General features: G+C 40.4%; 1 protein-coding gene and 1 non-coding gene across 2 annotated transcripts; both read right to left on the reverse strand.

Annotated features, from left to right (window-relative positions):
- Window positions 1–24,462: 24,462 nt before the first annotated feature.
- Window positions 24,463–24,566, reverse strand: LOC132650506 (U6 spliceosomal RNA). Its single transcript, XR_009588856.1, has one exon. It is a non-coding gene; the product is annotated as a U6 spliceosomal RNA (small nuclear RNA).
- A 126-nt stretch (window positions 24,567–24,692) lies between these two features.
- On the reverse strand, window positions 24,693–60,656 carry LOC110541270 (vomeronasal type-2 receptor 116-like). Its single transcript, XM_060375828.1, is given in 8 exon segments — window positions 24,693–25,624; window positions 47,732–47,855; window positions 49,495–49,722; window positions 50,428–51,230; window positions 51,578–51,668; window positions 51,670–51,874; window positions 60,449–60,530; window positions 60,533–60,656. Coding segments are annotated over 8 exon segments (2,589 nt in total).
- Window positions 60,657–66,628: the final 5,972 nt, after the last annotated feature.

A 66,628-nucleotide genomic window follows, 5' to 3' on the forward strand; every position in this document is an offset into this window, starting at 1 on the left:
AGAAATAAACAAATGTTAAGTGTCAAGGGAAGAACTTGTGGAAGACACTGGAGAAACCAGGCCTCTCTGAGTCTGGCACCCTACCAAGCATGTTTCTACATTCAGGCTCCTGCTGCAAATGTTTTGTGAAAAATGTTTTGTGAAAACATAGAGAACTTATTCTGATGCCACCGCCAGGTTCCTGGCAAGGCTAGGAGAAGGGACCAGATGCACTGGTGGGCGCATCTGGCTGCTGGTTCCCACCCAGCGGCGGGAAAGACAAACCACACCAGGTCCCACTGCTCCACCAGGTTGGGGGCAGCAGCCACACACTCACCATGTCGAGACTGAGATTTTGGAACTCGCCTGACGTCCCCTCACAGCACGGAGAAGGGGGCTCAGACCACATCTCAGCAACCATTCAATCCTGCTCTGCCAAATAACTGAATCTACAGTGGCAGCAGGGCAAACGGAAGAACCCGCCTCCTCTAATGACGGGAGGATTCCGCAGCCCGTCCTGATTGGCTGATGAGCCTTAAGTGACATGAGCACCTCCCTTAGAGTTAAAGTGTACTCAAGGGACCAGGCATAGTGGTTCCTGGCCCAGGCTTCATTCCAGGAATGTAACTTTTGCAGGTCTGCAGAGATTTGCGTTTCAGTAGTACTTGAGCGTGTCCTCCAATCGCCTACCCTTCCAGCACTCAGTAAGCACCTCCCCTCCCTCATCCTGGAATCTAGCTGGAGAGCTTCCATAGCCTATTGCTCAGCTTGCAGTGGAGTGAACAATCTGTCTCACAGGTGGAAGGATGTAAAGTATGCATGAGAGAGAATGTCTCCTGTGTGGATTCAAGTCATAATCCAAGAGAAAAGTATTTCAGATGCCCTGGAGGTATCTCCATTCCTGATCTCAAGCTGTACTACAGAGAAATAGTAATAAAACCTGCATGGTACTGGCATTGAGACAGAATGGTAAATCAATGGAACCAAATAGAAGACCCAGAAATAAACCCACATACCAACGGATACTAGAGTTTTTACAAAAAAGCCAAAACCATACAATGGAAAAGAAGATAGGATCTTCAACAAATAGTGTTGGTCTAACTGGGTGTCTACATGTAGAAAAATTCAAGTAGATCCATATTTATTACCATGCACAAAAGTAAAGTCCAACTGGATCAACCTCAATATAAAACCAGATACACTAAATCTGTTAGAAGAAAAAGTGGGGAAGAGCCTTGAAATCTTTTGTATAAGAGACCACTTCCTGAAGAGAACACCAACAGGACAGGCTGTAAGATCAAGAATCAATAAGTGAGACCACATGAAACTGAAAAATTTCTGTAAAACAAAGAACACTGTCATCAGAACAACATGACAGCCTACAGACTGGCAAAGGATCTTCAGCAAATCTACATCTGACATAGGTCTAATATTCAGAATATACAAAGTACTCAAGAACTTAAAAAGCAACAAATCAAGTAATCCAAGTAAAATGGGGTACAGAGCTACACAGAGAACTCTCAATAGAAGAATACTGAATGCCAGAGAAACACTTAAAGAAATACTCTACGTTCTTAATCATCGGGGAAATGCAAATCAAAACGACCCTGTGATTTCACCTTACACCCATCAGAAATGGCTGAGATCAAAAACTCAAGTGACAATGCATGCTGGAGAGGATGTGGAGAAAGGGGAACCCTCCTACACTGCCGGCAGGAATGTAAACTTTTGGACATCAATCTGGTTATTTCTCAGACAATTAGGAACAGTGCTTCCTCAAGACCCGGCTATACCAGCAGCTTTATTTGTAATAGCCAGAATCTGGAAACAACCAACAAGTCCCCCAACATGAATGGATACAGATACTTTGGTACATTTAGACAATGGAATACTACTCAGCAATTCAAAACAAGGAAATCATGAAATTTGTAGGCAAATGGTGGGATCTAGAAAAGATCATCCTGAGTGAAGTATCTCAGAAGCAGAAAGACACACAGGGTATACACTCACTTATAAGTGGATATTAGACACACAATATAGGAAAAACATACTAAAATCTGAAAATCTAAAGAAGTTAAGCAAAAAGGAGGACCCTGAGTTAAGATGATCAATCCTCACTAAGAAAGACGAATGGGAGGGACATCAGAAGATGGAGAAAACAGGAACCAGGACAGGAGCCTACCACAGAGGGCCTCTGCAAGACTCTCCCTAGCAAGGTCTCAAAGCAGATGCTGAGCCTCATTACCAAACCTTAGGCAGAGTGCAGGGACTCTTATGAAATAAGGGGGAGATAGAAAAAACAGGAAGGGTCAGGAGCTAAACAGGGAGAGCTAGAAAACAAAAAAAAAAATTGGGCCCATGGGTCTTTTCTGAGACTGGTAGACCAAGCATGGAGATAACCTAGAACTCCTGCACAGATGTAGCCCATGGCAACTCAGTATCCAAGCAGTTTCCCTAATAAGGGGAACAGGGACTGTCTCTGACATGAACTCAGTGGTTGGCTCTTTGATGACCTCCCCATGAGGGGGGCAGCAGCATTCCTAGGCCTCAGAGGAAGATAGTGTAGCCAGTTCTGATGAGACCTGATAGGCTAGGGTCAGACGCAAGGGGAGGAGGACCTCCCCTTTAAATGGACTTGGAGAAGGGCATGGGAGTGATGAGGAAGGGTAGGATTGGGAAGGAATGGAGGGAGGGAGCTACAGCTGGGATACAAATAATAAACTGAATAAAGTGTAATAAAAAAAGTAAAAAAAAAAATTAAAGACTTTCTACTAGTAAATAAAAATCAATAAACAACATATCCAAACTTAAGTGACACAATGAAACTGGTGATAGGAAGAGAGATCATAGCACTATATGCATGCATAGAAAAAAGAGATAGACTTTTTTCTGGGAACTTAACAGCACACCTGAAAGCTCTAGAACAGAAGGAAGTTAAAAAATACAAAGCAAAAAAAAAAACAAAAACAAAAACAAAACAAAACAAAACAAAACAAAAAAACAGCAAGAAAATATTAAATTGATGGCTTTAAAAAGTAAAATCGAAACAAGTAAAAAAGAAACTTTACAAAGAATTAATGAAACACAGACTTGGTTCTTTGAGAAAAGCAACAAAATAGAGGATCAATTATCCAGGCTAATTAAAAAACAGACAAAATGTACACATTAATAAAATAAAATAAAAACAAAACAGGTAACAACACAACAATTAGAAAATTCTCAGATTCGTAGGCATTTTTAAGAATTATATTTCACAAAATTGGAAAATCTCAAATAAAGAAAAAATTTCTCAATATGTGCAACTTATAAAAGTGAAATCAAGATAATACAGAAAATGTAAATAGACCTACAACCCCTAGTGAAATAGAAGTTGTTCCAAGACTTTGCGCCTAAAGAGCCAGAGCTCAATGGTTTTAGTGCAGAATTCAAGCAGACTTTCAAAGAAGACATAACACTATTAATATTCCAAATAGTCTACAAAATGCAAATAAAAGGAATATTACCCAAATGATCATATGACCACAATTACCCTGATACCAAAAGCAACAAAGATTTAACAAAGAAAATGTATAACAGTAAAATAGAATACTCAAGAAAATACTTGCCAACAAAAATCCAAGAACACATCAGAAAGATCACCCACAGTGATCAAGTAGACTTCTTCTCAGAGATAAAAGGAGAGTTCAAAATACAAAAATATCAATAAATGTATTCCACCATAAAAATAAACTGACAGGAAAAAAAAGAACACACATGATCATCTCATTAGACATAGAAAAAGCCTTTGATAAACTCCTACACCACTACATCATAAAAGTCTTGGAGAGACGAGGGATAAAAACAACAGACCTAAACATAATAATAATAATAATAAATTACAGCGAGCCCATAGCCAACATCAAATTAAATAGAGAGAAACTCAAAGCAATTCCACTACAACGAAGGACAAGGCAAGGCTGTCCACTCTCTCCATATCATCTTCAATATACTACCAGAACAAGGAAAGATGCACACGGTATGGACATGAAAACAGACCCCTTGATCATGGAATCAAGCTGCAGATCCAGATATAACGCAGGTATAATTCCAACCACACACAAACATCTGACGTTTGATAAGAAATCCAGAAATAAACAAACGTTAAGTGTCAGGGTTAGAACTTGGGGAAGATACTGGAGAAACCAGGTTTCTCTGAGTTTGGCTTCCTACCAAGCCTGGGCTGCAAATGTTTTGTGAAAATGAAGACCCCACAGAGAATTCTTCAGATGCCACCGCCAGGTTCCTGGAGTGGCTAGGAGAAGGGCCCAGATGCACTGGTGGGCATCTGGCTGGTGGTTCCCACCCAACCGCGGGAAGGACAGACCACACCAGCTCCCACTGTTGGGCCACTGCTCCACCAGGTGGGAGGGACGGGGGGCGGCCACACACTCACCATGTCGAGATTTAGGAACTCGCCTGATGTCCCCTCACAGGACGGGGAAGGCGGCTCAGACCACATCTCAGCAACCATTCAGTCCTGCTCCGCCACCAAACTGAACCAGCCGCCGCGGCCCGGAGACCGGAAGGCCACCCTTCTCCTCTGATTGGAGGTTTCGGATGCGCGTCCTGATTGGCTGATGGGTCTTGAGTGACATGAGCATCTCCCTCAGGGTTAGAGTGTACTCAAGGGACCAAGCATAGTGGTTCCTGCCACCGGCTTCATTCCAGGGCCAGACCTTTGGCAGGTCTGCAGAGATGTGCCTTTCAGTAGCACTTGGGCTTGTCCTCCCATAGCCTACCCTTCTGCTTCCAGCAGTCAGTAAGCCCCTCCCCTCCCTCATCCTGGAATCTAGTGGACAGCTTGCAAAGCTTGCACTCAACTTGAGGTGGAGTCAACAATCTGTCCTACAAGAAGAAGGATGCCAAGTATGCATGAGAGAGAATGTCTCCTGTGTGTCTACAAATGATCCCTCAGAGAAAAGTGTGTCGGATCCGCTGGATCTGTAGTTGTAGATAGTTATGAGTCTCCTAACTTGGTTGCTGGGATCTAATCCTCGGTCATCCTCAAGAAAGCATTGCTGAGACACCTGTGCAGTCTCAAAATAATTTTTATTGAATAAACTAAGTCTTTCACATATTAACCAACAATAAAAGAACTAAATAAATGGTGTGATATTCAGTGATCCTTGTGAATATGAAAACTCAGTATTAGGATGTTCGCAGGCTTAATTTGCAGTGTAAATTCATGTAAACCCAAGGAATATGCCCAACAACCTTCTAAAAGAAAAACTGATTCTAAAGCTGTAGGGAAAGCAGAAAAATTCAATAGGACACTGAGTACATAATACACAAACGAAAAAAAAACTGACTTCTCTACTTAGCACAAAGTTACAACAATCCACCAAGGGTGATGTATTTGTGAAATGATAATCTGTCTTCCAGATAAAGAGCCCCCCCTCTTTAGAGCTCTCTCTGGATATGGAGGTGATCAGAATAGCCCGATATGCTCCTGAAGAAGCCACTTCCTATGTGGTTTCAACAATTGCGGCCACACTGATGTTTGCGAGAAATATCAGCGATCAACCTTTTCTATCAATGACTATCAAACCTGTATTTAAGACATGGAATTCAAACCTCAACACGTCCTCCACCCAGCATACTCGTGTTTATTCCCAGGATCATGTCTGCATTCTAGGAATCTGCTGGTCTGAGCTGTGACGCTTCCTTCCCTGAGCAACGTCTTCCTTCCTCTTCCTCCCTCTTTTCATATGCACCAGTTCTTACATAACGAAGGAGCCTCTGAGGTTTGAAAAGACAGTTACCACATTCCTTAGGAAGAGGCGATCAGATAAGGACTCCGGAGCTTTTGTGCTTCCTTTTCTAGCAAATTTCAGCCCTCCAGGCGACCCTTTCTTATCTTAGTATACTAACCAGACTTCTATTACTAAACTTTTGTCTCTGTTCCATTTTATTTTTTTGCCACAGGGCCAATAGCTAGTGAGCAGGTCTGCATGATATGCTTACTGTTCACGAAACATTTGCAAAATCTCTTTGGACTGCTACCAAAAAGGAGATTGTATCCCATAAGGCCTCAGGGATCTTTACAATTGTGTATTTGCTATGACTGAAGTGAACCTATACTATAATATAATATTAAAATTTAGCCTACGATAGAAAATACAACAACTTTGAGCCACTCTAAATGGTACCTGCAAGAAGTTTTTCCAAGACAAACCTGAAATTGCAATCAGAGAGAGTGGATCGTGCCTGTAAATGCAGCCACTTGGGCAGCTGAGTTGAACAGAGCAAGCACCTGGGGAGCAGGTATGAGTTCTAGACTGTTTGCCGCAACCATAATAGTTTGCATGTTTGTAAGGTGATCCTCAGCCCATGTGCCATATTCAGTGAATGAACCAGCACCTCAGGGGAAGCCGTGGAATAAATCATGAAACAGGTGGATTTCAGGATTGGTGGAAGCACATGCTGTCAATTTATCAAAGCTTCTTGCATAATTACACACCTTGGATACTATTTTATGAATATGTGGGGCTTTTGTGGTTTGGGATCTTTCTTTTCAAGACAGGATTTGTCTTTATAGTGTTGGCTGTCCGGGGCTGGCTTTATATACAAGGCTGGCATTAGTGGCTGGCTATTCTTGCAGTTTTTTTGTCTATATTGAAAATGTTCTGAGTATAACCTGGGGTCTGAACCAAAAACAGACCTAAGGATGACAGCATATTTGGAATGTGAAATGAGTTCTAGGATGCTCTTCTTGAGCAGTAGCCAAACCTTAGGGCATGCTTGCATTTAAGAGATTTTTCTTTATTCATCATTAAGTGTATGGAGTGTTTTTCTCCTTGGAAAGGGTATTGATTCTAGACCAGCTGCACCTTGAGAAGTTTAGAAAAATATTTGAGACAAATTCTCCTGAGACAAAGTCAGGTGACCTTGATCTCAGTTTGTTGCCTTGCCCTCTTGATTAAGCTAACAATTTTTTTTTCAATTAAAGGTATGTGCCAACACTCAGTGTTAAAATTGCCCATTTGAGTCATACAGTCAACAGTTCTTTGCAGCTTTTACCTTCAGACCGGAATAGGATAGCTAACTTGTATACATCACGCGGAAAAACAAACAAACAAACAAACAGGGTAGGTAAAAGGTAAACAGCTGCTGATGCCAACATTGTGAAAAAGGACATGATAGATGGAAGAGTGAGTGATTTTGTAATGTCCCACCATGTATTAATTCATCTCAGATGAATAAAGGCAGAACAGATTGGTAGGTGTACATTTGAGGAGGTTAGCTTGATGCAATGAATTTTGAATTTCCCACTGCTTGCACAGTTAAGTCAGCTCTGAGGGTTGAGACACAGGCCAGTGGCTGTAGATGTATCTATCAGGTTGCAAATCTCAACAACTAACAATGTACTTAGGGACCAGATTACACAGCATCTTATTAATGTTATTACTGCTCTTTTTCAAAGTCACTGTTGCTATGAGTTTTTTTTTCAATATTTTTATCCTTTTTAAAACTCAATTATTGATTTTTTCCTTTAAATTTGATTTTCTCTAAATGCACTATTGCTTGAATCTCTTATTTGTGTTTATCCCCCAGTGTTTCCAGGCAATTAAGAATTTCTTTCAGTTTTTCTCAGTGATATTGGTTATGTATTTCTGTATAAAGCAACAAGGCCAGGCTTGCCTCATGCTGTACAATTGACAATTGCTTTGGACCCCCAATGCTTCCTCTGCTTCCCAGTGTGGAAAGAACACCCCTACTACTCCTTTCCGGCTAGACCTTGGCTGAACAGTGAAAAGAAGAAATAGGTCAGTGAATGAGTGTCCTTTAATTAAGGAGTACAAATAAAGAGGGCCTGTGCAATAATTGAGTTCTATGACTTATCTGAAGATGGAATAATTACAGTACAAAAAGAGATGGACAGCAAGGAAGGTGAAAGCTTTCCAGCTTTGACAGTAGCTGACATTAGCAAGGAGTTGTGAAGGAATCAATTGCTGATGACCAATTAATGTACTGACATCCGGACATAGTGGCACATTCAGGGTGGCAGGAAGATGATTGTGAGTTGGAGGTCAGACTGGTCTACAAAGTGAGTCCAGGACAGCCAAGGCTTCACACAGAAACATTGTGGTGTGTGTGTGTGTGTGTGTGTGTGACGCGATCTCCTTGTGTGATGTATGTCTTTCTTTCTCTTCTTCCCTCCCTCACTCTCTGTATAGGGGTGTTCAAATCACAGTTGTCCAAAACTAGTAACTAGTTGGCCTAGGGCTTGGCCCTTGACCCTTTCAAAATGAAACCACCCTGAGGATGGCAGGCATCATGGCTCCTGATCTCACCAATGTGGGGAAGCAGCCATGTGGCATATTTTTCAAGGCCTTTTAAAATTATTTATGTATTTTTTTATTAATTACAGTTTTTTCACTTTGTATCCCAGCTGTAGCCCCCTCCCTCATCCCTTCCCAATCCCACCCTCCCTCCCTCTCTCTTCTCCTGTGCCCCTCTCCCAGTCCAGTGATAGGGGAGTTCCTCCTCCCCTTTCATCTGACTGTAGTCTGTCTGCGATAGAGGCAGTGTATAATGAGCCTGTAAGACAGCAGAGCTGTCAGGAGCAAAGTTAAGAGACATTTTTGGTGACAGTGACTGGGCGACGCCCCTAAGACCTCGAGAGCTTGTCAGACCTCAGAGCTGTCAAGGATAGATAAGAAGCTATTCGTAGTAACAGTAACTAAGAACACCCTTAAGGCAGCTGACGTGTGTGCAAGAATGATAAGCTAAGCGATGCCCTGGAATAAAGTATAACAATTAAAGTAACGTCCGTAAGATATTAAGTAAGGAAATTAGGTAACTCAGCTGATTAGCAGCTGGCGCCTGTGAAAGAACGGTAAGCCAAGCCACGCCCCCCCAAAGTGTATAAAACTGTAACCTGAGCCTACCCAGGCGAGGCAGGCCAGACTCTTGATGAAGAAGCTGATAAGCCACCCAAAACCAGCCTATTCCCTATTTGAAAAGCCCAGACCACCTTAACACACCGGCCCTGAAAGGACCCCCTTATCAGACCTGCCCTGGAAGGTGGCCTCCGAGCAACCGCAGGCTTCCTTTGCCTCTGAGGCCCGGCTGGAGCAGAGAAGCTCCGAGTCATCAGAAGATGCGTCTGAGGTCCGGCTGGAACCGCGAAGTTCCAGGACCCAGACGACAGACACCCGAAGCCGGAGGCAAAGTGTCCGAGCCCGCACCTGCGGCCAGGTCGATTCCCCATAGGATGTATAATGTGCTAGGCAACTCTCAGATCTCTCTCTCTCTCTCTCTCTCTCTCTCTCTCTCTCTCTCTCTCTCTCTCTCTCTCTCTCTCTCTCTCTCTCTCTCTCTCAGATTTAATGGTCTCAAAGGGAAGTTCGATCGTGTTCAGAGATACGCGCCCCCGGCCAGGCTCTCTCTTTGGACTTCCATAGAAACTATGTATTCTCCCGGTACCATGGCCACGCACACGGGAGATTCCCCTGCAGAAAAACGAACGAGGCGGCTTGGAACTGTCCCGCGCAGAACCGGAGATGACAGGCTCCCAGGAGGCAGCCTGTCCTTGCATAGGTCAAACAAATACTAGGCTACTGGTTGGCCCCTGTCAGGGTCCGGCTAGGGCAGGACAGGCATTCAGAGGCTCAGTCAGGGCTCCACCTCTTTACGCATCGGTGGATGTTTGTTTTGCATATCAGGGTTTCTCCGTTTGGCCTTTGCTGTCCTGGACAGGTCAGAAGAAGGCATCAGATCTTATCATAGATGATCGTGAGGCACCACGTGGTTGTCTCCAAGCCTCTAGCACCACCTCTTCCACAAAGAGCTACGGCTCCAGTGCGCAGCCACAGTTACATCTGGAGGAAGTCTGGGGTCCCAGGAACGCTCCCGCGCTCGGGCTTGTTGGTCCTGTTGGTTGTTTTGGGTGTGTGGCTTTTCGAGACTGGGTTCCTCGCTGTCCTGGTAGACCAGTTAGCCTAGAAATCACAGAGCTCTGCCTGTCTCTGCTTCTGGAATGCTTCAGTTTCAGATTAAAGGGATTAAAGGCGTGCACCGCCACTGCCTGGCTTGTTTGTTTGTTTGTTTGTTTGTTTGTTTGTTTGTTTTCCCTGGAAGCCATTTTGTTAGGGCAGGTGAGAGCGAGAAAGGGTGGAGGGAGGGGTTTGGCCAAAACGGAGCACAGATCCGCGTTTCAACCACGCTCAAAAAAAAACTTAGGCACAGAAAAGGCTAGGATCCTTTTTACTCCCCTGGAGCCATAAAAAAATAAAATAAAATAAAAATTGCCAGAATCAGGTAGTCAATCAGAATTACCTGCAACCAGATCAATGTTTTCATTTACATAGAAAGAATTGCGTGATGGGAAGAGGTAAGCAAAGATGCTCACCACAACCAAACAAAGATTCTTTCCGAATGGCTAACCCAGGGACCGTCAACTTGCACCAATCTGCTGTTTAAAGGTTGTTTCTGGCTGTTCTAGATTGCCAGAGTCCTCCTTTAACTACTGCATGTCAATGTCAACTTGGTTTCTCTGCTCTTGGGTCGCTCATCTAGGGTCACAGTCATGGTGATAAGGCAGAAACAGTTCTGGTTAAGACTTGAAAAGCTGTGGGCAGGCCGTTTTCAGTGGGATGGATACAAGGGAAGAGGGAGAGAGAGAGAGTGGGACTGGGGGAGATTGAGGGAAAGGGATTCAGTTGGGATATATAATGAATGAATTGTGAAAAGAAAAATAAAACTGAAAAAGAAAATTCAGGTGTTTTCTGTGGCTTCAAATATAGCTTGGTCTGGGGAAAAAAAAAGATCCAGCTCTCCCAGGGCTAAACACAAAGAAGTCTTTTTTTTTTTTTTTTAATTTTTATTTATTTATTTATTTATTTAGTTTCTCTCGGCTCCACTTCCGAGTTGGCAGGTCGAATCCCAGTCAGGAATTTCCTTTCTAATGCTCCTCCCCCCTGAAACATTCTCAAACACTTTTACTTTTTCTTTCAAATATGTAATTTTGTATAAACACACACACACATACGCACCCCCAAAGCTATTCTTTCTGGACTGAAGCGGCAGTAGTACATAGACGCCTTAGCTTAAAGTTGGTCCCATAATGACTTTGCTCTCAAAGATAGGGAGGCATTAGGGCGTTTCGTTATAAATGAAAATGCTGTAGGATTCAAAACACTCAGGTAAAATAGCAGTAGATACAGTTGTACTTTGAAATAAAGTACAGGTAGACTTCCTAACCTATTTATTTTTATTTTTCTAAGTATTTATGATTATTATTTATTATATATACAATGTTTTTTTTAAAAGATTTTATTTATTTATTTATTTTGTTCACTGTTTTCTGCTTGCATGTACACCTACATGACAGAAGACATAAGAAAATAACTTGCAGGAGTTGGCTCTTTCCTTCCACCAGCGGGAGTCACAGAGGTTGAATTCAGGCCCTCAGGCTAAGCAAAAAAAAAAAAAATACCCTTATGCTCTGAGCCATCTCACCTGACCTTATTTTTAGTTTACTTTTTAAGTAGTACAAGGTCAGCCGCTTTAGCTTTCAAAACATCATCCGTCAAACTTAGCTTTACATTCTTATATTATTGTTTTAATCACTTCTGTTCTTACCTGCCCGGTTGATCTGGTCTGACTTCTCACGAATGTTCTCTTGGCATAAGAAAGTTTGATCTGACACTGCGCACAGAGGGGCACGCGTCTGCCAAGGCACTTTCATGTTGGTTGTCAAATACAGAAAATCATGTTTTGGAACAGAAGGTTTCTTTCCGTTTGTATTTAGCCTGAAGCTATTCATGTAAACCAGGATGTACTATACATCCTGATACCTATCTACTCCTGCCACTAGGACAGGCAGTTTCCTCTTGATGCCCTACAACCACAAAAATATTAACTTCCTCCAACCAATGACCATGTACGGATATAACCTAGAACCTCTGCTCGGATGCAGCCCATGGTAGCTCAGTATCCAAGTGGGGACCCTAATAAGGGGAACGGGGACTGTTTTTGACATGAACTCAATGGCTGGCTCTTTGACCTGCCCCCCACCCCCAGGGAAGAGCAGCCCTGTTAGGCTACAGAGGAGAACTTTGCAGCCAGTCCTGAAGATAGCTGATAATTCAGGGTCAGGTGAAAGGGGAGGAGGACCTCCCCTATCAGTGGACTTGGAAAGGGGTAGGGAGGAGATGAGGGAGGGAGGGTGGGGTTGGGAGGGAATGAAGGAAGCAGGGATACAGAGTTAACAAACTGTAACTAATATTAAAAAAATAATAAAAAATAACAACACACACACATACAAAATTAGCTTCCTATTAGGTCATCATAAATATATTTGTTTAAAGGAGCATAAATCTCACTTAAGGTCCAAGTGTGTCTTTCGTTTATGACAAAGGTTGGGAAATGCTTTTGCTGAGAGTGATTCAGGCCACCAAGTAGGTAATTGCATTATGGGAGAAGACACAGATCAAGTGCTCTAGATTCTTCCACAAGATGGCTCCCCGCACCTGGATCGCATAGCCTCATTTCTTCAGGACAAGGACATGACCATCTTTGACCAGAAGAGGTCCCAGCAGTACCCCCCTTCTGTTTCCACCACCATGCCCTACTAAGTGAGGATCACCCTGAGAGACAGAATAGAACTGTGGTCAGAATGGAAGAAGAGTAATATTTTAAGACCTGCCACTAGTATGAATTGCAACTTGACCAGGGTCCCTATTCTATCATGCAGTATTAAGTTGAAGGCTTTTGTCGATACTTACTAATACAAAGGTATAAGAATTAAAAAGGAAGAGGTCAGTTATTCTTGTCTTCAGGTAGTATGATAACATTTATGAAAATCCCAAGGATGTCAACGAAAAGCCATTATCAACCGTAAGGAAAAACTTCACGCTGATTGACCATTAGTTATTATACATGAATTTTGCAGAAATAAATCAAAGAAAAAGATTATGCTAAATGAATGCTGAACGAAAGGAATGCATGCATTTTTAGTTTCAAAATTTATTTCTGTTTTACTCAGTTTGTGTGTGTTCCTACATTTTGCACAGATGTGTAAAACTGTCCTGAGGGATAAAAGAAATGGTAGAAGAGGCAAGAAATTCAAGGATAATAGCATTGTGTGTGTGGGGGGGGGAATGCCCTGCATATAGTACATACTTATATGAAAATTACACATACACACACACACACTGTGCAGTAGCAGCAAGGTCCTTCTGCAGGTAAACAAACTTGCTGCACAAGTATGAAGATCTGAGTTTCGTCCCTGAGAACCATGGTGGACACAAAGAACTAAAAATTGTGGCATATATGAGCAGGGAAACACACACATACAGTGACAAATAAAAACTTTGAGACTAGGCAAGGTTTCTCTGTATAGCTCTGGCTGTCCTGGAACTCTCTCTGGCCTCAGAAACCTGCCTGCCTTTGCCTTCCAAGTGCTGGGATTCATAGCCTACTCAGTCAGTTTCAGGAAAGCCAGGACTACACACCAGAGCCATCTGTCTTAAGAAGCCATTTCTTTTTAATTCCAGGCAGGTGTGGGATATGGGGCTGCTTCAGATCGTCCACAGCAGCTATGATTTGTCTTGGTCATGATTTCTGTCAGATACAGGGAGTTTCTGCAATTATGTGACCCTGCGAGAAAGAGTTCTTTGTTTTTTGGTCCTTCATGGGTTTATAATTTGGGTTTGTTGGTAGTCATGCTCATAAACGAAAGGAAGTTAGATTCAGGGATCTCTTTCCTTTTCTCTCTCCCCTCTATCATTTTTTTCTCTCCTATTTTCTCTCTTATTGGGTGACTGAAAGGGTGGAAGAAAGATGAACCCACAAGGTCATGAAGTAAGGCGTTTAAAGGGTAGAGAAAGGTGAAAGAGAAAAAAACCCACAAAGTAGCAAAGACAGGCTACATTTCTCCATTTAGGTTTTAGCAAGATTGGGATGCTGATGTCTTCTACTTTAAGTGTGTGAGTGTCAATACGTGATTTAAGCTGTAGCATTGAGTGGGCATGGATGTTAAAGAATTTCAATGTTCTCTTGGTCGATTTTTTTTTTCATTGAGTATGTACTGTCCTTCCTGATCTCTTCTAATTAGTTTTGGTTTGAAGTCTATTTTGACAGACATAAAAATGGCTGTACCATGTTTCTTCTTTTTTTATTATTATTATTTTATCAGTTACATTTTATTAACTCTGTATCCCAGCCGTGTCCCGATCCCTCATTCCCTCCCAGTCCCCCCCTCCCTCCCTCATCTCCACCGTGCCCCTTTCCAAGTCCACTGATAGGGGGGACCTCCTCCCCATTCATCTGATCCTGTTTTATCAGGTATCTTCAGGACTGGCTGCAAAGCCCTCCTCTGTGGCCTAACAGGACTGCTCCTTCCTTCGGGGGTGGGGAGACCAAAGAGCCAGTCATTGAGTTCCTGTTAGAAATAGTCCTTGTTCCCCTCACTTTGGGAAACCAATTGGTTACTGAGCTACCACAGACTACAAAAGATAATCAATAGAGCGGACATAAGGTAAGATGATCAATCCTCATTTAGAAAGACAGATGGGATGTGCATTGAACGTATGACAGGAGTCTACTGAGCACATCTGAAAGACTCTAACTAGCAGTGTTTTCAAAGCAAAGACTCATGACCAAACCTTTGGCAGAGTACAGGGAATCATAAGAAAGAAGGGGAGTTAGTCTGATGGGGAAAGGATAGGAGCTCCACAAGGACCATGTTTCTTCTTAGATTGATTTACTTGGAATAACTTTTTCTAACCGTTTATTCTGAGGTGGTGTCTATCCTTGATGTTAAGGTGTATTTCTTAGCTAGCTGAAGGATACATCCTACTTTACATTTCTTGTGTTACTTCCTGTCTTTTTATTGGAGAACTGAGACCACTGATGTTGAAAGCTATGAATGAACAGTGATTGTTGATTTGTTATTTTGTTTTTATTGTGCATGTATATGCTTCCCTATTTTTATTTTGCTGGTGTGGGGTTATTTATTTCCTGACTTTTTGTGGTTGTAGTTAACCTCATTAGTTTGGAAATCTCCTTCTACCACCTTAAATAGGGCTGGATTTGTAGCTAGATATTGCTTAAAGTTTGTTTTATCATGGAACATTTTATATCTCCATCTATAGTGACTGAAAGTTTCATTGGGTTTAGTACTCTAGGCTTGAGAGTCTTTGTTGAGCATTAACCTATAATTCTAATAAGTCTACCTTTATCTGTTAATCTGTCTTTTCCCCTTGCATCTTTAATATGCTTTCTTTGTTCTGTAGGTTTAGTGTTTGGGCTATTATAATACCAAGAGAATTTTCTTTTCTGGTCTAGTCTATTTGATATTCTGTGTGCTTCTTTTACTTTGATAAGCCTCTCTTTTAGGTTAAAGACATTTTCTTCTATACCTTTTTTTGAAAATATTCTTTGTATTTTTTAATATCCTAGATTTATTGGCTATTTTGTAACTGGATTTTATTTCTTTATTCTTTCTTTCTCTTTCTTTTTTATTTAACGTTTTCTTTGAGCAATGTATGTATTCTTTCTATTATATCTTCAATGCCTGAGATTCTCTAATTCCATCTGTTATATTCTGCTGGTGAGATTTGCCTCTGCAGTTTCTATTTGAGTTCCTTTTTTTTTTTTAAATTTTTATTTCCAGACCTCCCTCAGTTTAGGTTTTCTTTATTTATCCTGTCTTTATTTTCAGGTCTTCAGCTGTGTTGTTTTAATTATTATTATTACTTACATTTTATTAACTCTGTATCTTAGCTGTATCCGCTCCCTCATTCCCTCCCAAACCCTCCCTCCATCCCTCCCTCATCTCTTCCCTGCCCCTTTCCAAGTCAGCTGTGTTTTATTTATTTCCTTCTACAGTATGTGGTTTCACAGATTTCTTTAAAGTTTTTTTTTTTTTAATTTTTTTCTTTAAGAACCTCTATCATATTTGTAAAGGCTATTTTAAGGTCTTTTTTTTCTTGTGTTTCAGTCATGTTTGAACATTTAGGGCTTTCTGTGGTGCTATTATTGGGCTCTAGCAGAGAAATAATGCCCTGCCTGGTATATGGTTGTGTTTTTATGCTTGTTTGTAGGCATTTGAGATTGGGAAGATTGTAATTCTAGGTGCGGACATCTGATATCTGGTTTTATCTTTGTTGTTTTGGTGTTTTTGTTCTTGGCTCCTGTTTCTTCTTTGGTTTTTAGGAGAGTGTAGAGTTGTGTGTCATCCCCAGGTAAAATGACAGAGAGAGAGAGATTGAGGGAGAGAGAGAGATTGAGAGAGATTGAGAGAGAGAGAGAGAGAGAGAGAGAGAGAGAGAGAGAGAGAGAGCTTGGAAAGGCCACAGCAGAAAGTCTGATAAAGAGCTAGGGATGAGACTGGGGGATTGGAATTTGTGGAATGAGGGAAAGGTGAAGATTTGCAATTAGCCTGGTTTGAGTGGTCTGTGGGTCCAGGTTAGTCAGAGTGATTCATGGATAATTGGATACAAAGGGACCATAGAAAATTCCTAGTGGAGGTCTTCAGCTTTAGAAGAAATAAAAGCTTTAATAGTGATAGAATAATGGGAGAATGAATCACATTAATTTCTTAGTGGAGAACCCTCTTGTCTCAGTTTCCTATTTAGTTTTTTTTTTTTTTAATATGAACACGAAGAAATTATATATTATTTTAGTCTCCTGTAGTATTAACAAGGCATGGCCAGAGCAAAACATGACTTGTTACATGTTTTTTTTTTTTTTTCTTCTTATGAAAGATAAAGCAGAAACATGGAACCTTAAATGGAGACTGTAAGAATGACTTGTTTTTAGGAATTTTCTTTTCTGATATGCCCTCCAGCTCATTCCATTTATCTAAAAGCTTACTAGATAACAGACTGGTCGCAGTCACTTCTTTTATTGTTACGCCAGAGTATCAAGGACTCCAAAGACCACCAAGGAGCCGATTCCGACACAGGCGCAGTAGACTCTTTCTATTGCAAGCTGGAGCTTGGGCCCCGACCCTCCCAGATGAAGCTGTTGAGAGTAGAGCCCCGACCTCAGCGGGAGGAGGGTTTATATTTAGTGTTACAGCAAGGTTTGGGAAATTCCAGCTAGGCAGTTTTATGATTGATTGGTAGTTAGCCAATATCGGGTGTCCTGAGGAAATTGTTTGCCCAGAGGGCCAAGCAAAACAATGATTGTTTTACTCATCCTATTGTAAAGAACACCCGGGTAATTTCCCGTTATTCAATGATTAGCCGTTGCTAGGGGTGACGGTTAAATATTACTGGATTTTCTCCAGAGGAATCCTTGGGTAGGGGACTCGGTCATCTTATTTTTGGAATTGGTGACCTATGGCCTAGTTCCTGGGACTGGTGGCTTTTGGGATAAGAGTGGAGTCAGGCTTGGTTCTTTCAGTACAGTCTGAAATAAATGTTGCCATACAGTTCTATGGCAAAAATGGTTCCACTATCGAAAAAAAAAATATTCTTTTAAAAAGAATTACAGAAATGAGATTTTTTTCAGATGATACAATTTAATCCAAAGAATTTCTCTTGGTGTCAGTTAGGAAGGCCCAAATCTGTGCCTGTCTAGATTTCAGTGGAATACAGGGTCAGGTAACACAGTGACGTTTGGAACTGCCAGATTCCTCACTTCCCAATCAGTAGTCCAAGTACAGTTTTTTTTTTGTTTGTTTGTTTGTTTGTTTGTTTTTGTTTTTTGAGACAGTGTTTCCCTGTGTAACAGCTCTGGCTGTTCTGGAACTGGAGTTGTTAGACCAGGATGGCTTAAAACTCACAGAGATCTGCCTGTCTCTGTCTTGTGAGTGCTGGGATTAAAGACATGCACCACCACAACCAGCCAGTCAACAGCTCTGGAGAAGCCTCACTCATACATGCCATGGTTTTGAATCTGTTTATACTCACCCTTTGGGTCACTCTTGTCTTGTCTTCCCACTCAAGCAATTCCAACATCAATGAGCCAAAGTATTCTTCTGCCCCTAACATGATCTGTTTACTATGTTTCTGTTGTCATTTGGAAATTGGTGTTGAAATTAGAAACTTTATGAATCACTGTGTAAACTGAGAAAGCTAAAGCATGCACATGAATGATAATTATTTACATTTCACAATTATTTTCTAAAATAAAAAAATAGGAGGAATATCTAGCATACTGAAGAAAGGTAACAGTTCTGAACTCTGATCCCTTCAGTTATCTGCTCTAATAGGATCTAATGCTGAAATCTGTGTACTTACTTTTTTAAAAAAAAAAAAATCTCAACGCTTTTCTGAAATACACTAGGTCAAAGGAAATCATGAGTTAGAGAAAAGGGAATCATTTTTTTTTGGGGGGGGGGCATTTTCTCCTTAGGTGCAGGTGCCTGAACAAATTCTTCCCTTATTTCTGAGATGCCTGCAGCATCTTACAGCAAAGGTAAGAGGCTATGTAAAAGACTGTATGTAAAGAAAGAAGTTTCAGAATTGTTCAGGTTGAAGAACAGTCCCTCAAATCCTCTATGACCACCTAAAAAGCCACAGAAGCCAGACTGTTTTTGGAGAAGGCAAACACACACCCGCTGCAGAACACACCTCCATCCAGGCACTGCCTGTGCAAGTGATGACAGCTTGGTGTCTGCCAGCACAGGAATATAAACTGATGACTGCATCTATTGTAACCAAAGGCCTTTTGATTTGTATAAGGAGAGGCTTTTTGCTTCTCACGTCTCCAGCCAAGGCAAAACCATACAGCTGGATGGGGAGGCTAAGCCTCTGTAAAATCCTTGACGTGGGATGAGGCCCTGGTTACAGGGATAAACAAACGCCAGGGAGTGAGAAAAGGCTTCTCTACACGGGTGAAGGACCATACACTGTGTACATATCAAATTGCTAGGTATCCAGCAGGGGTTGGAAGAAATGTGTCTTTGACTTTCTCTGGTGTAAGCTCTCAGTCGAATTTAGCCCTCAATGCCTATATTTAGGTTATCTAAGCTGGAAGATCTCTTAACCCCGGGGGGTGGGAGGAAGAAGAGAAGGGCCTCTCTCTGACCTATTTAGTGAGATGTGATCAGAATAGAAGCCCTTCCCATGATCCCAGTGTCCTTAGGGACTGACCATGCTGGTCTGTCTGTTATCAGTTAGAAAGGTCAAAACACCAAGCAGAACACATGTAAGGTTCCATCATTCCCAAAGAACCAGATCCTTAGTACTCCAGAGCCACTGAGTTGGCCAAGTCCTTGGTGGTACACCCCCCCCCCCTGCCTTAGCTGGTGAGTGTGTGAACAGGATGTAAGCCTGGAATGGGGGACGGGGAGGAGCTCAGTTGGTTACTTATAAAGAGTCTGATCTCCCTCCTACTGCTTCAGAGGTGGCAGCAGGGGGAAGCAAGGAGCCAGCAGAAGGAAGGGGAGTGTGTGTGGGGAAGCAATCCTAGAACTAGGGAAGGTCAGAAAGGAGCAATGGGGTGGGGTGAACACATTTCCCTCAAATAACATTCACAAGTCAGTCTCCTTGTAATAGATCTGACTTCTCACTAGGGGTGAGAACCGAGCTCCTCAAGCCCTGCATCTGAGAGAGCAAAGACTTAAAAATCAGTGGGAATTGTTTCAAAGCTTAGAGCACAAGCCTGAACCAAGCCAAACGGAGAGAAGCCTAGCCACCTTCAGGGAAGAACTAGCCTTAATGCCCTGAGGGGCAGAACCAGCTTTACCGCATTCTTTCCTGCCCACTAGAGATACAGTTGCTAGGAAACCGGCCCATCCCCCTAGGGAGGGACACCAGATCATTAATGGCTTGGGGACCTTCCTATAGCCAATCAATTCAAAATGCAACATCCCTTTTGTGTTTCGACCAATAGATGCCTGCCTGGCAGGAATCCCCCTGCTTTGGGCACCCTGGGAGAGACTGAAATCTTTAAATCACCCAACTAACCTGAGCATGGGGCTCTTGACCTCTCACTGCTTTGGCGGTGAAGGGTGTGAGCCCAAGCTGCAGCTTTGTAATAAAACGATACTCATGTGTTTTGCAATGGACTTGACTCCTGGTGGTGGTCTTTTGGGGGCTCACGATTCAGGCATAACAGTGGTACCTGCCCTTAGCTGGTGAGTGTGTGAGCAGGATGTAGGCCTGGAATAGAGAAGAGGAGGAGGGAGATGAGCTGAGTTAGTTACTTATACAGAGTCTGCTCTCTTACTGTTTCAGAGGTGGCAGCAGGGGAAAGCAAGGAGCTAGCAGGAGGAAGAGAAGTGAGGGGAAGTAATCCGAGAACCAGGGAGGGCCAGAAAGGAGCAATGGGGTGAACAGCGTTCCCTCAAATAACATTCACTTGTCAGTCTTCTTGCAACAGTCCTGACTTCTCACCAGGGGTGAGAACCGAGTTCCTCAAGCCCTGCAGCCCCACCAAGAGGTCTGTTCTCAAGATCATATTGGCTACCTGGGTTATCCCAGCTTTCCCTTCAACTGTCAGAAAAAGGTGCCCCTGAAGCCTTGAAAATCATCTGTCTGCTCTTGCTGAGCTATAATTAGCCACAGTGATTACATGGATAATTGGGCTTGGGAGGTGCCAGGTTCCAGAATCAGCTGACAGAAACCTGTTTCTGCTCCTCTTTTCTAGGCCTGAGACAGGCTTGACCCAACCTTATCAGAAGACATTTTGAAGTCATGTAGTGGTCCTTTCCCAAGAAGTCCTTCATGTGGGATTGTCAGAAGCTGATGCCCCCATTTCTGCCTTCACTATTGATTTTAATATGGGGTTAAATAATAACAAAATCTTCATTCTCCCTATTGTTCAGCTTCCAATCTCATTTGCAAACTTTTGATGTTTGTATATATCAGGTAATGATATATATAAAATAAAATCATCTTCCTGCTGTGCAGATATTTTTCAGACCATCGCCACAAATACCTCCAGGTTGACCAGACTTGAAAAATAAATGAGGATTTCCCAAACTGGCTACCCACAACAGCATTAAAAACTTCGATCAATAGTAAAAGTTCTGCTCCTCTTAAGCTTTGCTTGCTTCTGCTTGGAAAGGTCATGAAAGACCTATACAAGAGTCTCCCTGCTGCAGCTGGGGGTCACCAGCTTATTCCTAATCCTGTGGAGAGCAGAAGGCTCAGCCATGAAATAAAATTCTTCCCTTGAACATTGTGTGAAATATCCCACACAAGCTAAGTGTTTGAAAACTTGGTAACCAGCAGGTGGTGCTATGTTGAGAAGCCTAGCCAGAGGAGGTAGTCACTGGGGACAGATTCCTGGAGGGGTGGGTATGTTATCTCTGGCTCCTTCCTGTCACACTTTCTAATAGCTGGTCTACACCTTTTGAACAAGCTGCTGTCACATATTCCAGACACCACAAATAAGATATTGCATTTCTTTCCTAACATTGAGAGGTCCTAAATTTAAAATTTGAATCTTGGGGCAACATTCCTGAGGTCCTGGGTACAAGTTTAGACAAAGGAAAGGGCAAGTTGAGACAGACCCTCCCTGCTGCAGAAAAGTAACCAGGCATGCCCTTGAGAGATACCATTGCCTGGCAAACTACCCAGATGGCCCCTTTTACCCCACCCAGATAGCCCTTAGCTAGTGACTAAGGTCACATAGCCTTGCTACTAAGAAAAACCACAAGATGTGCTAATTGTTCCCCCTCCCTAAAAGGACATTCCAGGCTTTGCTCATGAGCAGATACCCTCCAGATGACAGGGCCAGGACTGCTATTATTCCTTTTCCACCAACATCAAGAAAATTTAAAGTTAACAAAGCACTAGTCAGCCTGTCTCTGGTGGTGTTTACTCTCTCTTTCTGTTTAATCTGCATCTCTTTTAAAGTACAATTAGCTCTTTGTATAACTGTCCGCTCTGTGGGACTGTGTGGTATACCAGTAATGTGCTTTAGATTATAATATGCAAAAATTTCTTCATTTTACTGGACACATATGGGGGTGCACTATCAACCTTAATTTGAGCAGGTACCCCTGTAATTGTCATTAATTCCAATAAATGTTTAATTGCACTATCAGCCTTTTCAGAACTTAAAGGAGTTGCCTATTGAAACCCTGAGTATGTAGGAACGATACACGTACCTTTGTTTTCTAATTCTACAAAATGAAACACATCTATCTTCCAGATTTCATTTTTTTGGTACCTCCAGGGTTACTTCCAATAGGTAGTGGAGTCTGGTTACAGAGAGAACACATGGGGTATTTTTTATCACTTGGCAACAAGTGACAGAATTTTTTCTTTAAACCTTTACTGCTAACATGTTTTTCATGAAATTTTAAGGCTTCTAACAGACTTCCTATTAGTAATTTGTCAATTTCCCCATTTTCTTGTGCCAATTGACCTGACAAGAATTTATGAGACTGAATATAAGTAATAGCAACTGGAGAGTTGCTACCTCAGATGGCTTGTAGCAATTTCATAAATAACAAAGTCAATTGTGAGGTATTAGGAATAAATTTCACAGTTTCTATATGCAAAACAATTCTGCATATTGAGAGGCAGTAATCATATTAAGAGATTTGGGAAAATCTAAGAATACCATAAGGATTGGATAGAATTCTGTTTTGTGAATTGAGGCATATGGGCTTTTGATCACCTTGCTTAATTTGTCTGACATATATCCTGTCATTGCCATCTTGTTTGTATCATTACAGATGTGCCTCAGAATGGGTGTTGCTTTTACAATATGTGGAAGAATCCAATTAGTTATTTTAATAAACTGTAGATGTTTGCTTTTAGGATATTTGTTATTAATTTCTTTTGAGTAGTTACTGCAATCCCTTTGCCAATCTACATTTATAATCCACAATGACATAATCTGAGCATTAGTAAGAGGAACTACAATTTCAACCATGTCTGTCCCTGACAATGGATGTGGTCTTGTTCTACCTTTTATACTTCAGAAACCTATTCAATGTACATCTTAAGTTTTCACTTTTTTTTTATATATTAATTTTTATTTTTTATATTAATCACAGGTTATTTACTTTGCATCCCAGCCATACCCCCTTCCTCATTCCTTCTCAATCCCACCCTCCCTCCCCCAACTCCTCCCTGCCCCTCTCTAAGTCCACTGATAGGCGAGGTCTTCTTCCCCTTCCATCTGACCCCAGCTCATTAGGTATCCTCAGGACTGGCTGCAATGTCCTCCTCTGTGGCTTCTTCTCTTTGCATTATGAGCCCAGTAGAAGAATGAATTGAAGCAAAATGACCAAAATATAATTGAGTTTAGGATAACGTTCCTTGATCCACATATGCATCTTGCAGCCTTTGTTCTATAAGAATTAACTTTTTTTTCTGCTTCAGTTGTTAAGCACCTTGAACTGTTTAAATCTGAATTTCCTTGTAATGTTTGAAACAAATTCCTTAATTCATAAGTACTTAATCCAATTGTAGGCCTCATCCACTTAATATCTTCCAATAAATTTTGTAAATCCTTAAGAGTTTGAAATTTGTCCATATGTAACTGTACCTTTCATGGTCGAATTTTTTGTTGACTTATTTTATAACTGAAATAGCTAAGAGAATCTACTCTTGGTATTTTTTTTTTTCCTGGAGCAATCTGTAACCCTGAGTATGGAAGAATTCTTTGTGGTGTTTCCTTAAACATTTTCTCTAAAATATCTGCATCAGACCCAGCCAACAAAATATCATCCATGTAATGAAAAATGATAGAGTGAGAAAATCGCTTATGAGATATTTCTAGCGGTCATCACAGAAAATACTGACACAAATTTGGACTAATATTCCCAGTGGAAGAAATCTCCAGGGGTATCTCTTTCTTGGACCACTATTGTTCAGAGTAGGTACTGAGAAAGCTTTCCCTATCTTGCTCTTGCAAGGGTATTGTGAAAAAGCAATCTTTTAAATCAATCGTTATTACAGACCAAGAGCTAGGTAACAAAGAAGGAAAGGAATCCCAGTTTGTAAAGGTGCCATTGGTTGAATGACTCTATTCACTGTCCTTAAATCTGTTATCATCCTTCATATCCCTGATTTCTTTTTTTACAACAAACACGGGGGAATTCCATGAGTTGGTAGACTCTGCTATATGTTGAGCTTCTTCTACCAGTTGGTCAAGTGTGTTCAATTTTTCTTTTGTTATGGGCCACTGCTCTCACCACACAGAGACATGTGTGACATGATAGCAACTTCAAGGACAGGGATATTGGTATTTCAGCAGTGGCCCCTAGTATAAATTTGAAAACTCAATCCCTGTCACATCCTGTGCTTGGACAGTAGGCACAGCTTGAGATCGTTCTTGATTACACACATCAATATCTTCCCCAGGAGCATCTAACATTTCACCCTCAATTTCATCATTTGTTGTCTCTGGGATTGCAGAAATATTAATTTGAGCACACCATTGTTGTAAATGATTCCTTCCCCATGAAATTATAGGTATATCAGCCACAGAAGGTCTCAACCTGCATGTTTGCCCTTGTGGTCCTACACATTAAATGCATCATACACTGGCTCTTATTTGAGATAAGAGTCCTGTTTTAAAAAAAAAATGGAGTGCTTTACAAATTTGCAAGTCTTTGTGCATGGGCCATGCAAATCTTCTGAGTATCATTCCAATTTTAGTATATGTGCTGCCAAAACTAGCATACTTTATTGAACTTAAATGAAGAATTCTGAGCCAACAAAAATCACAATCATATAAGAGATAAAGAGATGGTGGGACACTTGCTTCAGCCATTGTATTAAATTCACTAACATAGAATAATTTTACTTTTAATTACATTCGAAATGAATATTCCTTCTTGAATGGGTTTTGTGCCTGATGTCAACACAGCAGTTCTTATCTGGCCTTATCAAAATGATGTAGCATTTGGGGGCAAAGATCAAGCCAAGCAGTGCTGCACTGGAGGCCAAGATAGAGAAGACTTCCATAGCCACCATGACTTTCCCCTTTGTGCTGTGGTAGACAGGGAGGAAGGTGACCCATACACAGAAGAATACCTGCATGCTGAATGACAGATATTTGGCTTCATTGAATGTGTCAGGCAGATTCCTGGATAAGAAGGCCATGGTGTGGCTCCCAAGTGCCAAGGAGCAGAGGTATCCCAGGACACAGTGGAAAGCAACTGCTGAACCTTTGTTGCACATGATGATGATGTGGGCATGTTCAGCATGAGCATCTTGATCAACGAAGGGTGGAGAGGAAAACAACCAGACTCCACAGAGAATAAGTTGGATCATTGTGCAGAAAGGAATGATGAAATTAGGGGCTCTTGATACCATTAACCACCTCACCAGTCTAGCTGGAACAGTGACCTTGAATGCAATAACCACTGTGATAGCTTTGGCCAACACTGTGGAGAGAGCCACAGTGAACAAAATCCCAAATGCTGTCTGCTGCATGATGCAGGTGGATGTGTTGGGCTGACCAATAAAGAGCAAGGAACTGAGGAAACAGATGATGAGTGTCAACAGCAGGGTGTAGCTGAGAGTCCGATTATTGGCCTTGACAATGGCTGTGTCTCTGTGCTTCACAAAGACTACTAGGACCGCAGCTGTGAGTGCAGCGAAGCACAGTGCTGCGATGGTGAGAGCTATCCCCAAGGGGTCTTCATAGGCCAAAAAGCTCACAGTTTTCTGGAGGCAGTGGTTCTTCTCTGAATTTGTATAGTGACTTTCTGGACACTTCACACACTGGTCCATATCTGTTCAGAAATGAAGTGTCTGTGATTCAATCCTCAGGTAGTACCCTTCACCCTAAGCTGTTACTCAGCCTCAGCTCATTGAAATGTTCTTTGACTCACCATCCTTTATTGTTTCAGAAACATGTATTTAAATACTCTGTGAATCATTTCAAATCAATAAAGCCATCTTTACCAATGGTGACAAAAATCAAAGAAGCTCAATTTTATTTCTCTGTTTAGGTTGCATTTGTCTTATAAATCATAAGATTACCAAATAATAATGTATAATTATAATTTAATTCTTACATCCCCTTATGAAAATAATCTCTAATTCTGGACATGTATTTTGTACAATATGGATAACAGTATTTGAAATTAATTAACAAATTTAATTAAACGAAAATATTGTTCTCAAACAGGGGATTCACATTTACTTTTTTCTTATAATCCAACGATACTCTACTTTGTTTCATATGCTTAATAATTTTTAAATAAAACATATAATTTTGTTCTTGAAGCTTAAACACTGCACTTCTATTATATTGTTATATTTAGCTTTAGAGAATTTTAACATATTGTTAGAGAACTTTTGAAAGATTTCTTTGTTCTTTGTTCCTAAACATTTGTGTCTTTTATCTTGAATTGAAAATATATACCCCTCGATTTACTATGTCATATTTTTATTACATATATTCAACCTTTGTATATGTTTGAAAACCACCACCACATCAATGGATTTTCTTGTGTTTAAAATTTCAGCTAAATATTTGCCAAGTTTATTTTCAGGATAATAAAATCTCTGTTTTACTATCTTGTTTCTTTTTCTTTTCTTAAGATATTTTCTCGGGGATACCTGATCTTCTGAGTTGGAGAATGGAAGGAACCCCAACCCAGGAAAACCACAGCGAGGCTTTCTGAACACCAGAGAACATCGCAGGAGGTGAAAACTTTGGCCTCCGGTCACCCGGAGACTTGCTTGGGGAAGGAGAGAAACGATCCTTTGTTCTTGCGGCACTCCCTTCCCCCAGACCTCCTTCCTCCTCGGCACAGCGGCACAGCTGACTCATCTTTCTCAGCGCAGACCTAACTGCCTGGGGTATACAGCCGCTGAGACGGAGCCCCAAGCACTTTAGCGGCAGACAAAAGCCAGCAGTACGTGCCCCGGACTCCCAGATTCGCGCAGCGGCTGCACCATCCTCCCAGGGCACGAATCTGCTAGACACCATACTAGCTCCGCAGGATCGCCATCACTGACGGTGCGGCCCGCCCAATCCCACAGTGACAGAGAATACGCTATATACTCACCGAAACCAGGCAGAAACGTCATACAACCTGGACACACCAGGCGCTGGGCCTCCCAAGCTTGGAGAGCACAACGAAGAGATCCCAGGACTTCCCAGAAAGCTTTGGGACTAGCAACCCAGTCTCCAGTTACAGGGGGACGTGGAGGCGGAGCAGCACTGAACTGGCGGGGCACCACAGCCCTCCAGTTTAAGACTAACCAGGGCCAAACCAGAGAACAGAGAGCCTGGTTACCCCATCCCTGCTGAAGTGACCACCCTGAAATCTCCAGCTGCAGCAAGACCTCAGAACCTGGCAGTGACAGCAGCACAGAACTGGCGGAACACATCAAAGAAGCAGGGCCAAACCAGAGAGCAGAGAGCCCCGGATACCACGATCTCGGCCAAGAGACCTGCCTGTAAGTGAGTGCATCCTTGAGAATCTGCAGTTCCCCAGATCCTGGGTCCTTCTAAATCAGAAGCCAGGCATCGAACCCCCCTCCCACCCACATACCCACTTTGGGAAACAGAGGGGCACTAGGGGCATTGAAGTTCCTGCCCTGTGGGCCTGATTGAGGAGCTAAGACAGTTAATGCCAGAAATTGCGCTGCGATCATCATTAGCGCCTGCGACATATACAGTGCAGAGCCCCTCCCACACACTCAAGGGTTTAACATTAGCCATCACTCTGTCCCTCGAGAAACTCATCCACGCACACTTACACACACAGACACGCACGCACGCGCGCGCGCGCGCACACACACACACACACACACACACACGCTTGCATTTGCCCCGTTTGCGCTTGCGTACTTTCCTCCCACAGGTACAGCTAGTCCTCAGCACACGCTGAGAGTGCTCAGCTTCCTGAAGAACTCTCCAGACACCAGAGAGAGACAGCACCAGTCTGATCTGCAGAATCCAAAAACAAACAGGGAAGGTTTCAGATAAGCCAATGGCCAGAGGTAGGCGAAAGAACACTTCCAACATAAATCAGGACATCATGACTTCACCAGCAAACCCCAAAATCGGTGGATACACCAATTCAGCAGAAGCACAGGAAAATGATTTTAAAGCCATGCTTGCCCAATTATTTGAGGCTCATAAGGAGGAAATGAACAAGTCTTTCAAAGAGATGGCCAGTCAATTGGAGGCAAAGAAAGAAGAAATAGACAATATCCTTAAAGAAACACAGGCAAACATAGCCAAACAAATAGATACACAAGTAGAGGAAAAATTAGTGGCATATAAGAAGGAAATGAAAAAAGAAATAGAGGCCATCGTAGAGAGACAGGAATCCAAATTCAAAGACATGAAAGAAATGGTGCAAGGCATGAAAACAGAATTAGAATCAATAAAGAAAACACAAAATGAGAAAACCCTTGAGCTGGAGAACTTGGAGAAAAGATCAGGAACAACAAAAGTAAGCATCACCAACAGAATACAAGAGATGGAAGAGAGAATCTCTGGAGCTGAAGACACACTTGCAGAAATGGATACTTCTCTCAAAGAAAAAGTAAAATCAGAAAAGTTCCAATCACAAAATATCCAAGAAATCAAGGATGCTATGAAAAGACAAAATCTAAGAATAATAGGAATTCACGAAAAAGAAGACTCCAGACTCCAAGGTCCAGAAAATATTTTCAAGAAAATCATAGAAGAAAATTTTCCCAACTTAAAGAAAGAGATGTCCATAAATATACAAGAGGCCTACAGAACTCCAAATAGACTAGACCAGAAAAGAAACACATCACGTCACATCATAGTCAAAACACTAAATCTACAGAACAAAGAAAAGATATTAAAAGCAGCAAGGGAAAAAGGCCAAGTAACATATGAAGGTAGACCTATCAGAATCACGCCGGACTTCTCATCAGAAACTATGAAAGCCAGAAGGGCCTGGGCAAGTATCATGGAGACTCTAAGAGATCACAAATGTCAACCCAGACTACTATACCCTGCAAAGCTTTCAATCAACATAGATGGAGAAAACAAAATATTCCATGACAAAACTAAATTTATACAATATCTACACAGCAAACCATCCCTACAGAAGATACTAGAAGGAAAACTCCAATCCAATGAAAACAAATTCACCCAAGAAAACAGGGCATACAGATAATGTCCCAACAAAAATGAAAAGAAAACAAGCAATGAAACAGGGTTAGATCATCGACTCCATTACAAAAGGAACTAACATGCATTGGTCACTATTATCTATCAATATCAATGGACTCAACTCACCAATAAAAAGACACAGGCTAACAGAATGGTTAAGGAAACAGGATCCAACATTCTGTTGCATCCAAGAAACACACCTATGCAACAAAGACAAACACTACCTCAGAGTAAAGGGCTGGAAAACTGTTTTTCAAGCAAACGGTTCCAGAAAACAAGCTGGAGTAGCCATCCTAATATCTAATAAAATAGACTTTCAACCCAAGTTAATCAAAAAAGATAAGGAGGGCCACTATATTCTCATCAAAGGAAAAATCCACCAAGAGGACATCACAATCTTGAATATCTATGCCCCAAATACAAGAGCACCGACATTCGTAAATGAAACATTATTAAAGCTTAAATCATACATTGATCCTAATACCTTAATAGTGGGAGACTTCAACACTCCACTCTCACCAAGGGACAGATCAACTAGACAGACACCAAATAGGGAAATAAAAGCACTCACAGAATCCCTAAATCAAATGGACCTAATAGACGTCTACAGATCATTTCACCCAAACTCAAAAGAGTACACCTTCTTTTCAGCACCGCATGGAACCTTTTCCAAAATAGACCATATAGTGGGCCACAAAGCAAGCCTCAACAGATACAAAAGGATTGAAATAATCCCTTGTATACTATCTGACCACCATGGACTAAAGCTCGACCTCAACAACAACAGAAACAACAAAAAGCCGACACGCACATGGAAACTGAACAACTTACTACTCAATGACAGCTGGGTTAAGGAAGAAATAAAGAAAGAAATTAAAGACTTCCTAGAATTCAATGAAAAGGAAGGCACAACATACCCAAATTTATGGGACACATTGAAAGCAGTGCTCAGAGGAAAATTTATAGCACTAAGTGCCTGCAAGAAGAAATTCGTAACATCACATACAAACAACTTAATGGCCCAACTGAAAACCCTAGAAAAAAAAGAAGCAGATACACCCAAGAGGAGCAGGCGGCTGGAAATAATCAAACTAAGGGCTGAAATCAATCAACTAGAAACAAATAAAACTATCCAAAGAATCAATGAAACAAAAAGCTGGTTCTTTGAGAAAATCAACAAGATAGACAAACCCTTAGCCAAACTAACTAAAAAGCAGAGAGAAACTATCCAGATCAGCAAAATCAGAAATGAAAATGGGGACATAACCACAGACATTGAGGAAATCCAAACAATTATTAGGTCATACTACAAAAGCCTATATGCCACAAAATTTGAGAATCTGAATGAAATGGATAATTTTCTTGAAAGATTCCATCTACCAAAACTAAGTCAAGATCAGGTAGAAAGACTGAATAGCCCTATATCTCCCAAGGAAATCGAAGCAGTTATTAACAGTCTCCCCTCCAAAAAAAGCCCTGGACCAGATGGCTTCAGCACAGAATTCTACAAGACCTTCAAAGAAGTGCTAACTCCAATTCTCCTCAAGCTATTCCACAAAATAGAAACAGAAGGAACACTACCAAACTCATTCTATGAAGCCACAGTCACCTTAATACCTAAACCACACAAAGACCCAACAAAAAAAGAGAACTTTAGGCCTATCTCTCTTATGAACATTGACGCAAAAATACTTAATAAAATACTTGCAAACCGAATCCAAGAACACATCAAAGATATCATCCACCATGACCAAGTAGGCTTCATCCCAGGCATGCAAGGGTGGTTCAACATACGGAAATCCATCAATGTAATCCACCACATAAACAAACTGAAGGAGAAAAACCACATGATCATCTCCTTAGACGCCGAAAAAGCATTTGACAAAGTCCAACACCCATTCATGTTTAAAGTCTTGGAGAGATCAGAGATACAAGGCACATACCTAAACATAGTAAAGGCAATATATAGCAAGCCTATAGCTAACATCAAACTCAATGGAGAGAAACTTAAATCAATCCCACTGAAATCAGGGACAAGACAAGGCTGTCCATTGTCCCCATATCTCTTCAACATAGTACTTGAAGTCCTAGCCAGAACAATAAGACAACTAAAGGAGATCAAGGGGATACAAATCGGAAAGGAAGAGGTCAAAGTGTCACTATTTGCAGATGATATGATAGTATACATGAGCGACCCCAAAAATTCAACCAGAGAACTCCTTCAGCTGATAAACACTTTCAGCAAAGTGGCAGGATACAAAATCAACTCAAAAACATCAGAAGCCCTCCTATATACCAAAGACAAAAAGGCTGAGAAAGAAATTAGGGAAACAACACCCTTCACAATAGCCACTAATAACATAAAGTACCTTGGTGTGACTCTAACCAAGCAAGTGAAAGACCTGTTTGAGAAAAACTTCAAGTCTCTGAAGAAAGAAATCGAAGAAGATATCAGAAGATGGAAAGATCTCCCGTGCTCATGGATTGGTAGGATTAACATTGTGAAAATGGCCATACTGCCAAAAGCAATCTACAGATTCAATGCAATTCCCATCAAAATACCAACTCAATTCTTTACAGACCTTGAAAAAAAGATTCTCAGCTTCATATGGAGAAACAAAAAACCCAGAATCTCCAAAACGATCCTGTACAACAACAGATCATCTGGAGGTATCTCCATTCCTGATCTCAAGCTGTACTACAGGGCAACAGTAATAAAAACTGCATGGTATTGGCATAGAAACAGAAAGGAGGATCAATGGAACCGCATAGAAGACCCAGAACTAAATCCACACACCTATGAATACTCGATATTCGACAAAGAAGCCAATTCCATTCAATGGAAAAAAGACAGCATCTTCAACAAATGGTGCTGGACCAACTGGATGTCTACATGCAGAAAAATGAAAATAGATCCATATTTATCACCCTGCACAAAACTAAAGTCAAAGTGGATCAAGGACCTCAACATAAAACCAGATACCCTAAATCAATTGGAAAAAAAAGTGGGGAACAGCCTAGAACTCATTGGCACAGGAGACAACTTCCTGAACAGAACACCAACAGCACAGGCTCTAAGAGCAACAATCAATAAATGGGACCTCATGAAACTGAAAAATTTCTGTAAAGCAAAGGATACCATCATCAAAACAAAACGACTGCCTACAGATTGGGAAAGAATCTTCACTAACCCTTTATCTGACAGAGGACTAATATCCAGTATATACAAAGAACTAAAGAAGCTGAAAACCAGCAAACCAAGTAATCCAATTAAAAAATGGGGAACAGAGCTAAACAGAGAATTCTCGACAGAGGAATATCGAATGGCAGAAAAACACTTAAAGAAATGCTCATCCTCATTAGCCATCAGGGAAATGCAAATCAAAACGACCTTGAGATATCACCTTACACCCATCAGAATGGCCAAGATGAAAAACTCAAGCGATAACACATGCTGGAGAGGTTGTGGAGAAAGGGGAACCCTCCTCCACTGCTGGTGGGAATGTAAACTGGTACAACCACTCTGGAAAGATATCTGGCGCTTTCTAAGACAAATAGGAATAGTGCTTCCTCCAGACCCAGCTATACCACTGTTAGGTATATACCCAAAGTTTGTTCAAGTACACAAAAAGGACACTTGCTCAACCATGTTTATAGCAGCTCTATTTGTAATAGCCAGAACCTGGAAACAACCCAGATGTCCATCAACGGTGGAATGGGTACAGAAATTGTGGTATTTTTATACAATGGAATACTACTCAGCAATCAAAAAGGAGGAAATCATGAAATTTGCAGGCAAATGGTGGGATCTAGAAAAGATCATTCTGAGTGAAATATCCCAGAAGGAGAAAGACAAACATGGGATATACTCACTTATATAGATCTATAAGATATGATAAACATAATGAAATCTATACACCTAAAAAAGATAATCAATTGAGTGGACATGGGGTAAGATGATCAATCCTCATTTAGAAAGACAGATGGGATGTGCATTGAACGTATGACAGGAGTCTACTGAGTGCATCTGAAAGACTCTAACTAGCAGTGTTTTCAAAGCAAAGACTCATGACCAAACCTTTGGCAGAGTACAGGGAATCATAAGAAAGAAGGGGAGTTAGTCTGATGGGGAAAGGATAGGAGCTCCACAAGGACCAAATATATCTGGGCACAGGGTCTTTTCTGAGACTGACATTCAACCAAGGACCATGTATGGATATAACCTAGATGTAGCCTGTGTTAGCTCAGTAACCAATTGGTTTCCCAAAGTGAGGGGAACAGGGACTATTTCTAACAGGAACTCAATGACTGGCTCTTTGGTCTCCCCACCCCCGAAGGGAGGAGCAGTCCTGTTAGGCCACAGAGGAGAGCTTTGCAGCCAGTCCTGAAGATACCTGATAAAACAGGATCAGATGAATGGGGAGAAGGTCCCCCCTATCAGTGGACTTGGAAAGGGGCACGGTGGAGATGAGGGAGGGAGGGAGGGACTGGGAGGGAATGAGGGATCGGGACATGGCTGGGATACAGAGTTAATAAAATGTAACTGATAAAAAATAAAAAAAAAAAAAAAAGATATTTTCTCCATTTTTTTCAACATTCAGAGCTCATTTGTTTGCTTCTTTTATGAGTGATTTTTTTGTTGATTTCTATTGTTCAATGTATGCTTTAGGCATAGAATTCTATCTCTGACTTAATCAAGGTACATGATATATGAATATAAACTAATTTATCTAATTTATATAGAAGAACACTTCTTTCTAAAAACAGGCTTTGTTTATTCTTTAACATTGAATCAGTGAATCTTTGAATTTTTATTTTTATCATGTGTTTACCATACTTTGATTTATGTATGTTTTCAAAATATAATCACTAACAAAAATGTGAATGATTTAGTATATTGATGACTGAAGTACTACTTTGTGCATATTGAACATATTTATGGACCCACAATGTAGCTAAAATGCACAGGAGGAATATTTATCAAAAAGAGTATTTCATCCTTATTGGTTCAACAGGACACCTGCTGCAACCTCTCTTGCTCCCTGTCCACATTTTCTGTGGATTCCACAGACATACCCCTCTCATTTTACTTCTCCTCCCTCTTTGCTGTATCCTAGCATCCAACTCCAACAGGAAGATCCTGGGAAACCAGTGGTCATTCCTGCCAGAAATCCAGCTAGGCTGCCCACAGGCTTCTCTTCTCTCTCATTTCCTAGACCTTCTGTCATCCCAGGCTCCAAAGCAGATCAGCCTTGGCAGCTTTCCTTGCACCTCTTATCTCCTGTGGATTCCACAAATCTTCCCTCATTATCCTTTCTCTCCTTTTGCTTTGTCTCATATCTCATTTCCGTCAGGCAGGGCAACAAGAAGTCTAAAGCAAACCTATTATTTTTTAAAAGAATAAAAATATCCCCCATCCAATTTTACCAATAAAGAAGAGCCACATGCTGTTGTGAAATCCTTTTAGTTCAGGGAAGCAGAGACAGCACCCAGCTGACCTTTTTACTCAGCCTACATTCCAGATGGAAACAAATCTTTCATACTTAGCTCATGTGGCAGAAAGAAGAGGCCCCTACTCCTTTCTTTTTTTTCCCCTTCTCCCGAAAGGGTGTAATTTGTTTGTTTGTTTATTTATTTATTTCACCTTAAATTCTTGTAACTCCATGACTTCTCCTCTCTCAGTCCCACCTTCTTCTCTTCCCCTTTCACTATCCTTTTTTTTTTTCAGAAAAGAAAAGCTCCCTGTCCTACCCTTAGAGCTCATGAAACTGCACCAGGATTAAACAAGTCCTCTCTCACTGAAACCTGGCAAGACAGTCCTGCCAGGAGAAACTGATCAAAAGCTGTCAGATGTCCAATGACATCTCCATTTTCCTTACTAAAGGACCCACATGACGCCTAAGCTGCCCATCTGCTACAACTTTTTGTAGAGCCTAGGTCCAGTTTTTGCCTGGTTTTTATTTGATGCTTCAGTCTATGCCGGTACCTCTGGGTCCTGACTAGTTGGCTCTATTGGTCTTCTTGTGGCACTCCTGTCACTGTCAGGTCCTTTTCTCATTCCTCTCTCTTTTCCACAGGACTTCCTACACATTGTCCAATGTTTGGCTGTGAGTATTGACATCTGTTTGGAGATGCTAATAGGTAGAGCCTGTCAGAGGAAAACTCTGTCAGGCTGTGGTCTACATGTTTAGCAGAGCTTTCTTCATAGTGTCAGGGTTTGGCACTCTCTGATAGGGTGAGTCTATGGATTGGCCAGGCATTGGATAGGCATTCCCTCAAACTGTACTCTATTTTTATCCCTGTAAATCTTATAAGGGTGGACATTTTGGGTAAAAGATTTCGTGCATGGGATTGTGTTCCCTTCTCTCAATGGAATAGTACTCAGCTATTAAAACTAAAGAAATAATGAAATTTGCATGCAAATGGATGCAAATAGAAAAGATTATCCAGAGTGACATAACTCAGATTCAGAAAGACACACAGTATATACTCATATAGTACAGGGTAAGCATATTATGAGGCACAGACCCAAAGACAATTAAGTGGCATAGAGGAATCAAGGGAGGATGCATAAATATTACTCAGAAAGGATATAATAGAGACATAGGTAGTGGTTGAAGAAAGGGAACAAGGTAGGAGAAAATCAAAGAGAGTTAAGAGGGTGGAGATCAGACCTGGGGAGAATGAGAGTGAGAAAAATGAATGCCTATACACAAAAAAGAATCTGAGGGTAGGGGTTTCTCTGTGATAACCTGGAGATCTTAAACAGGGTAGGCTCCTTGGAGGTTATGATGTGTACTTGAGCAGAAACTTCTAGTAGTAAAGGTCATAGAGACAGAAGAGGACACCCACTAACTGGACTAGTCTCTTATCCATTATTAAATATCCTACAATTTAAAGTCCCTCCTTTGTGTTTAATCCCTGTCAGCTGGTTTCTCATCCCACCTCTTGCCCTAGGGTTAATTTTATTTAATCCTGTTTCCAAAAACCTCTTGGATTAAAAGGTGTATGCTAGGGCTGAACCACAACAGAAGTAGTTTTATAATACACAGAAAAATTCTAGGAACAAAACTTGAGCAACATTTACGAAGATATTTTTTTACATGTCATAATCTCAGGGTTCACAATTAAATATCCCACAACATAGACCCACACATTGCTACTTCTTCTGAGATCTAATTCCCCAAGTCTCATTTGCAGTGCTATAGCAGAAATTTGTTGTTCTGCTTTCTTTTCTGACTCCATCCATTACAGATCACAAGGACTTTCTCTTCCAAATTTTCTTTCCCCTAATCATTCCAACCCCAACACCAGGAGGCATTCCTTGTGAACACATCAGCTGAGCAAGCAAGTAAAACAGGCAATACACAGCCACCACACTCTCTATAATCCAGAGAGAAAACAAAATCCAAGGAACAAAACACCCAATTAATATAGACAAATATCCAGAAATCCTCTCCTAGATATATAACCACCCCATACCAAGATGCCTAGGTGATGGCATAACAACAAAATTAATAACTGCCAAGGCAACATGTCTACACTAACACTCAGGTATGCTAAAACAGCAGACCCTGAACATTCCAACATAGCTGATGCACCACTAAAAAAAGACCTTAACACAAACTTTACAAAGATGGTAGAAGTCCTTGAAGAGAAATAGAATAAATCCCTTGAAGCAATCAATGCTTCAAACAAAAAGTTGCAGAAAATGGCCAAATCTCTTAAAGAAAGCCAAGAAATCTCCAACAGCTGAAGGAAACAAATAAAACTGTCCAATAACTAAAGTGGAAATAAAATCAATAAAGGAAACACAAACGGAGAGAATTCTGGGAATAAGAAACAGAGGAAGAGGAAACTACAACCAGGATATCTTATATGAAAAATAATTGTTTTCAATACTAAACAAAAAGAGGCAATAAAGTTGAAAGAGATGAATGAAGCGTTTATGGAAGGACTTGGGAGGAGAAAAAAGAACTATGGGATTATAAAGTTCTAGTATAATTTTTAAAAGAAGAAATAGCAAAAATGAAAAAAAAAAATAAACTAAACACACTAGTTGAGTTGAAGCAAAGGTCCCAAGAGGAGCACCAGATTTCACAAAGAGATATATCCAGAAGTGATGCTCCCAAGTACTTAAAAGAAATTCTACAGATCTAAAATCACAGGTCTACCTTAAAACAGTTATAATGATTGATGTCAATGCAGGACTTCTAACAAAAGTTCACACAAAAAAAAAAAAAAAAAAAAAAAAAAAAACAAAACAAAAAAAAAAAGTTCACACAAACAAAATTCCATACAACATTGTGATCTAATTAAGACCGGCACAAAGACAACACCAGTTGATAGTTCAACATGCATGTGTGAAGTAGAATTTTTGTTCAGAAATATATTTTTAACACTATAAAAAGGAGGAAGGGTGGGACCGGGTGGGGAGGGGGGATTATGGGGGATACAAAGTGAAAAAAGTGTAATTAATAAAATTTTAAAAAATTAAAAAATATTCTTTTTCTTGTTTTCTAAAGAAAAAAGGAAACACCTACTTTAAATGTGGTTTTATTTTAAAAAGTTTTCCAAAGAGATAATTCTTATAGAAAATTTCAATGTCAAAATATCCAGTCTGTCAGAGGCAGTCCCTCTTCCCATTACTATGGAACCCATTTGGATACTACACTGTCATGGACTACATCTGTGCAGGGGTTCTAGGTTATTGCCATGCATGTTCCTTGGTTGGAATATGAGTCCCTGAGGAGACCCCTGTGTTCAAATTATCTGGTTTTGTTGCTCTCCTTGTGGGGTTCCTGTCCTCTCCAGATCTTACTATTTCCCACTTCTTACTTAAGATTCCATGCACTTTGCCCATCAGTTGGCCTTAAGTCTCAGAATCTGATAGGCCTATTCTTTGATCACCTCCCCCTGAGGGAGAGCAGCCCTACCAGGCCACATAAGATGATAATGCAGCCATTCCTGATGGGATCTGATAGACTAAGATCAGAAGGAAGGAGAGGAGGACCTCCCCTATCAGTGGACTTGAGAGGGCAAGCGAGAATAAGGGGAAGGGAGGGTAGGGCTGGGAGGGGAGGAGGGAGGGGCTTATTGGGGGATACAAAGTGAATAAACTGTAATTAATAAAAAATAAAAAAATATCCAATCTGTTTAGTGACTTATATCTTGGATATGTTTGACTTAGGTTTTTCTGTGTCTATTCAATATTCTACCTCAATTCTCAGTTTCTAGTTCTCTGGATTCACTTACACTGTACCAGATTTATTTCCCAGAATTCATTTTGATACAAGAATTTTCTACTTTTAACATTCTTACTAGGAACAAATGATGTTTCTGATTCACTATGTTTATTTGTTGCTAGCTCAAATACATGCATTTTTTCCTGGTTTCTCATTCAAGTGACATTTAATAAATCGGTGTATGACATGATTTCAATTTTGGCTAGTTGTCACAAGACATGATTCCACATTAATCTTTTTAATATATCACAAATAATCCATTAGTACTGTTTAAAAGTCATAGGAAATACCTACTTTAAATGTGGTTTTATTTTAAAAAGTTTTCCAAAGAGATAATTCTTATAGAAAATTTCAATGTCAAAATATCCAGTCTGTCAGAGGCAGTCCCTCTTCCCATTACTATGGAACCCACTTGGATACTACACTGTCATGGACTACATCTGAGCTAATATCTATTGTCACATTCTTTCAGGTCTGAAAATATTTACCAGTATAGCTGTGTTTCATTACAGAAATCACAGACATGACAAGAGTATTGATTAAACTTAATAAATATGGAAATCTTTATATAGATTTCTTCATAATGGGTGATGTCATGAATGTGTTTCTACATAGTTTCCAAGTGGGAATTATGTGCATCACATGGCAGCTTTCTGAACATCTTTGTATTGAAGACTGAGTTCATGAACTTGAGTTTTGTGATTTGGCTCACATGAATCAGGACAATAAGAAAGAAATGAATCTCATTAAGGGGACCTTGAAACTTTGAACATACTGTGAAATTTCCATGGAAATTAATGGAAATAATGGAACAAAATTAAGGAAATAAAATTCTGAGTGAAGTAACCAGAACCAAACAACAAATATAGCATGCATTGATTTATGTGAGGCTTTTAACGTGTTAATTATTGATAAGCAGGCTACACTAGATATAGTCACTGAGTTTAGGTATAAAGTAAGGGACTAGACTATAGAAACATAATCTTAGGAAGTAGAAATAGAATTAATATTTATGGAAGAATAGGAGGTGAGACAGGAACTAGAAGATCAAATGAGGAATGGAGAAAAGTGTGGAGTACAGAAGCAAATAAGAGGATGAATAGCTAAAAATAAGTGCCATCTGGTGTTATATTGGACACCAGTACAGTAGAAGTCTCTTACATATACATATGGAGGAGCCCAACTTCAACTAGACATCTCTATCCACCAAATGAACAACCTAGTGTGAAGAATGAGTTACATATAATTGTTAGCTAATGGGGCCCTAGAGAACCCCCAAACAACTTAGGCTATTGCCAAAGATATCTGTTGCTCTCCACAAACTGAGGATAAGCAAAACTACTCTGACATCCCATCTTGCACCTTTAATAATGCCTAAGAACAAAAATATAGGTACCAGCTCATGCTGGAAAGGATGTGGAGTAGGAACTCTCCTTCATTACTGGTGGGAGTGAAAACTTTTGCAGCACATTGTAATTAGTGTACTATTTTCTTAGAATGATGAGAATCAATCTCCCATAAGATTCATCTTTACCACTCTTGGGAATATACACAAAGGATGCTTCATCCTACCACAGGGCTGCTCCTCCCTTGGGGAGGGGGGAATTCAAAGAGCTAGCCATTGAGTTCATATCAGAAATAGTCCCTGTTCCCCTTTTTAGGTTACCCACTTGGATACTGAGCTACAATGGGCTACATCTGAGCAGGGGTTCTAGGTTATATCCATACATGATCCTTGTTTGGAGAAACAGTCTCATAAAAGACCTGTGTGCCCAGATATATTTGGTCCTTCGGAGCTCCTTTCCTCTCCAGGTCATACTCACCCTTCTTTCATAAGATACCCTGCACTCTGCTGAAGGTTTGGTTATGAGTCTCAGCATCTGCTTTCATACACTGCTAGGTGGAGTCTTTCAGAGGCCCTTTGTGGTAGGCTCCTGTCCTGTTATTTGTTTTCTCCTACATCCAATATCCATCCCATTTGTCTTTCTAAGTGAGGATTGATCATCTTACCTTGGGTTCTCTTTCTTGTTTATCTTCTTTAGGTGTATAGATTCCAGTATGTTTAACTTATCTTATAGGTCTATATAAGTGAGTACATACTGTGTGTATCTTTCTCCTTCTGGGATACCTCACTCATAATCATCTTTTCTAGATCCCATTATTTGCCTGCAAATTTCATGATTTCCTTGTTTTTAATTGCTGAGTAATATTCCATTCTGTAAAAGTAACACAATTTCTGTATCCATTCCTCTATTAATGGACATCTGGGTTGTTTCCAGGTTCTGGCTATTCAAAATAAAGTTGCTACAAAAATGTTTGAACAAACGTCCTTCTTGTGTACTTGAGCATCTTTTAGATATATGCCTAGGAGTGGTATAGCTGGATCTTGAGGAATCACTATTCCTAATTGTCTGAGAAACCGCCAGATTGATTTCCAAAGTGGTTGTATAAGTTTACATTCCCAATAGCAATGGAGGAAAGTTCCCCTTTCTCGACAAACTCTCCAGCATGTGTTTTCACTTGAGTTTTTTATTTTTGCATTTTGATGGGTGTGATATGAAATCTCAGGTTCATTTTGATTTGCATTTTCCTGCTGGCTAAGGATGCTGAACATCTCTTTAAGCGTTTCTTTTTTTATTTTTTTTACACTTTATTCACTTTGTATCCCCCCATTAGACCCCCTCCTCCCCTCCCAATCCCACCCTTCCTCCCCCTTATTCATGCATGCCCCCCCCAAGTCCACTGATAGGGGAAGTCCTCCTCTCCTTCCTTCTGATCTTAGTCTATCAAATCACACCAAAAGTGGCTGCATTGTCATCTTCTGTGGCCTGGTAAGACTACTTTCCCCTCAGGGGGAGGTGATCAAAGAGCAGGCCAATCAGATTGTGTCGGAGGCAGTCCCTCTTCCCATTACTATGTAACCCACTTGGACACTGAACTGCCATGGATTGCATCTGTGCAGGGGTTCAAGGTTATCTTCATGCCTGGTACTTGGTTGGAGTATGGGTCTTTGGGGAGACCCCTGTGTTCAAATTTTCTGGTTCTGTTGCTCTCCTTGTGGGGTTCCTGTCCTCTCCATAACCTAGTATTTCCCACTTCTCACATAAGATTTCATGCACTCTGCCCAACAGTTGGCCATAAAGTCTCAGCATCTGCTTTGATAGTCTGCAGGGCAGAGCCTTTCTGAGGCCCTCTGTGGCAGGTTCCTAGGTTGTTTCCTGCTTTCTTCTTCTTCTGATGTCCATGCTCTTTGCCTTTTGGGATGGGGATTGAGCGTTTTAGTCAGGGTCCTCTCTCTTGATTAGTTTCTTTAGATGTACAGATTTTAATAGGTTTACCCTATAAGTCTATATGAGTGAGTATATACCATTTGTGTCTTTCTGCTTCTGGGACAGCTCACTCAGGATGATCCTTTCCAGGTCCCACCATTTATGTGTAAATTTCAGGATTTCCTTATTTTTCATTGCAGAGTAATACTCCATTGTGTAGATGTACCACAATTTCTGTATCCATTCTTCAGTTGAGGGACATCTGGGCTGTTTCCAGCTTCTGGCTATTATAAATAAGGCTGATACTAATATAGTTGAGCAAATGTCCTTATTGTGTACTTGAGCCTCTTTTGGATATATGCTTAGGAGTGGTATGGCTGGATCTTTTTTTTTAAATTTTTTATTTAACTTTTATTAATTACACTTTATTCCTTTTGTATCCCTCCATAAGCCCCTCCCTCCTCCCCTCCCGGTCCTACCCTCTCCCCCTTTCTGCATGCATGCCTCTCCCCAAGTCCACTGATAGGGGAGGTCTTACTCTCCTTCTTTCTGATTTTTTTTTGTTGTTGTTGTTCTTCTCAATACAGTTTATTCAGGAACCTTGAACAATCTTCTGACCCTGGGGAAAGCCAGCCCACAGCTTAAAATAGCCTCTGGGTAGCCAACCCCAGCGTGCCTCATGGGCAATGCAGATAGGTCCACATACATGGAAGCAAGCCAGATCCTCGGCCTTAGCCAAATATGGAGCAGTTTGTGACAGAGATCACTCACCATCGGGAAGGTGGAAGGTGGAAACCAGCTCCATCTTTAAGGCGAGGTATTACGCAGCTCTCTACAGTTCCCCCTTTTTGTTTTAGACGCATCAGGCAAGAGTAGAGGTCTGATCTCTGATATTAGAAATAAATTGGGACTTTGTACCAATGTTCATTTAGGTGTCATCCACCCAAAGAGCATCAGACCCTTCTGATACCTTTTTCTCAGAGGTGGGACCTGGGGCATCAACCCGCATGCAATCAGACATGCTCTTCTCTGGATCGAAAATGGCTAACCCTGAGTGCAGTGCTTAGCCTCACATCCTGAGCATAACATTTTAGCTTTTTATGGTAGCCAACCATGCTTGGGGAGACTGTCCTGCTTCAATGCCTGTAAAGGCCTGAATGATCATGGCTGCATTACACTGTTGTGAGACTCTAATCTTGCATATACACCACAGGCGAACCAAGGAGAACGACACCAGAAGGCCTGCTAACGCTCCCATGCCTGCCCATTCCTTCAGATGATTCATGGCTGCAGCAATCCATGATGATAATCCTTTGGCTAGTCCTGCATCCACTCTGGTAGAATTTGCCATAACAATGGGTATGGCTGGATCTTGAGGAAGCACTATTCCTATTGTCTGAGAACACACCAAATTAATTTCCAGAGTGGTTGTACAAGTTTACATTCCCACCAGCAGTGGAGGAGGATTCCCCTTTCTCCACAACCTCTCCAACATGTATTATCACTTGAGTTTTTCATCTTGGCCATTCTGATGGGTGTAAGGTGAAATCTCAGGGTTATTTTGATTTGCATTTTCCTGATGACTAATGAGGTTGAGCATTTCTTTAAGTGTTTCTCTGCCATTCGATATTCCTCTACAAAGAATTCTCTGTTTAGCTCTGTTCCCCAGTTTTAATTGGTGTTTCTTTAGTTCTTTATATATTCTGGATTTCAGCTCTCCCTCAGATATAGTGTTGGTGAAGAACTTTTCCCACTCTGTAGGCAGTCATTTTATTCTGATGACAGTGTCTTTTGCTTTAAAGAAGCTTTTCAATTTCATGAGGTCCCATTTATTGTTTGTTGCTCTTAGAGACTGTGTTGTTGGTGCTCTGATCAGGAAGTTGTCTCCTGTGCCAATGAGTTCAAGGCTCTTCTCCACTTTTTCTTCTAACCAGTTTAAAGAATCTGGTTTTATTTAGAGGCCTTTGATCTACTTGGTCTGTAGTTTTGTGCAGGGTGATAAATATGGATCTATTTTCATATTTCTATATGTAGACATACAGTTGGATCAGCACCATTTGTTGAAGATGCTGTCTTTTTTCCACTAAATGGTTTTGGCTTCTTTGTCAAAAAACAATTATCTATAGCTGTGTGGGTTTCTTTCTTGGTCTTCTATTCAGTTCCATTGATCCTGCTTTCTGTTTCTATGCCAATCGCATGCAGTTTTTAATACTATTTCTCTGTAGTACAGCTTGAGTTCAGGGATGCAGATACTTCCAAATGATCTGTTGTTGTACAGAATCATTTTGGAAATTCTGGGTTTTTTCTTTTTCCATATGAAGCTGAGGATTTTTCTTTCAAGGTCTGTAAAGAATTGTGTTGGTATTTTGGTGGGAATTTCATTGAATCTGTAGATTGTTTTTGGTAGGATGGCCATTTTCACTTAATCCTACCAATCCATGAGCACGGGAAATGTTTCCATCTTCTGATTTCTCCTTCAATTTCTACTTCAGAGACTTGAAGTTTTTCTCAAACAGGTCTTTCACTTGCTTGGTTAGAGTCATCCCAAGGTACTTTATATTATTAGAGGATATTGTGAAGGGTGTTATTTCCCTGTTTTCTTTCTTGGCCTTTTTTTCTTTGGTATACACGAGGGCTTCTGATTTTTTAGAGTTAATTTTGTATCCAGAAACATTTCTGAAGTAGTTTGTCACCTGAAGAACTTCTCTGGTTGAATTTTTTTGGGGGGTCGCTCATGTATACTCTCATATCATCTGTGAATAGTGAAACTTTGACCTCTCCCTTTCCGATTTCTATACTCTTGATCTCCTTTAGTTGTCTTATTTTTTTTTTTCAATGCAGTTTATTCAGGAACCTTGAACAATCATCTGACCCTGGGGAAAGCCAGCCCACAGCTTAAAATAGCCTCTGGTTAGCCAACCCCAGCGTGCCACGTGGGCAATGCAGATAGGTCCACATACATGGAAGCAAGCCAGATCTTTGGCCTTAGCCAAATGTGGAATTGTTCGTGACAGAGAGCACTCACCATCGGGAAGGTGGAAGGCGGAAACCAGCTCCATCTTTAAGGCGTAGCATTCCGCAGCTCTCTACAGTTCCCCCTTTTTGTTGCATCAGGCAAGAGTAGAGGTCTGATCTCTGATATTAGAAATAAATTGGGACTTTGTACTGATGTTCATTTAGGTGTCATCCACCCAAGAGCATCAGACCCATCCGATACCATTTTTTCAGAGGTGGGACCTGGGGCATCAACCCGCATGCAATCAGACATGCTCTTCTCTGGGAACAAAGTGGCTGACCCTGAGTGCAGTGCTTAGCTTCGCATCCTGAGCATAACATTTTAGCTTTTTATGGTAGCCAACCATGCTTGGGGAGACTGTCCTGCTTCAATGGCTGTAAAGCCCTGAATGGTCATGGCTGCATTACTCTGTTGTGAGACTCTAATCTTGCATTTTTACCACAGGCAAACCAAGGAGACCAACACCAGAAGGCCTGCTAACGCTCCCATGCCTGCCCATTCCTTCAGATGATTCATGGCTGCAGCAATCCATGATGATAATCCTGTGGCTAGTCCTGCGTCCACTCTGGTAGAATTTACTGTGACAATGGCCACTCACAGCTGCTCCATCGTAGTATCAAATTCTCCAGTCCAATTACCTAAAATATAGCTAGACAGTTGTTTAGACAGATTTGCAGCACGGGAAAAAGTCTCAGTTGTCTCATTTTTTTAAATTTTATTTTTCTTATTAGTTACATTTTGTTAACTCTGTGTCCCAGCTGTATCAGGCTTCCTCATTCCCTCCCCAACCCCACACTCCCTCCGTGGTCTCCCCCCTGCCTCTTTCGAAGTCCACTGATAGGGGAGGACCTCCTCCCCTTTAATTTGACCCTGTTTCATCAGGTATCTTTAGGGCTGGCTGCACAGTCCTCCTCTGTGGCCTAACAGGAATGCTCCTCCCTTAGGGGGTGGGGAGGTCAAAGAGCCTGCCCTCGAGATCCTGTTAGAAATAGTCCTTGTTCCCCTTACTTTGGGAAACTACTTGGTTACTGAGCTACCGTGGGCCACATTTGAGCAGAAGTTCTAGGTTATATCCACAGATGTTCCTTGGTTGAGTGTCAGTCTCAGAAAAGACCCTGTGCCTGGATATATTTGGTTCTTGTAGAGCTCCTATCCTTTCCATATCATATTAACTCCCCTTTTTTCATATGATTCCGTACACTCTGCCGAGGATTTGGTTATGAGTCTTAGTGTCTTCTTTGAAACACTGCTAGGTAGAGTCTTTCAGATGCCTTCTGCAATAGACTCCTGTCATATGTTCAATCCACATCCCATTTTTCTTTCTAAATGAGGATTGATCATCTTTTCCCGTGTCTGCTTTCTTGATTATCTTCTTTAGGTGTGTAGATTTCATTATGTTTATCATATCTTGTAGGTTTATATAAGCGAGTATATACCATATTTGTCTTTCTCCTTCTGGGATACTTCACTCAGAATGATCTTTTCTAGATCCCACCATTTGCCTGCAAATTTCATGATTTCCTCTTTTTGATTGCTGAGTAGTATTCCATTGTGTAAAAATACCACAATTTCTGTACCCATTTCTCCGTTGATGGATATCTGGGTTGTTTCCAGGTTCTGGCTACTACAAATAAAGCTGCTACAAACATAGTTGAGCAAATGTCCTTGTTGTGTACTTGAGCAAATTTTGGGTATATACCTAGGAGTGGTATAGCTGGGTCTTGAAGTAGCACTACTCCTAATTGTATGAGAAAGCTCCAGATTGACTTCCATAGTGGTTGTACCAGTTTACATTCCCACCAACAATGGAGGAGGGTTCCCCTTTCTCCACAAACTCTCTAGCATGTGTTGTCACTTGAGTTTTTGATCTTGGCCATTCTGATGGGTGTAAGGTGAAATCTCAGGGTCATTTTGATTTGCATTTCCCTGATGGCTAATGAGGTTGAGCATTTCTTTAGGTGTTTCTCTCCATTCGATGTTCCTCTATTGAGAATTCTGTTTAGCTCCGTTCCCCATTTTTTAATTGAATTACTTGGTTTGTTGCTTTTCTGCTTCTTTAGTTCTTTATATATACTGGATATCAGCCCTCGGTCAGATAAAGGGTTGGTGAAGATTCTTTCCCAATCTGTAGGCAGTCGTTTTGCTTTGATGATGGTGTCTTTTGCTTTACAGAAACTTTTCAGTTTCATGAGGTCCCGTTTATTGATTGTTGCTCTTAGAGCCTGTGCTGTTAGTGTTCTGTTCAGGAAGTTGTCTCCTGTGCCAATGAGTTCTAGGCTGTTCCCCACTTTTTTCCCCAACTGATTTGGAGTATCTGGTTTTAAGTTGAGTTTAGTTGTCTTATTGCTTTAGCTAGGACTTCAAGTACTATGTTGCAGAGATATGGAGAGAGTGGGCAGCCTTGAGTTGACCCTGACTTCAGTGGGATTGATTTAAGTTTCTCTCCATTGAGTTTCATGTTGGCTACAGACTTGCTGTATATTGCCTTTAATTTTCTATTCATACAAAGATAAGGAGTGGATCTGGATGAGAGAGAAGGTAAGGAGAAAGTGAACAAAGTAGGGGTAGAGGAAATTTGTTCATACTATATTATGTGAGAATGAGTCTATGTTTAGGAAAAGCGAGGCAGATTCAAAAGAGCAAATTATATGAAATAATCCTTTTTCGGTAAGAAACTTTATCATAAACATAAAATACATGTAGGAGGGAATTCAAAGCCAACTCTTCAGTCACCTGTTGTGTGGAAAAACACTTTTACTCAGAAATCCAAGCCTTAAGTGATTCATAATTGTGACCATAAGGAAATGGGGTTCAAAACACTGTGTCTATGGTGAAATGAAATAGACTGTTAATTTTTTTGCAATGTTGGGTTGTCTTTAGGAAAGAATATTTGTAATGGATCAGCAATGTGAGTCAAGGTTGACTTCAATGTCTAGAGTGCTTCATCTATCTATGTATCATCTATGTATCTGTCATCTGTGTATCTATGTATCTAGGTATATATCTATGTATATATATATATATATATATATATATATATATGTGTGTGTGTGTGTGTAAACGAAAATAAAAGTAAGAGAAATGCTTAATTTTCTAATCAAGGAAGAAGTTCAGATCTTCTCTCAGTCCTGTTCCAATTGCTTAGGTATTGCAAATTACCTGTGTAGAGATAGGAAAATCCTCTGTAATCCTGTATTTACCTGTCTCATTCGAAATCTCATTTTCTGCACAAGGAGTGCAATCAAAGCAGCAGACAGCCTTGCCTTCCTGGGCAGCTTTTCTGAATCCTGGTCTACAGCTCTCACTGCACACAGACTGAGGAATCTGAGGGAAATAAAAGTTATTAGCAAATGCTTAGTCCGGGTAAGTAGAGTATTTCTGAGTATCACAGAACAGTAAATTTGCAAATGATTACACATACTATTGAAAACATTGGGTTTGGGTATTGCTGATTTTGGCAGCTTTGGGGCTACATAGACCACATGTTTAAATCTTCGTACAATACATAAAGCTACTGTTAAGTGTAGGTCATTAATGTCATATTCTAGAATGTCACAGTATGGCTCTAGAAAGCTGTCTTTATATTTGCTAATAGGGTGCACTTTTATATCCAATGTGGTTGTGAATGCTGAGAACTTGACAGGCTTGGCTTCATCATGGAAACAAACCTTTGGGCATATCTGTGAAGAGTTTTATATGAGGTGATCCATTTTGTGGTGATCCACCACAAAATGAGGCCAATATTTCATTGGCTACTATCACACATGGAATAAAAAGAAGATATAATGGGAACAGCTACATTCTTTAATCTCTGATTTTGTTCTGTGAATTTCATATCTTCATCTAATTTGTCTCCTAAAACATACTTTCCCCAACATGATATACTTCTTGCTCACAGTGTCAGCCATGCTCAATGTTTTCTCTTCAGTTGGTTTTCTAAAATATTTACCTGTACAAGCAAACCAAATATCACACACACACACACACACACACACACACACACACACACACACACACACCTGTCATGCAATTCTGCCTTTGGAGTGGCTGGCAAAGCAAAACACCACATTTACTCTCACTGAATTTTCTTAGTCTGCATAACAAAATGACTTCTTTTTAATGTTTAGAGGAAATGACAAAAATCTAACAGACACTCTTTTTTTAAGAACTTCATGAGCTTCTACCCATCAGGGTATCAAAGGAGATAATGAGATTCATAGCGAAACTGTGGAGAGAGTGCAGGGAAACTTATGAAAGAAGAGAGAGATAGAAAGATGTGGAGGGGACAGGAACTCCACAAGGAGACAAACAGAGCAAAAAGTCCTGGGCTCAGAGGGACCTGCAAAGACTGATACTCCAATAAAGGAGCATTCATGGAGAGGACTTAGATGCCCTGCTCAGGGGAAGCTCATAGACTGCTCAGTTTCCAAGTAGGTTCCCTAGTAAGGAGTCACAGGTTGTCTCTGACACAAACTCATCGGCTGGCTTTATGATTAACTCCCACTTGGGCATGGTTTGGAACCTTGCCAGAACACAGAGGAAGGTGATGCAGCCAGCCCTACACCTGATAGGCTAGGGACAGATAGAAGGGGAGGAGGTACTTCCCTATCAGGAGCATAATAAACAAAGGGCATAGAGAGAAAATGAGGGTGGGTGGGATTAGAAGGAAATGAGGGAGGGTGCTACATCAGGGCTACAAAATGAATAAATTGTAATAAATAAATAGATGGATAGATAAAAGAAAAAAGAAATGCATGACCTTTAATCAAATGTTAAAATAAGTTTTTCTGTTGATCCGAGGCAGGGAATGTGAAAGTAGTCTCTATTGGCTGTAATTATGGGAGGTTCCTTAGTGGTAGTTAAATATTGATTGGTACTGAATGACTGTCTAGGGATCATTACATCCTGAAAATTATTTTAGTTTTCATGAAAAGTCAAAGCAATGAGATGAATCAGATCTCACCTTTGTAAACCTTGTTGGCCACTGAATCAACTGCTCAGATAAAGACAACTGTTGAACCTGAGGAGCATATGGAGAAAAGTTTCCTACTTTCACCTTTAATCCAAGACCCTTTGGAAAATTCCAGAAGTTGAGAATATCATATGCTGAGTCTAAGTTTCTTCCCTCATCCATTACTGTGTAACTCCTCACATGATTTTCCAGAAGGGTGTTCTTTAGGAAAGGTTGGAGCTATAAGAGATTCAGAAACATATGTTCAAATGTGTCTCAGATAATCCAAATATTTTTAAAAGGTAACACAATGAAATCTCAGTGTTGTTAACCCCTCGTGATAAAAAGCAAATTTGAAGGAGGCATCAAATGAATGATACTTGGATTGAAATGCATTAAGTTTTGAAAAACCCATTCTATTTCAGAGATATTATTGTACAAAGCACAGATAAGACAACGGGTTATGTAAATTGAGATCATTTACATTGCATTAAAAAGCTAGCCAATGTTTGGAATATATTTAGAGCTTCCATTCTTCACATGAGTGCCCTGAAGTCTAAAGTTCACTTTAAGTTGATCCTTCATTTCATAAACTTTTGGTAGTACTCAGATGTATTCCAAACATTAAGGATTTACTTCACCTAAGTTTGTTCTGTGGAACACAGATGGGAAAGCTCCATTTTTCACAGTGTGGAGATTAGGAAGAAGACTGTGAGGTAATTTTTCATATGAATATAATATTGGCTTTTGTTTGTTCTTTGTTCCTGCCATGATATTTACAAAGGACATTTACTTAAGCTTTTGTACTGCCCTATATACAGGGAAACCAATATTCTCTCTTGCTTATGACAACATATGTAAATCCTATAATACCCAATTTGAGGGACTTAGAAAATAATATAAACTCACATTGCTGATATTACAACACACAAGAAGGGACATTACCTGCCAGGGGAAGAATTCCATTTCTTTTCCATTAGCATATGGTTGTGTCTGTATTTGCTGAAGGTTCATCTCTTGGAGACTGTAGGCGACAGCATACACAGCATTGTATATATTGTAGCTCTCTTCAGTCATGGCTGGGTCAAAAATGTGTCTGGGCAGTAACTCCAATGAAGCGTTGGGTTGGCAGTTTTCCAAAAGATGACAGTCAAGCTCAGAAAATGAGCACTTGAAGAACAAATACCAAAATTTAGGAAGATATGTGTCTTCAGGGTATTTGTAAGGATTAACTTTTTGAAAAAAATCTGTAAACTCAACCATCTCTTTATGATGGTGTGTAAAAATGAGACTACCATGAAATGACTCTACCATCAAATAATCAGCATGGCTGACAGCATCCCACTGAGAATTTAAGACCCAGACTTTCCATATCATAAACAGATTCCCAATGTGTCGGATTAAGCCTTGTGAAGAACCAATGTCCCCATAAATAACTATCACATTTGCTGAGGATTCCTGAATCTCCTCCAGATTTTTCCATAGTTCATTGGAAAGTGAGTTCATGGTGCCAGGGATCAGTTTCAAAAAGGCTATGCAGATGCCATTACTCTCCATATCTTTTCTCAAGTCTGACAGCATCTGATTCCCTCTGTGGTCATCTGGGAGGATCAGACCAACCCAGGACCATCTGAAATGAAGCAGCAAAGAGAATATGGCAAGTGATAGATATGTGTCCTTTGGAGCCATCTGATAGAGAGAATTAAACTGATCTTGGTCATTCAAGGTAGAATCAAAAGGCCCAAAAGAGAGTTGTAGAAAAACCAAATTGGAAATACGAGGAAGAACATTAGCATCAAACAAAATCTCAGTACTGAGTCAACATATCAAAACATTTCAGATGAAGGTGGGATTTTCATATTTCAAAATTAACACCCAATACAGAGTTTTCCACAAAAAAATTATTGACAGAACTCCTGTTGAAAGAAACTAGCTGGCTTCATCTACCTGTCCTTCCGTTTTATTTCAAGTAACGGAAATGTGGTATTATCATCAAGAACCTTTATATTTTGCTTTCATAGCTGTCTAATTCAAGGGCCCCTTTTTTACATTTTCAAGAAAAGGTACCTGACTCCTTGTTCCAACATCGTATCCCTCACCTGAGGTATATTGTATAGTTGTAACAGGGTCCCAATGTGAGCAGATGTTGCCCATGATGTTCCTGTGAGAGCAGCAGGTGATTTTTTTCTTCTGCCCACACTCATAATTAACTAGGGAATTGTTCATACCCATGAGTCAACAAAAGGCTTCCAATAGAACAAGCTGTTCTGAAAATGCGTTATTATGTAGATCAAATCCTAGAGTTGTGTTGGGTAGAAGATGAGGGTTTCTGTTGATCTCCTCAATGGCAAATACAAGGGCCAGAACAAACTGGTAGTTCTTTAACTTATACCTGCATGGGTTTCACAGAAAGAAGAAATTGACCATATAACCTTCATATTTAATGCAAGAACTTTTAAAACTCAAATGCCATTGTTTCTATAAAATCATCATTTTACTATCTTCTCATGAATGACTGGAATTACACTGAGTATTTTATGTAGCTAGGATTAGGTAAGATCCTACAGTGTTAATACTCATTAATTAGGGTCTCAGGAAATCGAATTTATTATTGTATTTTTTATTTAGCTATATTTTTTATGTTTGGAAAATGAGTAATTTTTCATGAAAAAGGCTTTTGAGTGACAATAGCTATATATGCAAGGCTTTAAGAGTCAGTCCAAACTGTGCACATTATTTTACACAGTGTCTCTAAATTGCTTGTTTGTTCATTGACAGACTGACTGGCATATTTAATTGATTGAGACAGAGTGTGACCATAAAGCACTAGCTGGCCTAGAACATGTTAACATTAACCTTACCTGGCCTTGAAATCACTAAGTTTCTTTCTTCATCCTCTGCCCCTGAACTTTCCAGAAGAGAGAGTAGTACCCCAAGTGACCCCATATTTTCTTGATTGTGTTCAGCACATAAGCCTGGCCCTCTGGCTAGCAGACTTGTAGAGAGTTACCTCTCCCAGTTTCTACCCTCCATATGATCACTGAATAACAAGAATACATTCATGTTTCTTAGGAGTTCTGAAATCAGGTCCTCATACTTGACCCTAGGGTATTTTACCTTATTAGGCAAGCCTTGATTTGTCTACTAATAACACAGTGAGGACAGATTTCTCACTCTTAATAATGCCAAATCCCCCCAACAAAAGGACAGTATTTTATTTTAATGTCAAAATGTGCTGTTCACAAAGCTGTATTCTTAAGATTAAATGTAGTAAATTGTTTTTTCAGTTGACTACAGAAATACTTGTTACTAAGATATTTTCAGGTGTTCATGGAAAAGCAATATTCATTATTTTTGGAAATATCTAAAGACAGGGAGTCTGCTTCTGCACTAAACATAACTGAAAAAAGAGATTCAGCACATCTTTAGACATAGAATTTCAGAGTTCTGGCCTTTTTTCACATCTTTTTATGATTTTTTTGTCTTTATGTCATTTTGTGTTCCCCATCAAATGTTTGCATCTTTGATTCTTTGTGCTTCTCTACTCCTTTTTCAAAACTTTTATTACCCCTATACCAGACCAGAAGCTATACTATAGGGGCATAGTATCTGGTATGAATGCAGGCTCAATGAAAAGTGTATTTTTCTTTCCTCCTCAATACCCCTATTTGGAATGCTGCTGACATTTACAGATTGTATGCCATTGTGTTTCTTTTAATCCTCATAGATTTGTCTAGAATTTTCACACAAAATGAAACAAAAGAAAACACTTAATATATATCATAATTCAAAAGGAATAAGGAAGGATGCAATTATGTTTAGCAGGGTGAAATTATGAGAACCACAAAACTTAGGAGCAGCATTACAGACTACAAAGTCTGAAGTAGGAATGCAGACACTAATAATGAAAGTATTTTAATTAAATCTCTATTAGAAAGACTCTTATTGGAAAAAACACCAGGCACCACAATTAACTAGACCAGAAAACTGTATATCTCTGCGAATTTGTACACAATTACAATAATTATTCTGAATCACATTAAGAAAATCATATACAGACCTTTTGTCCTCCTACCCCTGGTCACCCCAGGTCTGTTTGCCAGCCTCTGAACTCTCTGTGCCCCCCTTCTCCTAACTTGTTCCCTCTCTTCAGCCACTACCTCCATCTATTCTACTCCCCTTCTGAATGAGAATAACGTATCATCATTTACATCCTCCTTGCTACTTACCTTTTTGAGTCTGTACCTTGTAATATGATTATGAAGCCAGAACAAGAAGTCAGAAGGACTATAGAGAAAAAATGAAACCGAAGGGGGTATATCTGTGACAAGCTTGAGACCTAAGTCAGGGTAAGTTCCTGGGAGGATATGACTGTGAGTCAAGGAGAGACACCTAGTAGCAGAGGCCATGGAGACTGAAGAGGATGCCCTTTACCTAGACTAGTCTCAGCAAAAGGAGGGGAACACCAATAACCCCACTAACACGTTGACCCCAAGTTTTTCCTGCTACAAGATGTGCATGAATAAAGATAGAGGAAAGATTAAGAGAACATCCAACACATTTCTGTCCCAACTAAAGACGTACACTATGGGAGAGTACCAACACCTGACACTTTGAGGGATATTCTGCTATATTAGCAAGACAGGAGCTTGACAGAATTGTCCTCTGAGAGGCTCTACCCAGCAGTGATTCAAAAGAGATCTGAGACTCACAACCAAACATTGGGTGATTCACAACAATTATAAAACCATATACAAGAAGAAGTGTACTCAAGCAAGACCAAATATCAGCATGGAAAAGGAGATGGGCATGAAATTTCACCTTTAGGGGTGATGTTTCTAAGATCTGATTTTTTTTTTTTGTTTTATCTTTTAAGATTTTATTTATTTATTTTTTTTTCAATGCCGTTTATTCAGGAACATTGAACAATCCTCGGACCCCGGGGAAAGCCAACCCACAGCTTAAATAGCCTCTGGGTAGCCAACCTAGGCGTGCCACGGGGGCAATGCAGATAGGTCCACATACATGGAAGCAAGCCAGATCCTCGGCCTTAGCCAAATGTGGAGTTGTTCGTGACAGAGAGCACTCACCATCGGGAAGGTGGAAGGCGGAAACCAGCTCCATCTTTAAGGCATAGCATTCCGCAGCTCTCTACAGTTCCCCCTTTTTGTTTTAGACGCATCAGGCAAGAGTAGAGGTCTGATCTCTGATATTAGAAATAAATTGGGACTTTGTACCGATGTTCATTTAGGAGTCATCCACCCAAAGAGCATCAGACCCTTCTGATACCTTTTTCTCAGAGGCGGGACCTGGGGCATCAACCCGCATGCAATCAGACATGCTCTTCTCTGGGTCCAAAGCGGCTGACCCTGAGTGCAGTGCTTAGCCTCGCATCCTGAGCGTATCATTTTAGCTTTTTATGGTATCCAACCATGCTTGGGGAGAATGTCCTGCTTCAATGGCTGCAAAGGCCTGAATGATCATGGCTGCATCACGCTGTTGTGAGACTCTAATCTTGCATATGTACCACAGGCAAACCAAGGAGACCAACACCAGAAGGCCTGCTAACACTCCCATGCCCGCCCATTCCTTCAGATGATTCATGGCTGCAGCAATCCATGTTGATAATCCTGTGGCTAGTCCTGCGTCCACTCTGGTAGAATTTACTGTGACAATGGCCACTCTCAGCTGCTCCATCGTAGTATCGAATTCTCCAGTCCAATTACCTAAAATATAGCTCGACAATTGTTTAGACAGATATGCAGCACAGGAAAAATTCTCATGTTGTATGCTAGTGACACAAAGTCCAGCATACTTTCATTGACAGCCAGGTTGAGCGATTTGCCATAGGGTATCAATTTGCTCCTGCAAGAGGTCAATCCTCTGATTGAACACCATCAAGCTTCCTTTTAGTTGAGCATTAATTCCTTTATGTACAACTAAGGCATGAGCTACATTGGCTAAATGATTATTCAGGGTCTGAGCAGTCTGCCCAGTATGACTCATGGCTAATGCCCTGGTGGTAGCTCCAACAGCCGTCAATGAGATGGTAGTAACAATGGTGGCTGTAGTTCCAAGATCCCTTTTCTGTCTGAAGAGAGTCATAGCGTGAGGGGCATCAATGGGCACAGGCACCCAGTGAGGCATGCGAGTAACCAGGGCATACCTAAATTGTAAGAGCTGGAGAGGACAGGGTCTCCACAAGGAGAGCAACAGAACAAGAAAATTTGAACATAGGGAACTTTCCAAAGGCTCATACTCCAACCAAGGACTATTCATGGAGATAACCTAGAACCCCCGCACAGATGTAGCCCAGGGCAGTTCAGAGTCCAATTGGGTTACATAGTAATGTGAAGAGGGACTGCCTCTGACATAATCTGATTGGCCTGCTCTTTGATCACCTCCCTCTGGGGGGGGGAGCAGCCTTACCAGGCCACAGTAGAGGACAATACAGCCACTTTTGATGTGAACTGACAGACTGAGATCAGAAAGGAGAGGAGAACCTCCCCTATTAGTGGACTTGGGGAGTGGCATGCAAGCAGAGGGAGGAGGGAGGGTGGAATTTGGAGGAGAGGAGGGAGGGGCTTATGGGGGGATGCAGAATGAATAAAGTGTAATTGATGAAAAATTTAAGAAAAAAGGGAAAGATCTGATTTTTTACTGGGATAGATATAACCCTTATGGATAAGTCCCCTATCAGTGGACTTAGAGAGGGGCAGGGAAGAGATGAGTGACAGAGTGTGGGACTGAGAGGGAATGAGGGAGAGGGCTATAGCTGGGATACAAAGTAAATAGACTGTAACTAATATAAAAAATAAAATAAAAATTTAAGTAAAAAATATCAGAGAAAAAATTGTGATTTCAACATAAAATATTTCAAGCTGTACTACAGAGCAACAGTAAGAAAATCTGCATGGTGCTGGAATAGAAACAGACTGGTAGATCAATGGAATTGAATTGGAGACCCAGAAATAAATCCACACACCTATAGACATGTGATCGTGACAAAGAAGCCAAAACCATATAATAGATCTTCAGTAAATGGTACAGGTCTAACTGGATTTCTACATGTAGAAAAACACAAACAGAAGCATATTTATCACCCTGCACATACCTCAAGTGTAAACAGATCAAGGAGCTTAACATCAAACCAGACATACCAAATCTATTAGAAGAGAAAGTGGGGAAGAGCCTTGAACTGATTGGTATAGGAGACAACTTCCTGAACAGAACACCAACAGCTCAGGTTCTAAGATCAACAATTAATTAATGGTATCTCTAGAAACTAAAAACCTTCTCTAAGGCAAAGAACACTGTCAACAGACCAAGAAAAGCAGCATACAATTGGAGAAAAGTTCTTCACTGACCCTAACTCTGAGTTAGGCTCAGTATATGTATAGAATTCCCAACAGAGGAATCTCTGATGTGTGAGACCTACTTAAGGAAATGCTCATACTCATTAGTAATCAGAGAAATGCAAATCAAAATGACTCTGAGATAACATCCTAAACCCATCAGAATGGTTAATATAAAAAAACTGAAGTAAATAGCACATTTTGGAGAAGATTTGGAGTTAGGGGACCACTCCTCCATTGCTGATGAGAGTGCAAACTTGTACACCCACTTTGGAAAGCAATCTGGTGCCTTCTCAAAAAATTGGAACAGCTCTACTTTAAGAGCCAGCTATGTCATTCCACTCCTGGGCATATAGCCAAGAGATACTCTATCATACAAAAACATTTGCTCAACTATGTTCATATCAGCTGTTTTTGACAGACACTGTCTTACCAGGTTTTCCATCACTTCTCCCATGGCAGGGCTGCCTTGCCTGGTCACTGTGGTAGAGGGAGCACTCAGTCCTAGTAGACTTGATGTGCTGGGATGGCCGGGCTCTCCTTTTCTGAGGAGGCGAGGAAAGGGGATACAGGAAAGAGGGTAGAAGTATGGGACCTAAAGGAAAAGAGGGAGTAGGCATTATTGGGACATAGTGTTAAAAATGAATTAATTATAAAAGGAACTCAGAACTATTTACTTGTTCAATTAGAGTGGAGAAAAAATGAACCATTATAAAATTAAATAATCTCTTAACCCACTGACTTAAAAAAACTTCAATCTAGGAAGGTCTGAATTCACAACTATTTTTGTAAGTAAGAGTTTGAAATAAATGGTAGAACAATCCCCATCCTGCTGACAATGACTGCCAACAGCACTCACTTCAGCCAGGCCCTAGCAAAATCCATTACAACAGAGAGATTGGTCTATACTTGATGGGTTAGTGTTGTGTTTCTGGTTGTGCTGGAAAATACCTCTGTGTGTTACATCTTCTTTGTCCTGAGAAAAGCAAAACTAGCAAATACAACCCACTTTTGAATTAAAAGAACAATCTGGAGATGACAAAAGATCAGTGGATGCAGAAGAACAGACATCTAAATTGGACTTCTCAAGCAGATGAATGAAGTCCAGACACATGATAGTCCTCCATTAAAGGATTTAGAGGACGCTCAGGGCCATTCTGACTGTGTATAAGGAAAGACCACAGGCCTGCTATTCACAGAATTGGAGACCTAAATTACAAGGCTACCAGCAAGAGCAAAGAAATTTGCTCAGGATCAAGACATGGTTAAGGGAGAAACCATTTTCACTGCTAATACTCAGAAAGATAAAAATGAATAAGGAAATTCAAGGATGATTTCTAGACACCACATCAATGTCCTATAAAACCTGCAGTTGCTCTATTTTACCTGTTTTTCTCAAAAAAATTAAAATTTAAATATTTTTAAGTATATTCAAAAATATGATTGGCCATTGCATTGAATAAGATTATATTATTAAACTTTTATAGTAAAAATACTGTTTTCATGTCATGGACTACTTTGATTATATTTTTGACTTGTAAAAAGTTGAGTAATTTTTACAGGATACAATCCTTTCATTCATCCTGGACAACAAGGCACTCATGGCTCATGTAACTGCAAGTATAGTCTTTTCCCATATGAACTTGTTGCTACATGATAAAGAGAAAATATGTATAATTGTGCCTGAGCCACTGAAAGTAGAGAGCAGAAGGAGAATAACCAGAGGCATTTCTTTTATAATGAAGTAAAAGGTGTCCACCCAACAACAAATGTTCCTAGTCTGCTGGGGCAAATTTGTGATTTTAGCTGAGATGAAATATGATCTTTAAGAAATTAAATCTACTTTGATACACTGCCAGGTAGAGTCTTTCAGAGGCCCTGTGCTGTAGGCTCCTGTCCTGTTACTTGTTTTCTCCTACATCCAATGTCCATCCCATTTGTCTTTCTAAGTGAGGATTGGTCATCTTACCCCAAGTTCTCTTTCTTGTTTATCTTCTTTATGTGTATAGATTTCATATATGGATATAACCTAGAACCCCTGCTCGGATATAGCTCATGGTAGCTTAGTGTCCAAACATGTTCTCTAATAAGGGGAACAGGGACTATTTCTGACATGATCTCAACGGCAAGCTCTTCGACCTCTTCCCCCCCCACCAAGGGAGGAGCAGCCTTGCCAGAACAGAGAAGAAGACATTGCAACCAGACCTGAAGAGACTTGATAAGCTAGGGTCAGATGGAAGGGGAGGAGGTCCTCCCCTATTAGTGGACTTGGAAAGTGGCATGGAGAAGCTGAGGAAGGAAGGGTGGGATTGGGAGAGAAGGAAGGAGGTGTCTATGGCTGGGATATAAAGTAAATAGCCTGTGATTGATATAAAAATAAATAAATTAAAAAATGAAATTAAATCTACCTTGAATTACTGCATCAAGATCTGAATCATTGCCTTAGATATGAAATTTTAGATATGTACTCGTCTATGCTGTTAGTTTTAAACTAATTTTGTTACCACTGCCAAATATCTTAAGAATTTTTACATCTGAACATATTTGTTCCTCCACTGTCCTCGATGTTTGATTTAGCACCCCACCAACATTTTAAGAAATATTCAGTAATGCCACACTAAACACAATTCCCCTTCACAACTATATTTTGTTTTGTAAATTTTAACCTATTGTCTTCCTACTGATTTTTTCAAGTGTTCAGATATTTGCAAGGTTCATTGCTCTACTTTAAAGTACAGTCTTTTTGAATTAATTTGTGCAAATCTGGACTGTCTTTATTGTATAAGCACACTTTATTTTCTTTATAAAGACACACACTTGAATATTTGTCATTAATTTTCAAGGAAACCGCACTTATAGGACTCATTCCTTAATTTTCATATTTCAGAAAAATTAGGAAAAAAAAACAGCTTTAAGTGACCACCCTCAAAAAAGAGCATCCTAGTGAGCACCCAAATGTAAATGAGAAAAAGCACTGGAAACATATATGGCAAATAGGTAACCATTTACCACCAGTCTAAGCATATAAAGGACGAGCAACGAAACACTGAATTGGAAGAAAAAATAGACAAAAAAGACGTGTAAAGAAGAAATGTGATCCCACAATTTAATTGTGACAGTCCTATTGAGAAATCAGCTGCATTAACACAATCAGTGCTTGTCACTCAAGCATCATTCTAGGTACTCAGAAAACACTCTGCAGTCAGTGACATCATCTCTTCTCACAAGAGCACATCTGAAATTAAGGGAAGTACAGAGGTATCATTCATACTTACATACTCTAAATAATAATAATAATAATAATAATAATAATAATAATAATAATAAATAACCCATACTCTAAAATCATAACACTGAAAATATTAAATCAATCTGGCATTACAAGAATGTAAAATGAATATCGTTAAATTGCAATATCATATGAGTGAGAAAAGCAAAGTGAAAAACACCAAAATTATCACTTTTCCTTTGAAAGAGGAAAGGAAGAGAACATATACTTGAAAAGAATTGAGAATGAGAAAGAGTGATTGTAAAATCACAGAACAATTTTAATCCATACATTCTTTAAGACACAAGCAATCTGAGCTCTGAAAACAAATAATTGTACTTACTGTATGTGAAAGTCCTGGAAATAGGATGTGTACTGTATATCAGGAATATTGTTGCGTGTGTAGAAAACATGAAGGGGGAAAATGCTCCAATCATTACATCTCCTCCACGATGAAAACTTTCTTTGATTGTTACATAGCAGTCATTGTCAGTAAAGGTACACACAAGGTTCAGAATATACAGGAGCCCAAAGATAAAGATCCAGAACATCCTATTGACACACATATATGTCCAGCCATAGACTGGTGGATACAGATCTAAGGATGTCCATCAGGAATATATTAAACTCAAGTGTTTGTGAACATGTGTGCTTCTCACTTTGTTAATGAGCACAGCTGTCACAGTAATCACCCAAAGTTCTTCCCGACACTTCCTCCACTGCCATTGAGAGTTCTGAAACTCTTCCCTTAGGCTCTGCATCTGAGGCCCTGTGTTCTGCTTGAAAAATAAGTAGGAGAAATATGTTTGGATCTTCTTTTCTAGCCATAGGCGCCATGATTTCAGCCAACAAGATGGACAGCAAGAGCTTAGGGATCAACTTCCCTAGTTGACTGTTTTGGTCAAGTTTGAAGTGAGAAACTTTTCACAGGATAACAACTTTCTCATATTAAAACCTAATATATCAGGTTTGCCATGGTAGGTTAATTGGGAGAAGGCCTGAAAATGTCCATTCATTGTATACACAGGCAAAAATAACTGGTCCATGCTTTTCCAAGGCAAAAATAACCAGTGGACTCTACTCTTCATACTGACTATTAAGTGTCTCAGAATTGTTTTTATGATGCATCTGTAATCTGTATCTGTAGAACAATGTGATATCTGTACCCAACACAATCAGTTTATTGGAAAAGCCAATAGAGCTGATGCATTCCTCACTTCCATGTCATCTACTTAATTTCAGTGCAAAAATCAAGTTCCTCTTTACATTCTAAGATTTGACCTTCCCCACTCCTACTCTTTTCTTTTATCCGGGGTTAACCATGAAGTAGAACTGCCAGTGTAACCCATCCTGGCATCTAGAACAGTGTGTTCATCCGCTACTTACCCTGCATTAAGGTGTGTGAGAGATCCTTTTCCTTTTTGTAAAAAGTATACAAATTCAAAGATTTTTGCAGTGTGTCTTTTTCCCTTATCTTCAGAGGAAAACTATCCTGAGCAGATCTGTCTTCCTTAGCCACCAGGACTTTAGGGTAATGAATGTACTGTGTACTGTGATATGGTAGTGATAGAATGCCCCATAAAATAAATCAAATACCCTAAGAATAAGTTGGGTTAAGAGGGTTAACCAAAAGCTAAGTGATACAGCAATAATTAAAAAAAAACTATAATAAGAAATATTAACATGTCAAACTGTAGCTTATTTGGTCTTTTCTTTTATGTTTCAATTTAACAGTATTCAATAAATACATAATATACAGAACCTGTCTATAATAAGACTGTATGGAATATAAAGGATCAGGGAAATCTGCTTCTCAATAAATCACAGTTCAGTGCAGTCCTGTGTAATAAAGCAAAACTGGTTGTCAGTTACCTCAAAGCTGCTTGTTCCTTAGACACAGAGCACTAAATATGTAGAGTACAAAGTTCATTGTCTCATTCTTCACCAAGATTCTTTGAAGCAGGATAAAAACAAGTGGTTTTGAGGGAACATTCTAATAACAGGACTGGATGTTTTTAAAATCTTTTATTTCTTTTTTTTTTTTTTCAATACAGTTTATTCAGGAACATTGAACAATCCTCGGACCCCGGGGAAAGCCAGCCCACAGCTTAAATAGCCTCTGGGTAGCCAACCCAGGCGTGCCACGGGGGCAATGCAGATAGGTCCACATACATGGAAGCAAGCCAGATCCTCGGCCTTAGCCAAATGTGGAGTTGTTCGTGACAGAGAGCACTCACCATCGGGAAGGTGGAAGGCGGAAACCAGCTCCATCTTTAAGGCATAGCATTCCGCAGCTCTCTACAGTTCCCCCTTTTTGTTTTAGACGCATCAGGCAAGAGTAGAGGTCTGATCTCTGATATTAGAAATAAATTGGGACTTTGTACAGATGTTCATTTAGGTGTCATCCACCCAAAGAGCATCAGACCCTTCTGATACCTTTTTCTCAGAGGCGGGACCTGGGGCATCAACCCGCATGCAATCAGACATGCTCTTCTCTGGGTCCAAAGCGGCTGACCCTGAGTGCAGTGCTTAGCCTCGCATCCTGAGCGTATCATTTTAGCTTTTTATGGTATCCAAACATGCTTGGGGAGAATGTCCTGCTTCAATGGCTGTAAAGGCCTGAATGATCATGGCTGCATCACACTGTTGTGAGACTCTAATCTTGCATATATACCACAGGCAAACCAAGGAGACCAACACCAGAAGGCCTGCTAACACTCCCATGCCCGCCCATTCCTTCAGATGATTCATGGCTGCAGCAATCCATGTTGATAATCCTGTGGCTAGTCCTGCGTCCACTCCGGTAGAATTTACTGTGACAATGGCCACTCTCAGCTGCTCCATCGTAGTATCGAATTCTCCAGTCCAATTACCTAAAATATAGCTTGACAATTGTTTAGACAGATTTGCAGCACAGGAAAAATTCTCATGTTGTATGCTAGTGACACAAAGTCCAGCATACTTTCATTGACAGCCAGGTTGAGCGATTTGCCATAGGGTATCAATTTGCTCCTGCAAGAGGTCAATCCTCTGATTGAACACCATCAAGCTTCCTTTTAGTTGAGCATTAATTCCTTTATGTACAACTAAGGCATGAGCTACATTGGCTAAATGATTATTCAGGGTCTGAGCAGTCTGCCCAGTATGACTCATGGCTAATTCCCTGGTGGTAGCTCCAACAGCCGTCAATGAGATGGTAGTAACAATGGTGGCTGTAGTTCCAAGATCCCTTTTCTGTCTGAAGAGAGTCATAGCGTGAGGGGCATCAATGGGCACAGGCACCCAGTGAGGCATGCGAGTAACCAGGGCATACCTAACTTTACTAGCATTCCAGCATTGGGCAAAAAAGCAAGTATCATTACCACAATTACTTGGCTCTATCTGGTTAATAATGAATAAAAATGGGGGATATAGAGAGATGGCTCAGCCGTTAAAGGCTAGGCTCACAACCATAAAAATCTTTTATTTCTTGGAGTTTTCCGACAAAAATTATTGTTACCATGTCTGAAGTGAGCGATTATGAAAATGGAATCTCTTCATTTTGACACAGACATTTTGGTCCAAGAAGAAGAAAATATGCAGCAAAGAAATTTCTCACAAATATTTCAGAATAAATATTGAAGAAAATTAAGTTAGTTAATAAACATGAGATTGACTGTAAAAACTGGGCTCATGAGTTGACCTTCCAGGGGTAACTGTTCAGCCCTGTATCCTATGTCCTCTTCTCTAGGTATATATAAGAGACTGTATTAACACTATGCTTACTTTCATATCTTTCCATTTCTGAGTTATGGGAGTAATGTTAAAAAATTAAATCTCAAACTGTATTCTTTGGGGTCTCACTCAAAACTTCAAACAACAATAGGTCTTGTAGTAACTACAACTGGCAGATTCAGAGAATCTGTAAGCATCATGCATGACCCAGAGTCAAATATAACTTCAAGATGTCTTACTAGCATTCTTTAGTTACCTTATTCACAGGTGAAAAACAGGAACACTCTACACTGCCAGAGGAAAAAAAATTGCTAATTCTTTTTCTTAACTCTTGAAATCACTGTGCTGTAGCCATGAAAAAGAAGAGCTGAATCAAAGTTGTATCCTCACATAACAGAGAGAATAAATCAAGGCCCCAACATTATTGTTGGAGATGTTGTTCAGTATAGAAAGTAACTGGCTCTTGTTCCATAAGATTTGGGATCTACTCCCAGCACTAAAATGATGACTTATGAGTTTTTGTAACTTTAGTTTCAGATTATTTAATGCCTATTTCAGACTTCTGCAGGCAACCATCATGCATGTCCAATACAGACATACCTTTGGGGGAAAAAAAACAGTTCACAAAAAAATGAAAATATTAAAATTCATTTAAATGTGCATAAGACTTGTCTAAATTGCCCCATTCTGAACAGTGTAAACACTTCTGGTGAAAGACCATCAGATATTGATAAAAATTGCAGCCAAAAAAATAAGGAGATGTAAAAATCCGAATGCAGAACTTATATCATTCTGTTTTAACTACTATGTAACTCATTTTTAATATATGAAAAACCATGTTAGCATGTCTCATTCAGAAATTTAAAATCCCGTTGAAATGACTCCCTAATAAGAATGACATGGACGGTATTACTAACAAAGCATTGAAATCCTGATGGTAAATATGGTCAAAGTACTTGGAGAGCACAGGGGTAACAATAGTTAAATGAGGAAGTCAATCCATGACATGAAAATTGGTTTGAACCTTTTAAGAAAACCCACACTGAAACAATGCTGGAAAGGAAAAGCCAGTAAGCAAATACCAACTTCAGTGTAAGGCTACACTAACAGAACTATGTTGAAAACACAGAGTTGAAAATAGGAGACCTTGCAGCCATGACCATTCAGGCCTTTACAGCCATTGAAGCAGGACAGTCTCTCCAAGCATGGTTGGCTACCATAAAAAGCTAAAATGTAACGCTCAGGATGCGAGGCTAAGCACTGCAATCAGGGTCAGCCGCTTTGGACCCAGAGAAGAGCATGTCTGATTGCATGCAGGTTGATGCCCCAGGTCCCGCCTCTGAGAAAAAGGTATCAGAAGGGTCTGATGCTCTTTGGGTGGATGACTCCTAAATGAACATCGGTACAAAGTCCCAATTTATTTCTAATATCAGAGATCAGACCTCTACTCTTGCCTGGTGCATCTAAAACAAAAAGGGGGAACTGTAGAGAGCTGCATAATGCCGTGCCTTAAAGATGGAGCTGGTTTCCGCCTTCCACCTTCCCGATGGTGAGTGCTCTCTGTCACGAACAACTCCACATTTGGCTAAGGCCGAGGATCTGGCTTGCTTCCATGTATGTGGACCTATCTGCATTGCCCACGTGGCATGCTGGGGTTGGCTACCCAGAGGCTATTTAAGCTGTGGGCTGGCTTTGTCCAGGGTCAGATGATTGTTCAAGGTTCCTGAATAAACTGCATTGAAAAAAGAAAAAAGAAAAGAAAATAGGAGACCTGTAGGCTTAGGTTTTCCCAAATGTACTTTAGGGGTCCTAAATGTCTCTACATTCTTACCATTCCCCCAACCTTATTTAAGGGAGAAATCGGAATACTTGGAAAGGAAATGTCGACATCTTATGCTACTTCCTGCTGGTTAGGTTCTGTGGGGCAATACCAATCTCAGTCACCTGGATTCCAGCAGTCCAGTTGAAAAGCAAATGAAAGCAGCAACCTCAAAGTTATATCTGACACGTTTCTCTCTTGCAGAGTCTAGAAGTGAAGCTTTGTAAAGCGAAGAAAGTGTAGCAAAGCAATGTGAAGTGTTGCGAAGCAATGCAAAACAAAGCGATGCAAAGTGAAGTGATGCAAAGCAAAGAGAAGCGATACAAAATGTCTTCTCGTTCTCTGTGGGGTTTGAAACTTTCTCAGAGTCCACACCAGGATGTTTTCCAACTGGACAAAACCATACCCCTTGCACTAGACAGTTTGCAGCAGACAAAGATCAGGAGCCCACTGACGAGTCTGTTTTCAGCAGTGGATAAAGCACTTCCACATCCCACATTTGGAACAAAAAGGAAAAACATATTTGGATAACACAACTTAGTTTTTTTTAACTTTATTTTTATTAATTACAGTTTATTCACTTTGTATCCCCCCTGTAGCTCCTTCCCACATCTCCCCTCCCAATCCCATCTTTCTTCTCTTTCTCCACCCATGTCTCTCCCCAAGTCCACTGATAGGGGAGGTCCTCCACTCCTTCCTTATTATCCTAGTCTATCAGGTCTCTTCAGGAGTGGTTGCATTGTTTTACTGTGTGACCTGGATACAAAGAAAGACACACATGGTATATACTCATATAGACCTATAAGATATGATTAACATAATGAAATCTGTACACCTAAAGAAGATAAACAAGAAAGAGGACAAGGGGAAGATGATCAATCCTCACTTAGGAATACAAATGGGATGTGCATTAGATGTAGAAGAAAACAAGTAACAGGACAGGAGCCTATGGCAGAGGGCCTCTGAAAGACTCTACCTAGCAGAGTATCA

The sequence above is a fragment of the Meriones unguiculatus genome (assembly GCF_030254825.1).
Source record: "Meriones unguiculatus strain TT.TT164.6M chromosome 13 unlocalized genomic scaffold, Bangor_MerUng_6.1 Chr13, whole genome shotgun sequence".
Taxonomy (NCBI): domain Eukaryota; kingdom Metazoa; phylum Chordata; class Mammalia; order Rodentia; family Muridae; genus Meriones; species Meriones unguiculatus.